The sequence below is a fragment of the Equus asinus genome, chromosome 5 (assembly GCF_041296235.1).
Source record: "Equus asinus isolate D_3611 breed Donkey chromosome 5, EquAss-T2T_v2, whole genome shotgun sequence".
NCBI lineage: Eukaryota > Metazoa > Chordata > Mammalia > Perissodactyla > Equidae > Equus > Equus asinus.
The window spans coordinates 87,528,156-87,597,300 of NC_091794.1; the positions used below are offsets into that span (position 1 = coordinate 87,528,156).

The window sequence follows — 69,145 nt, forward strand, 5'->3', positions numbered from 1 at the left end:
CTTTTCCTGTGAGGACAGGGTGTGAGGACACCGTGGGTGGAGGTGAATCTTCCACGAATGTGGGATGGGGCACGTTGTCTCTGGGTCCCTCTGAACCAGGTGAAACAGGCAAGAGGGCGCACAACACTCTTGGCCCATAGCACCGCGAGCTGGCTCTCTCTGTGCCTGGGGCAAAGCTGTGTTCTGGAAGGGAAACTGTGGTTCCCTCTGGCCACTGGGAAGACTTCAGGTGTTCAAGATCAACCTGAAATGAGGCCCTCTGGCCAGCAAGCACCCATTCTCCCACCCCAGTCATCTCTGCAGAGCCTTTGAGGAGAGTGCATCCGAGGCAGCCCGACTTCCCGGGGCCCCACTGTCGGGTGACACAAGCCCCAAGTCCCTACACATACTGCTTCTTGGAAGCAGAGCTGTCGGGGCGTCTGGGGGATTTCTGGCCACTCTGCGGGGATGGGTCCAGGAAGAGGGGGGGCCCGGAAGAAGCCAGCCCCTCCTCCGCAGTCAGGTTGGCCCAGATCTGTTCATCGGACGAGAGCCCATTGTAGGTGGGGCATGGGGGGGACGATGGCCCCTCGCCCATGGGGAGGTAGAAGAAGACCTGGTCTGCATAAGGCTCCGAGGAGGTGCCCTGGGCTGGGGGGGCGTCCTGGCCCTGCCCGGCCTTCATCCTCTGGCTGAGGGAGCGGCACAGCAGGTGTGCCAGCTCCAGCACGTTGAGCACCAGGGAGATGCATCCGACAACCAGCATGAAGATGATGAAGACAGTCTTCTCTGTGGGGCGCGAGACGAAGCAGTCTACGAGGTGGGGGCAGGGTGGGCGCTGACACACAAACACGGGCTCCATGGTCCAGCCATAGAGACGCCACTGGCCATACAGGAAGCCGGCTTCTAGCACACTCTTGCAGAGCACGCTGGCCACATATGTGCCCATCAGCGCGCCGCGGATCCTCAGGCGACCATCCTCCGCCACTGAGATCTTGGTCATCTGATGCTCGACAGCTGCCAGCGCCCGCTGCACACGCGGGTCCTTGGCTGACAGTGCCCGCAGCTCCCCCTCCTTCTGCCGCAGCCGCTCCTCGCGATGAGACAGGTAAATGACGTGGCCCAGGTAGACCAGGGTGGGCGTGCTGACGAAGAGGAACTGCAACACCCAGTAGCGGATGTGGGAGATGGGGAAGGCCTGGTCATAGCAGACATTGGTGCAGCCGGGCTGGGCCGTGTTACACTCGAAATCCGACTGCTCGTCGTCCCACACCAACTCGCCAGCCGTGCTCAGGACGAGGAAGCGGAAGATGAAAAGCACTGTCAGCCAGATCTTGCCCACCACAGTCGAGTGCTCCTGGACCTGGTGCAGCAGCTTCTCGAGGAAGCCCCAGTCGCCCATGGCTCCCGGGCCTCCGTCTGCAGGGAGAGAGAGGACACTGTCAACGTGGCATCCTTATCGGCTGTCCTAACAACAAGTGCAGAGAGGGTGGTCATGCCCATTTTACCTACAGAGAAACTGAGGCTCAAGGATGGGAAAGGACTGGCTTGCGGGCTCACACCCAGCAGAGTGGTCAGGGCTAAAAGCAGATCTTCGGATAATGGCTGCTAAGCTTTGGCAAGGTTACAGGTAGGGTCCCCGTCTAGTCACACATCTGTGTCCCTCTTGTTCCCAGTCAGAGTCTCAGGATGACCACAGCCCAAGGAGATCTGGATCAAGTTGAGGCTCCTGAGCCCATGGGAACAGAGGTTCCACAGTTGTGCCATGTCCCTCCTCCCTTTTGCCCACGATAGGCTGTCCCCAGACAGTGGGGGTGGTGGTGGGGTGGTGGTGGTGGTATCTTCAGCTTCTCAGGGGGCCCAAAGCCTCAGGTCCCTGCTCCCCTCCACATCATATCTCACCCAGCTGGCCTCACTCTAACCTCTGAGCTTTTGGGAGGGGTGGGTGGGAGGGTGTGAGGCGCCAAAGGCAGCAACCTGCACTAGCTTCACGTGTCAGCAATAGTGACCACCTGCAACTTAAGTACAGACACTTGACCCTGTCCCTTTTCACCATCCCTTCCGGCCAAAGCGGTTGCTGCCAAATTCTAGATTTTTAAAAGGACTAGTCACAGCAGGGTGAAGGCACAGGCCACTAAGTTCCCAGAACATCTGCCCGGGGGTCAGAGGAGGTAGGGGAAGGGGGAGGGGAGCAAAGCTGTTTAGAGCCAGGCTCTGGAACCAGACCTGGGTTCAAATCCTGACTCTCTCTCACTAACTGAGACCTGGGATAAGTGATGACCTCTTAGCACCCCAGTCTCCTCTCCTGTAAAATGGAAATAATAATATTCCTATCTCCTACGGTTATAAGGATACAACCAAAGAAGGTAGGAACCTCGCTTAGCACCAAGCCACTAGCAAACCTCAGCCCCTGGAGACTGGACCGTGTCCCCTCCCATCTTGTCGGCTGGCAGGTGGCGCCCCGTCCCACCAAGCCCAACTCACCGCCTGCCTGCCTGCCTGCCTGCCTGCCTGCCTGCCTGCCGGGCGGCCCAGGTGGCAGTGGGGACGCACGATGTCCGAGCGGCGCCGACTGAACGGCACCCCGCCGCCTTAAATAGCGCTAAGGGGCGGGGAGGTGGCAGGAAATGGATGGGAGGGCGGCGGGCGCTGGTCAGAGGGGGGCGGGGATGGGAGCTGAGGCTCCCCAGACCGCCTCTCAAGGAAGGGCCCGGGAGGTGGCCCTGGGAGCTGGGGGTACAGGGGACAGAGAAGCCCCCTGCCTTCCCCTCCTTCGCTCCCTGCCTGCTATTCCAGCCGGTAGACTCTCCCAACCTTAGTTTCTTCAGCTATGGAACAGCAGTTCTCCAAGGCCACGTTTTTTCAGGGCAGCTGGATTTGAAAGGATTACAGGAAGAACTTGCTGATCACGGCAACTGGGCTGAGGGGCTGTGAGGGATGGGCAGATGGGGATGAGGGTATGCGGGTCTCCAGAGAAAGGCCTTTCCTTGACCTGGGGGGGGTCTACTGCCCTTGGTGAGAAGAAAGAACCACGCTGTGCCCCACGCTGTGCCTGGACTTGGCAATCAAGGCTCATTAGGACATGGGGAATCACACAGAGAGAGAGGGGTTGTAATCCGCCCTCCCTAGAGTCTGGGGTGGAGGTGGGGGTCTCAACCCAGCTGGGATGCAGAAGTCTCAGACATCCGCACGCCTGGGTGGGCTACACAATCAGAGGTCACTCAGCAGCTCCCACCGACCACTTGAGACAGGCCATGGGGGACTCTCTCCACCTTTAGCTTGGATCTCATTCTCATGCTTCTAAATGGGGGGAGGGGGAGGAAGGCATCCAAAGGAATTAAGGGGGTGGGCAGAGCCCGCCGTTGTTCATTCAGGCATCACCCCTTCGATGAACATCAGTGAGAGTCACTGTGCGGCAGGCATTGTGTGTGGAGCTGGGGGCTGACCATAAACCAGCCACATGTGGTCTCTAGCCTCCAGCTCTCACTGGCTGGTGCAGGAGGCAGGAATCAAGCATTTTGGCCCTTGGGTAAGAGTAAAATTATAATGTGGAAAGTTCTCCTGAGAAGTACAGGTGACTCCCAGGAGACTGGATTAGGAGGGTTTCCTAGAGGACACTGCATTAGCCAGCCGGGCGGCAGCATGATATAGGCAGGAGGAATAGTGTGAGCAAAGGCCCCAGGACCTGGGCTGCGAGGCCTTGAGATCTTGGCCGCTGCCCCCAGGGTGCCGAGACTTCACTGCCTTGATGGGCGGGCACGGCAGAGCCCAGAAGTTGAGACTTTGCTGTTGACCCCTGTGTCCTTAGGCAAGTTGCTTAAACCCCTGTGCCTCAGTTTCTTCGTCTATAGAGTGAGATAGTAACAGTTCCTACTGTGTAGGGTTAATGGGAGATCCAGTCAAAGCACATAGCAGCATATTGGTACACAGGAAGTTTTTAAGTGAGTGGTGGCTAAGAACATTGAGACTTGGGCTGGCCTGGTGGTGTAGTGGTTAAGTTTGTGCGCTCTGCTTCGGCAGCCCAGGGTTCACAGGTTCTGATCCTGGGTGCAGACGTACGTACCAGTCATCAAGCCATGCTGTGGCAGTGTCCCACATACAAAATAGAGGAAGATGGGCACAGATGTTAGCTCATGGACAATCTTCCTCACCAAAAAAAAAAAAAAAAAAAAACCCCACAACAAAACAAAAAACAAAAACAAAAATAAAAACACTGAGACAAAACATTTATGACAAAAAGGGTCTGTGGGGGGTCTTGGTGGGAGCAGAAAGGGCTGAGGGGGAGGAAGCTCAGGGGCCTAGTGTGGGTGGAGGGATGGGGCAGTAAGGAAAGGGAGGGTAGCAGGTGGGGGCCAAGGCCTGGGGCTGGTGGCATAAGGTCCCTGTTTGTCCACAACAGGATTCAGTCCTTGGACTCCCAGTGCCCCCAGGCGGGGTCCCTGAGGGTCCTGCCTTCAGCCCTAGCGGGAGGACGTCTGGGGCAGTGAGTGTGGTAGGCTCGACTCAGACCTCAGAGCTTCAGGATCAGGCTGAGCCGGCTTCCCCTTCCAGGCCTGTCCCTCAAGGCCGGCTCAGCTTCCTGGATTTCTGAAGCTGACAACTGGGCCCCCTCAGTTCTGACCCTGAGGGCCTGAGATTGGAAGTCCCTAGGGACAGCTTCTCACCACACCCCCAGGCTCTCCCAAAGCCTTTCTGATCCCCTCTGCTGGGAAGAGGGGAGGAGCTGGTGCCGACGTCAAGGCTGCCGTCACCCTGCTCTCTTGCCTTCCTCAGGGCCTCCGGAGGCCAGCGTCTGAATGACCCGGCCCCTTCCCAGGAGAAGGAGAAGCCGGATCAGCCACATCCTGGCCATTCCACCTGGGACTCAGCCCCAGAGCCCCACACCTCCCTCCGTTCCCCTTGCCCTGACCCAGATTAGGCCACCCTCTCAGTGGCCTCCCAGCTGGTCTCCTGGCCTCCAGCCCCACCCCTCCAACCCAACCTCCACCCTTCCGCAGAAATAGGACCACAACACTACTCTGCCTAAACCCTTCCATGGCTCCCCATTGCCTCCTGGCCTCGGCCACTTTTCCAGCCTCATCCCTCTCCCCCTTCACTCCGTGATCCAGCCACACTTAATAACTGTGATTCCCTGTGCACTCGGCCTTTGTCATGCTGTCCCCTCGGCCTGGAGCACCCTCACCCTTCGAGGTGTTCAGGAGTTTACTCCATGTGGCCTTCTCCCGGAAGTTCCCTTGCTGCCTCCACTGGGTTAGGTGGGCCTTTGTGCTCTCAGCCCCTCAGGCTGCCCCTGGGCGTGTTGCTTTTCAGTTTTATTTTTAATTGTGGTGGGGAAAAACACATGACATAAAATTTACCATCTTAACCATTTTTAAGTGTAGCATTGAGTAGTGTTAAGTACATTCACATTGTTGTGCATCAGATCTCCAGAACTTTTTTATTTTGCAAAACTGACACTATAGCAATTAAGTAACTCCCATTTCCCCTCCCTGACCTCGGGTGCGTCATTTACTTGTCTTTTCCCCTCGCCCATTAGACTGTGATCCTCTCGAGGGCAGGCAGGTGGGTCTGGTTTCCATGTCCAGCGCCCAGCAGGGCACCAGGGCGGTGTATGAATTTACTATTTAGTGAGCACCCCCGGCACTGTGGGGCTGTCCTGGATGCTGGAGCTGAAGCAGGAACAACAGAAATCCCCGTCCTCGTGGATTTTACATTCCAGCTGGAGGGAGACAGATGGAACAAAAGATGGACCCTGTTGGGTGGTGATAAATGCTATGTGGGAAGTAGGAAGGGAGAACTGAGGGTGCAGGGGCTGGTAGTCTCAACTCTGACTAGAAGAGAAGAAGAGCATTTCTCACTAAGCAGTTGACATTTGCCACAAGTCCTGAAGGAAGGGAGGGAGCCTGGTGGCTCTCTGGGGGAAAGAGCATTCCAGACAGAGGGAGACAGTGCAAAGGCCCTGAGGGAGGAACTGTGCCTGCTGTTTCCTGCTTGGGGAATAGCAAGGAGGTCAGTGTGGCGGGAGTGAAGTGAGCAAGGAGAAGAGATGAATTCAGAGAGGGAAGGGAACAGATGGGGTAAGGGGTAGGGCTGGTCTTGTAGGCCCCTGAAGGCCTGTGTGAGATGCATTTGGAAGTTGTGGGCAGAGATGTGACATGGCCTGACTTAGGTTTTACAGGGTCACCCTGGCTCCTGTGTTGGGAATAGACTGTGGGGTGGGTGGCAGACCTACACGCCCCTCTGCCATGCAGGACTTGCTGCTCAGCTGTGCAGAGTCTGGTCAGCTTACAGCCTCCAGCGGTCAGGTCTGCTGCAGCCGTCCAGGTGGCCAAGCTCTGCTGGGGTGGCTCCAGGTGACGACTGAGCCAAGTGGTGGTCAAGGGCCTCGCCATTTCCACCCAATGGGACTCCTCTAATGGACAGTCTTTGTCTAAGGGACAGAGAGCTCACCGCAATGGTCTTGTCACTCAGCCCTCCTTCCTCTTCTTCCCATTCACCTGTTACTCCCCAGTGCACCCTGTGCGCTCTCAGCTCTTCCTCGGCGTCTGCTCCCCAGCGTGGGGGCAGCCAGCAGGGAGACAGACGCAGCAATCCAGGTGACAGGTGATGGGGGTGTATTAGTTAGCTCGGGCTGCTGTAACAGAATACTACAGATGGGCTGGCTCACACGGTAGACATTGATTTCTCACAGTTCTGGAGGCTGGAAGTCCAAGATCAGGGTGCCAGCCTGGTCAGGCTCTGAGTGGGGGCCCTCTTCCTGATTTACACAGGGCTGTTTTCTCATTGTGTCCTCACAAGGTGGGGAGAGAAAGATCTTCCCTCACGTTTTTTCTTATAAGGGCGCTAATCCCATGCATGAGGGCTCCACCCTCATGACCTAATCACCCCAAAAGGCCCCACCTCCTAATACCATCACATCAGGGGTTAGGATTTCCACATAGGAATCTGGGGGGACACAAACATTCAATCTATAAGAGGGGGCTTGGACCAGGGTGACGAGTACAAAATCTGCTGTTGACCTTGGGCTGCAGGGTGGCTGTTACATCACACAGGAGATGTGGACTTGAAGGCTGTGGATTTGACATCTAAATCTATCCTATGCATGATTGAAGGAAGCTTACAGTGAATCCTTGCACGATGGGGGAGGAGGCAGAGCCTGTGCTCTGAGAAGAGAGGGTTAAGGGACATGAGAGCCACCTTGTGGTGACAGTGATGCGCACTGGGGACTCTGGGTGGTGAACAGTGGCCTAACACATACAGGGTGAGAACGGTGAGCTGCACTGCTCAGAACAGCTCTGGGCCAAAGGTGGGACACAAAGGGCTGGAACATTCCCTCATTCATGGTCCTGACCCCCAGCCTGGAGAATTGGGGCCAGGATTAGACACCCAGTCCGTGCTGGGATAGCTGACGACATGCTCTGCTTGCCCTGACCTCTAAGCCACCCTGGACCAGGCAGCGGAACCACCCTGGAAGATGCAGGCACGCGTGGTAGCAAAGTAGATGGAGACCACCCCTCCCTGGGACCTTCACAACCATCTGGTCCAAGCTGGGCAGGGGTGCAATGTGCCTGGGCAGCAGGCAGGGGCTTTCCTAGGCGCGGCTGTGCCTGGATATTGTGGGACACATTAGCACTGTACCAATGTGTTACCCACAGCATCTCCTTTGATCTCTGTAACCATCCTGGGAGGAGGCACTGTCCTGAGTGTTGGGTGAATTTGTTCTCTTTGTCCCTCAGATTTCCTCTCCACAGTGCTCTGTGCCCTGGGAGGCTGCCCCCTACTGACTGCCTCAACAGGCTGCCTCGGCCTCTGGCTTCTGGTGGGGTTAGGTCACTGGGACCACTGGCAGGCAAGCAGGAGAGGGAGAGTGAAGTTGGGGTGTTCCTTTGGTCACTGTGGTCGGATGCATCCTTGCAGCTGCTGTGTGGCAACCCTGTCCACTGCTGCCCTGGTACCAGCCCCTGGGGACTGCAGCGCCCTTTGTGGGTGTCCTTAGTCATGCCCATATCTTTTCAAACAGTCCCTTGAGGAAACTCTTTAAAGTTACTCGGTTCGAGTGTGCCATCTGTTTCCTGCCAGGATCCTGGTTGATATAGTTCCCGTTGTACTGATGACAGGGCTGAGGTTCTGAAAGCTTGCCCACGGTGCAGTGTGGTGGAGCTGTCATGAAGTGGTTAAGCTGTGATTCAGACCTGGGGGGTGGTGTCAGCCCAGCCCTGGGCCCTTTAAACGTGGCTGGCTTATTCACCCTGCTAATGGCCGCAAGAGAAAGCAAAGGTGAGTTTGAGCAAAGTCACAACCTGTTCTGACTCCACAGTGACCCGACCTCTCCCTGCCTGCACTGGCTCTTGGCTCTCTGCCTCCTGCATTCTGGCTCCTGGCCTTAGCATGGACAGTCATTAAATGTTCCTCTGGGTCAGGAGAGCCTTGCACCTCCTTTTGTTTTTCATTCCAGTCTGGCTTGGATGTTTGTGTCCCCGAAATTTCAGGTCACCGCACGGTGCCAGGAGTGGGGCTGTGAGCCAGGGGTTGGTTAGTCTTCTAACCAACAGAAGTTAGTGATTCTGTCCCCCCAGGCTCTGAGCGCTTTGGGCTCAGCTCCTGCTCCCCTACGTGGTCCCAGCCTCCTGCCAGGGGCCTGGTGTGGAGAAGAGGCTCAGGGAAAGTGGAAGGAACTGAATAAGGCTCAGGCGAGGCTGGGACTGCGTGCCTTTACACGAGACGCTGGCCTGTGACGAGCACACGAGGAATGAGAGTATGAATAACGGGTTTTGTGTACACAGGGTGGGGACGCAGGTTGTAGATGACTAGGTTACAAAGGAGGAGGGAGTGTGGTTTGTCTACAATGTGAGGATAGTGTGTGTGCGCGCACAGGGCAGGGTCTCCCCGTAAACAGCTGGGAGTGCTGTTGTAGCGGGAACACAGCGCCCTCTTGTGACCTCATCTAGAATCACAACCTTATCTAGACTCCAGATCTAGAATCTCAACCTATCCGTAGGGTCCACCTCCTGCCTCCACTTCCAAGCCCGCCCCAGCTCCCACCTTGGTCAACCCCAGCCCCCACCTAATTCAGGTCCAGCCTAAGTCACAGCCCCCACCCTCGCTTCACCCTCAGCTATGGAGCTCTTTCACCTCCTGAGGGCTACCCTCCCTGCCCTCAGGGTCTTGCGGGTGGCAGTGTGGGAGGACAGAGGACGGTCAACCTGTGAAAACACAGTCCCCTTCCCTGGACCCCCGTCTCTCCATCCTTCGGCCAAGGGGACTGCTGGAACCGTCTCCCGCGGTCCTCCATCCTTCCCTTCTGAGCTGCTCTCACACACCCTATCAGCACATCCACCCCGAGTCCCTGGGAGCTGGCACCCCAGCACATTTGGGGGAAGAAGATGGAAGCAACGCTGCCTGAGGCTGGGGGAGTAGGTCTTGGGGGTGGGGGGGCCTTCCCCTGAGGGCAGTGGTGACCCACAAGATCCCCGGGTGTCCTGAGCAGGGGCTGGTGTCACCAGAGCCTCCTTCTCCTCTTCCCAAGCTCGCTCTCAGGCTCCAGACCTCCCTCCCACTGCTGGGAGAGTACTTCCTCCCCACCCGAGGACTCCTGAGTGAACGAAGATTTCCTTGGGTCTGGTGCCCCCAGCCCAGGGCAAGCATCTCTCTTTTTGTGGCCTCCAGGCTTCCACACCTGATGTTTTTTTTCTGCTAGGAAGCACTTCTCACCTCAGTTGAACATTATTTCCTAAGGGAAGCCTTGCCTGTTACCCCCTCCCGGGTTCGGGCGAAGCCCTGCTATGAGCCCCCTAAGGGTCCCCCTGCATGCGGAAGTTAATTTGTTTGTTTCAATGTCTGTCTCACCCGCTGGCTGGCGCTGGGCCTGTGGTGTGCCCTATACCCAGATAGACAGCACAGTGCCCAGCGCTCAAAAAATATCTGCCAAAATGAAACTGGATAGTTTAGTGAATTTAAAGTGGTGGCGCCCAGTACCTCTAGGACCCTCCACCAGCATGATACCGCCCCGCCTGTCTCCACTGGCAGCCCAGTCTTGCTCCCCAGCCCGTGGTCAGCTGGGGGTCAGGCTGGGTGCTGAAGCACACGGCTTGTCACTGCCAGGGTCCAGGCCCAGCTCCCCAGCCTCCACCAGCAGCTTGTGGTGGCAGTGGCAGGTGGAGGCCTGGCTGGTGGAGGACGCAGGGCTGTGGCCCCCTGGGGGCCTGTTCTTGCTCATGCCTCGCAGGATCCTGTGGAAGATGAGGTAGCAAATCTCGCAGATGGTGAGCACGATGCAGACGGCAGAGGCGCCCACCATGAAGTAGGTGAAGACCTTCTTCTCAGTGGGCCGGGCGATGTAGCAGTCCACAGTATTGGGGCAGGGGGCCACGTTGGTGCACTGCACCAGGCGTGGCATGCCGAAGCCGTACCAGAGAGTGTGCAGCAGGTAGAGGAAGAGGAATTCGATGATGAGCTTGAAGATCAGGCTGAACAGGTAGGTCCACCACAGGCCGCCGTGCTTCTTGCCTGCATTGTCGTACAGCTTGGCGCACTGGTCACCGTGTTTCAGGCGGTGCTTCCTCTCGCGCTCCTCGCGGTAGGCCACATGCAGGATGACCAGCAGTGAGGGACATGTGACGAAGATGAGCTGCAGGGCCCAGAGGCGGATGTTGGAGATGGGGAAGAAGTGGTCGTAGCAGACGTTGGTGCAGCCCGGCTGCTTGGTGTTGCAGTCAAAGTCCTTCTGCTCGTCCCCCCACACGCGCTCTGCGGCCACCACGTACACTAGCACACGGAAGACGAACACCACCGACAGCCAGATGCGCCCGAATGCTGTGGAGTACTTGTTCACACCACTCAGTAGGGCCTGAAATGTCTTCCAGTCCATGGTGCCTGGTGGGGGGGCCGGGCGCCGTGCCCACCTGACACAACAATAGGAAAAACCAGGTTATTGAATCGGTCACATTTACTGAGGATTTACTATGTACCAGGCATTGTTCTGAGTTCTTTATGTGGATGGATTTGTTTGATCATCACAACAGTTTTACCAGCTCAGAACTATTCTTCTTCCTAAGCTACCAATAGGAAACTGAAGCACAGAGAGGTTAAGTAACCTGCCCAAAGTCACAGAGCTAGTATGCTGGAGGGAAGGGACTGTGCATTTGCTGATAATAACAATGAGCGTTTATTGAGCATTTCCTATGAGCCAGGCACGGAGCTGAAGACTTTATGTGCAGGATCTCATTTAATCCTTATAACAGGCCCAGGAGGCAGACACTATTATGTTTCTCATTTACAGATGCAGAAACTGATAATCAAATGAGATAATGGTTGCCATGGAGTACACACTAAGTGCTCAATAAATGGCTGCCGCTCTCTGGGAAATTTAGAGGTCAAGGCACTCATTTAAAACTAGAGTTGCATTTGAGGCCAGGCTGTCAGGGCCAGGCCTGTGCTCTCTTCTACCTCCTCTCCTCTTCTCTGCTGGATGCCTGCCCCAGCAGGTTCTTGCGTTGATGCCTCGTTGATCCTGTGAGGTTGGGTCCATGAGCCCCATTCTATAGAGAGGAAAATGAGGCCAGGAGAGGAGAAATGACCTCCCCCAGGTCTCACGGCCAGCGGGTGGTGAAGCCGGGAGACCAATTCAGATTGGGGGTGTCTGGCAGGGTAATGGTCTGGCTCCTGGGGACACCAGATCCAGGGAAAATCTAGGGACAACTCCCCCCTCCCTGTGCCAGGGCCTGGGGGGAGCCCCAGCCACCCCAGCCATGCTGGGTGCCAGGGCTTTTTGGTGGGGAGACAGGCTTTGCTTAGGCTCTGGACTCCCGCATCTTCCTGCCCGTCTCGGAGTGACTCAGAGGGTGTGGACGGGTGGGTCTGCCTGAGTGTACCTAGTGCCGGCACACTGCCCTGGGTGTGGGAGCCTGCACCTCTCCACGTGCATGTGTGGGCCTGCGGGCACATGTGGGTGCTCCTGGAGCTGGGGTTGTGACTCGGAGCATGCAGGAGCCTGCGGGGCCACCCCCTGCACCACTGCTTCTCACCCCTCCACTGCCACCACCCTGGTCCAAGCCCCCGTCGCTGCTGCCTGTACTATTGCCACGGCCTCCTCAGTGGCCTTTCCCCGCCAGGTCCTGCACCTCGAGAGTCCATTACATCGGATCATGTCACTCCCTTGTTTAAAACTCTACTCACTTCTCATTACGCTTAGACTTAAACCAGATGAATGAAATTAAACCAGCTTAAACTAGATTCTTCCTTCTCACCCTCCTCTCTTACACTCTCACCCTACTGCTCTCTGCTCCAGCCACCCTGGGGGCCTCCGGTGCTTTCTAAGTATTCCTGTTGCCTGGAATGCTCTTCCTCCAGAACCTCCCATGTCTGGATCCTTCTCACCATTCAGGCTTCTGCTCAAATATCTCTCAGGTCTCCCCAGATAAACCGGAATCTGGGAGCCCCTGACCTCTCAGTCACTCTGCTCCTGTCCCCTTTATTTCCTTTATAGAATTTAATCACCATTTGAAATTAAAGTATCCGTTTATTTTTTTGTTCTTATTTATCGTCACTAGAATGTCAACTCTGTCGTGCTTACTGCTTTATAGTCGTGTCTAGTGCTTGGCACACAGGAGGTACTCAATAAATGTTGAACGAACAAATAAATGAATGCGGAATCCAAGAGGCAGCTTGGAGGGAGGGGCTCTGAGGTGCCCGCAGGAGACCCAGGGGGCCGTCTGGACCAGCCTGCTTGGGGGAAAGACTCCCCGGCTCTGGAGAGAGGGAGAAGGTTTTTCAGCATCTCAGCTCTCCTGACGCCTCTTCTCTAGGAATCTAGGACAGGCTGGGGTGACAGAGGAAGACCCCGTCCCTGGAGACCCTCCTCTTCTCCCAGACTCGGCTCCTGCTAAGACCTGGCCTTGGGGAGCCGTAGTGAATGTGCAGTGAGGGTGGAGTGGCATCTGGATTCACACCGCGGCTATGCACTTAGTAGCTGGGTGAATACCAAAAGTCCCCTCCTCTCCTTGACTTCTTTTCTTTATTTATAAAGGGAAATAATTCCTACTTTCTTGAGCTGTTGTAAGAATCTTAAGAGGCCATTCCCTCCCCAGCCGGCCACTCACCTGGTGAGGGTTCAAGAACACTGGAGGGGAGATTGGAGCCCTGCCCACTAGCCCCGAGGAGGAGGGGAGGGACCCTAAAGTGTGCTTCCACGTCCCACGGCAGCCCACCTGGGTGCAGCCCCTCTTGGGCCCCCGCCTTCCACCTTGCAGTCCTGTCGGCTCAGGCCTGTGTGACACACCCCTGGGACGCGACTCACCGGCAAAGAATTCCCTGCAAGACCAGCCCGGGACTGGTGGAGCCGGTTCTGGGTCCCCCTGGAGTCTCCCAGCACCAGCTCCCAGCCATCCGCTTTTTTTAGCCCCGGGACCACGCCGCGCCCAGCTTTCACCCCCACTTCCAAATGCACCTCCTGGCCCCGCAGGACAGAAGTCCTCTTCCTCCTTTCCGTGTCCCCCCGCCGCCACTTAGTTTCCCTGCATTCCAGGCAGCTCCGGAGCTTGCAGACGTGGGGAGGGGGGTAGGGGTCCGGGAAGCTTCCAGTAGTTGGAGCTCCCACCCTGCCCAGAATCGAGGGGCGAGAGGCAGTGGTGGGGTTGGTGGCGGAGGTCCCTCCACCCTCTCCCTTCCCCGCGCCACCCATCCTCAGCCTGGAGGGGCAGGCGGGATCAAGCACCGGCTCCGCCGCCGTGGGTCGCCCGGGAGCGCTCAGCGTCCGGGGAGCCCACCCCGCCCTCGCCCTTGTCCCTGCCCCTGTCCCCGTCCCCGCCCGGCGCTTACCTGCAGCGGCGCGGCCAGCGCGGGGCCGGGACCCCGCGTCCCCGAGGCCCGCGGCGGTGGCGAGTGAGGCGGGAGCGGAGCTCCGCGGTGGCGGCGAGGCGCGGGGCGGACGGCGCTCCCCGGGGGCGGTGCGGAGGAGGGTCGGGGGAGGAGCTCGAGACCCCGCCCGGCGGCCGAGGGTCGGCTTCTAGGCCCCACGCAGCCACGGGTTCCCGGGGCCGCTGGTGGAGGGGCTCGTCGCTCGTCTCAGCCTCCGAGTCTTCAGGTGTGAAATGAGGGCATCGGTGGCCATGGGCAGGGCTGTGGCAAAGTCTCCAATGAGATTAGGGGCGTGAAGGGCTCTAAACTGTTAAGTGCCGTCGCCGAGGGCCGGACTGCAATCATGAAACTGCCTACGCTCGTTACCACGGAGCCCGCGCCCGCGCCTTGCCCATCCGGTCCCCGCCTGCAGCCCGGCCTGGACCCCGCAGAGGGGCGCTCCGGGGGGTCTGCCCTTCCGCACGAAGGGCCGTCGATGGCGGTGCCATCGGCTCCGGCATGGGCTCGGGCACTGCATGCGTCCTCCAAGGAGGCGTGTGCCCTTTGGAGAATCTTGTGTCCACAGAGGGAAGGGGCACGTTGAAACTTGTCATTAGAAAGGAGATGGAGGGAATCCTTTGTCCGCGGGTCAGGGCAGGATGCGGGGAGGTGGTGGCCTCGTGTTACTACAAGGTGCAGATCCCGGGGGAGGGATTTGAGGGAGGGTGTTGCGAGGGTGGGGGAGGTGGGGGGGGGACCCCTAGAACCCCTGCGAGGGGAGGTGGGCCTGCGGCTGGGCCCGGTTCTGGGGACAAGGACGAGTGCGCCATGACTAGGAACCTCATGAGAGCCCCTGGTGCTCCAGCCTTGTCGGGAAACCCCAGGGTTTCCCATCTCCCTGGGAGTGCCAGGATCTTAGTCACCACAGGGCCTGAGCCCGGGCTGTCTGGACGGAGACGATGTGCTCACACAAGGGTGACTATACATTGCATTTTCCCAGGACTGTGCCAGTTTACCCCTGGGGCCCTGATATAATGAACAGCACCCCCTTTTACTCTCAAAAGTGGCCCCAAGCTTGGGAAGATCAAGTCACCCTGTCACCCTACCTGCTATTCGTGGTAGAGAGCTGACACTGCTTTGGGAGCTTGGGGACGTCTTTGTGCCAGAGACTGTTCCACGGGCTTTATTTCATCTCACAGCCCAGATGAGGAAGGTATGACCCTTCCTGCTTTTATGAATGAGGAAACTGAGGCACAGAGAGATTACGTGACTTGCCCAGGGTCACACAGATAATAAGTAGCAGGGCCAGCTCTGGAGGCCTCAGCCATGTTGACTTTCTGGATGGGGCAAAGCCAGAGGGCAGATGTTGTCTTATACTTGCTGGGTCATGGCCCTTGAAAATCGTTGCTGAGACTCAACAGCACTGGGGTTGTCCGGGTGCTTCTGTGCATGTGTTGACGTGTGAGTATGACAGTGTCTTGTGTATGGGGGGGGGTCCACGAGTCTGCCACCTGCTCCCTACCACCTGGCGCTCTGCTACATTTCAGAGCAACACCCGCTCCTTGCTTCCTCACCTCCTAGTCACTCTTCCACCCATTTGAACAATGTTTCTGTTCCTCCCATATCACTAAAGATGGCCCTGTCAAGGTCACTACCGGTCTTCCTGACGCTCAATCCAACAGTCGAGTCTCTGTCCCCATCCTCCTGCCCCTTCAGAAGCACCTGACACAGCTGACCACTCCGTCTTTCTCAAAACACTTTCTTCCTTTGGCTTCCTTGACACCGCACTCCTAGGTTCTTTGTATCTGGGACGCCGCACGTCATCATCTCTGGTGTGGGCGTGTCCCAGGGCTCAGCCTCTTCCCTCCTGGGTGAGGTCATCCTGTCCTGGGCCTTCCAAGACCATCTGTTCACGGATGTGTCCGCATATCTGGTGCCGATCCTGACTTCTTGCTGAACACCACCAGGTTTCAGTGACTTTCTGTTCCTTCCTGAGATCAACTGCTTCTTCGACTATGTAGATATTCTTCTTTCTGCGTGTACCCTATGGAGTGTGCTATGCACACGGTTCTGCGCTTTGCTCTTTTCATTTAACAAAACATAGGACATTTTCCTCTATCAGTAGATATAGAGCCATCTCATGTTTTTAAAGCCAGATGTATGTATTCCATTTTCCCCAAGTAGTAGATGTAGAGTTTGTTTTAAAAAACAACCCCAGCTGAATAGTATACATACTATAATATATTTAGTCAGTTCCATATTGATAAGAATTAAGGCTGTTTCCAATCTTGTATTTTTTTTCCCTATTAAAAGCATCATTGCAATGAATATCCTTGGACACGTTTTATGTTATGTCTATAGGATATATTCTTTTTTCTTTTTTTAAAGATTGGCTCTGAGGTAACATCTGTTGCCAATCTTCCTTTTTTTTCCTTCTTTTTCTTCTTCTCCTCAAAGTGCCCCAGTACATAGCAGTGTATTTTAGTTGTAAGTCCTTCTAGTTCTGTTATGTGGGACGCCACCTCAGCATGGCTAGACGAGTGGTGCTAGGTCTTTGCCCAGGATCCAAACCGGGGAACCTTGGGCTACCAAAGTGGAGTGCATGAACTTAACCACATGGCCATGGGGCCAGGCCCAGGATATAGTCTTAGAGGTGGAATTTTTGGGTTAAGATTGTATACTCATTTAAAATTTTGATAGATGTTCCCAAATTCCCTCCATAGATGTGTTAGTTTACACTACCATGAGACATGAGAATGCTTGTTTCCCCATATACTCACCAATATAGAGAGTTATCAAACTGTATGATCTTTGCCAGTGGTATCTCATTAAACTTTTATTTTGCATTTCTCTTATTATGAGTGAGATTGAGCATCTTTTCGTATATGTAAGGGCCACTTGTATTTCTTTTTCTGTGGACTGTCCTTTGTTTTTGCTCATTTTTCTATTGGATGGTTGCCTTTATTTATTTATTTATTTATTTATTTATTGAGTTATTGATAGGTTACAATCTTGTGAAATTTCAGTTGTACATTAATGTTTGTCAGTCATGTTGTAGGTGCACCACTTCACCCTTTGTGCCCACCCCCTACCCCACCTTTCCCCTGGTATCCACTAAACTGTTCTTAGTCCATAATTTTAAATTCCTCATATGAGTGGAGTCATACACAGATTATCTTTCTCTCGCTGGCTTATTTCACTTAACATAATTCCCTCAAGGTCCATCCATGTTATTGCAAATGGAATGATTTTGTTCTGTTTTGCAGCTGAGTAGTATTCCATTGTATATATGTACCACATCTTCTTTATCCATTCATCTGTTGATGGGCACTTAGGTTGCTTCCACGTCTTGGCTATTGTAAACAGTGCTGCAATAAACATTGGGGTGCATAGGACTTTTGGGATTGCTGACTTCAAGCTCTTTGGATAAATACCCAGTAGTGGGATGGCTGGATCGTATGGTAGTTCTATTTTTAATTTTTTGAGGAATCTCCATACTGTTTTCCATAGTGGCTGCACCAGTTTGCATTCCCACCAGCAGTGTATGAGGGTTCCTTTTTCTCCGCAACCTCTCCAACATTTGTTGCTATTAGTTTTAGATATTTTTGTCATTCTAACGGGTGTAAGGTGATATCTTAGTGTAGTTTTGATTTGCATTTCCCTGATGATCAGCGATGATGAGCTATTATTTATTTCTTAGGAGCTCTTTATGTATTAAAGAAATAAGCCCTCTATGATACAAATAGAAAAGATTCCCCCACACGCCAAATGACATTTGTATTTTGACTTTGTACATGGGTTTTTTGCCATGTAGAATTAAACATTTTTTAGGTAGTCAAGTGTATCAATCTTATCTTTTATGGTGTCTTGGTTTGGTCATAATTAGAAACGACTTCCCTATTTTGAGAATTGAAAAAAATTTGTCTCCCATGGTTTTTTCTAGCTAAAGTAGTGCCTTAATGATGTAAATCAGATCATGTCACTCCCTATTAAAACCCTGCGTGACTTGTCATTACCTTTATACCAACACCCACTTTCCTGACATTGGCCTACAAAGCCCCAAATGACCTAGTCCTGCCTTACCTCCTATCACATGTCCCCTTGATCACACTGTCCAGTCACACTGGCCTTCATTCTGCTCTACAAACAAGCCATGATCTGTCCAGCCTCCTGGCCTTTGTATTTGCTGTTCCCTCTGCATGGACTGCTCTTCACCTGGCAGGTCCCTCCTCCTTATTCAGGTCTCACCTTCTTACAGAGAAGCTCTCTGCTCACCCCATCTGAAGTTTCCTCACCCCCTTCCTCAGCGGTTACTCTTTGGAACATTCTCTGAAATTATCTCCAGGAGAGCAGAGAGCTCGCCAGTGGTGCTCCTGCTGTATCTCCAGGTCATGGAATGGAGCAGATGCCTGGTCACTATTTGTAAAGTAAATGTTGGGTGCCCCTAAGGTTGTGTGTGAGAACTGTCTGTTTGTATGTGAGGCTGGGTAGTGGTGTGTTGCGGGGGCAGTGCGGGGAGTGTGTGTGTGTGTGTGTGTGTTGTGAGTGTGTGTGATTGCAGAGGTGGCTGGGAGGGTTTTGTGAGGTTGTGTGCGTGTGTGGTTGTGTGTGAGGTGGTGGCGCGTGGTGGTGTCTGTGTGAGGTTCGATTAGTCTACTCTGATGACCAGACGATTTTCTTGCCTAGCTCCAATCATTCTGACCCCGACAGATACTGCCCCCTCACTCCTAATATCTGGCAGTGCCCCCAACCGCTGGCCTTTGCTTTTTCTGGAATGGGCTGGAAGAGTCTCCATTCCAGAAGGAGGCTCTGAGGACGTCAGGGCCCTGCTCTCCCAGCACAAAGTTCTGCTCCCCGAGCAGGGGAATGTGTGGGAGGCCATCTAGGCCATTCCCCTGCCTCAGGGCGAGGCTGTGTTGTCTCAGGGCTTGGCAGCTGCCCAGGCAACCCCCTCTCCCCTCAGGGCCTACACCTGGTCTGGCGGGGACGGACCCTAAGTCTGCCATGTATAGTGTTCCAGCCCAGGCCTTGGCCCAGTCTGCTCTGGCTCCCAGGCTGCCCCCTCTGTCTGAAACTCTGCTCAGGCCTCAGGCAGGGGCTTCCCGGAAAGGGGTGGGGCCTTCCCTATCCATCTGGGATTGTCCTCGTGTTTGTGCGTGTGGCAGGGCCCTGGGCCCTCTCCTGGGCCCGAAGGCCCTCTCGTCCCTTGAGCAGACAGGTGGGGCAGGCAGAACCGTGGGAAAGCCGGTCAGGGGGAAGGATGGGAGCTTTCCAGCCCTGCTCCAGCGTGTCTGCGGCTGTGGGTCGGGAGGGAGAGATGTCCCAGGACCCAGGCTAGAATGTTGCTTTCCTTCCAAGACGCCCACAATGACTTGGAACCTCTGCCCGCACAACTTCATCCTCAATGGAGGTAAAACACGACGAGTTGCTGTCAAGATTCAACCATCCACACGTGTACTGGACCCCACTTCTTCTCGCCCAGCCCAGGCCCTCACTCCGCCTCCTCTCTGTCTCCTCTGTCATCACTTTTTGCTCTTTACTGGATCTTGCCCATTACAGTAAACGTGCTGGTATTTCTCCATCTTAACAAACAAACTAACCTCCCTTGACTCCACTTCTTCCAGCATCTGCCTCATTTCTTTCCATGCCTTGATAGTAAAACTCCTCAAAAGAGCCACCTTGATTCATTCTCTCATTTTTTCTCTCTCTACCCTCTCTTGAATCACTGTACTCAGACTTGTGCTCCCCACACTGCACCCGACCACTCTTGCCCAGGTTCCCAGAGCTGACCTTCAACCCTCATCTTTCCCTGTACTCCCAGGACATTCGGCTGCCAGGGCGTCAGCCTCTCCTGATGTTTCTCCTTCCTTTCTGGCTTCTCTTTCTCAGTCTCCCTCGCTGGTTCCTCCAGATCTCCTGACTTCTAAATCCTGAGGTGCCCTGGGGCTCAGTCCTGGGCTCCTTCTCTTCTCTGTCCTCAGTCACTCTCTTGGTAACATCATCCAGTCTCAGGATTTAAAATATCAAAATTGGCTGACAGCTCCCAGATACTTCTCTCCAGCCCGGACTGTTCCCCTGAATCCAGACCCATAAATGCCGCTGCTTCTTGACCCCTCCCTGTGGATGTCTGGTAGCTGTCACAAACTGATCACATCCCAAATTACTTATTAATAAGTGATGCTAACTTAGGATTGCCAGATTTAGGAACAAAGCCAAACAAAAACAAAAACAAACCCCGCAAACCAGCTGCTCAGTTAAATTGGAATTTCAGATAGTGCATGGGACACACTTATACTAAAAAAAAGTTATTGGTCGTTTATGTGCAACTCAAATTTAACTGAGTGTCCTGTACTCTCTCTGGCAACCTACTCCTTATGTTCCTCTCCAGTCTTCTCTTCCCATTCTTCAAGTAAATGGCGGTTTTACTCATCTACTTGTTCAGGCCCCAAACCTTTAAAGTCATTTTTAATTCTCTTTCCTCATACCCCACATTTGATGTCAGTGAATCATTTTGGCGATACTTTGAAAATATTTTCGGAATCTAGCCACTGCTCGCAGACTCTGTTAATATTATCCTGTAACATTGAATCCATGGGTCATTTCTTTCCTGCATTTTGGCAGTAGCCTTATAACTGGGCTCCTCGCTTTATCCCTTGTCCCCAACCATCTGTTGCTAACACAGCCACCAAGAGGATCACGCTCCCTTTTGCTCAAAACGCTCCACTGGCTTCCTGCTCACTCAGAGTGACAGCCAAAGGCATCAGGATGGCCTGTAAGACCCTGTGTCAGCTGGTCCTCCTCTGGGTCATCTGAACGCGCTGGCCTCATTTTCCTGCCTTGGTGGCTTCCTTGCCATCCTGGGTGCACATGGGGTCTTCCTCAGCCTCAGCACCTGTGTACTTGCCCTTCTTTCTCTCTGGCACACTTTTGCCCCGGATCTCTGCCTGGCTTGCTCCCTCACTTTCCCCGGCCTCCCACCTACAGCTGCCATTCCCCTCCCAACACTCCCTACTCCACTTCTTGCTATATTTTTCTCCTTAGCACTGTAGTCGTGTGACATATTTTATGTTTTGCTTATTCTTCTTGTTAATTGTCTCCCCCATCACTAGACTCTGTGAGGACAGCCATTTTGGTCTGTTCTGTCCACTGCTTTATTCCCAGTGCCTAAAACAGTGCCCGGCACGTCATAGACAAAAGTACTTACCGAGTGAGCAAATGAAACGCATCGAGCGCAATAAGCTCCTGTCCCAGGCTGGCACACAGCAGCTGTTTAATCAGTTCCCTTCCGGCTTAGCATTCCCCACTCCTACCCTCCAGAAATCCCTCCCTGACCACCTGCCTTCCTCCAGGAAGCCTTTACTGACCGAACCTCATCTGTTTCCCCTCCTTCCTGCCACCAGGACCAAACCCATGGTCCTCAAGGGTCAGGCGGGCTGTCTGTCTAGCTGAGTCTGTTTGTCCTCATCTGGCCTCTGCTCTCCTTCTGGCTGGGAGGAGGCTTTTGGCTTGGGCTGTCCTTTGAGCTGCAAGGGTGTTGGCCTTCAAGGTGGCTGGGAAAGCCAGCCTGGGGTGAGGCACATGCAATATGTCTCATATCAGCTTGCCACCTGCAGTGTGGGAGCTTCTGGAGCCTTGAGCTCAGGTCGAGGAGGTGCTGGGCACTGGGCACATGGGAATAGAGCCTAGACTGGGATTGGGCTGCAAGGCTATGGTTCCTACACTCACTGTTCCTACAAATTGGGGACCTGAGTGAATGGTTTGCCACTAGCTGAGCTGGGAAACACAAGAGGAGGAGCAGGTTGGGAGAGGCAGAAGAAAATGATGGGGACAATGTGCCTGGAGTTTACTAAATGATATATGTGTTTGTAAATGAGATTCCAATGCAACCATTTTGACAAGGCCATTGGGACATTCTGACATGGCTTGTAAAACCTTTTCTTATTATGATGCAAGTGCACAACAGACAATTTCGTCCCATCCCACACTCCATCCCTGAGCCTCACCTAATGCCCAATACTGAGCCCGTCGCAGAGCCTCAGAGGTGGAGGGTGGCTCAGAACCAGGTGTTTCATGCAGATTATCCTCTGTGTCCAAATGCCCTGTTGGGGTGGTCTGAGTTCCCTGTGGGACACATGTGTGTCGGTGTCCAGAGGCAGCTGGCTGTATGGGACTGGGCCTCGGGAAAGAGGACAATGGGAACCCTTGTGCTTTGCTGGTATGAATGCAAAATGGTGCAGCCACTGTGGAAAACAGTTTGGTGATTCCTCCAAAAGTTAAGGTAGAATTATCATATGACCCAGCAAGTCCATGCCTAGGTATAGACTGGACAGATCTGAAAACGGAGACTCAGACCAATAGTTGTATGTGAATGTGCATAGAAGCGCTATTCACAAGAGCCGAGACAAAAGTTTGGAAACAACCCAAATGTCCATAAAAGGAAGAATGGATAAATAAAATGTAGTATATTCATACAATAGAATATTACTCAGCCATAAAAAGGAGTCAAGTTCTGATGAACGCTACAATATAGATGAATCTTGAAAACATTATGCTAAGTGAAATAAGCCAGACACAAAAGGACAAATATTGCATTATTCCACTTATATGAAATATCTAGAATAGGTAAATTCATAGAGACAGTAAGTAGAGGTTACCAGAGGTTGGATGGAGGGGCGAGTTGGGGTTATTTTTTAATGGGTACAGAGTTTTTGTTAGAGGTGATGAAAAAGTTCTGGAAATAGTGATGATGGTTGTGCAACCTTGTGAATGTAATTGACGCTACTGAACTGTACATTTTAAAATGGTTACATTGGTAATTTCATGTTATGTACATTTTATTACAATAAAAAAATTAAGAAAAAAGATAAAAGGGATGGAAATACGGATTTGGGAGTGAACAGTGTCCAGATAGTAACGAAGGCCATGGAAGAGGACAAACTCACCCAGGGAAGGTGTGGGGACCGAGGAGAGTGGACGGCCTGTGACAGAGCCCTGAGGACCTCCCCAGTGCACGAGGGGTGGCTGTAGGAGATCCGGGCGGGGTTGTTGGAGTGGCAGAAAAACTGGAAGGTTGATTTCAAGAAGCCCGGGTGCGTTAGTCAGCCCTCTTGATTGCAAGTGACAGAAATCCAGCTTGAGTTAGTTTGGGCACAAAGGGGAATTGACTGGTTTGTAGAAACATGGGAAGGGAGAGGGGACCTTAGGGCCCCAGAAGTACCTGGCTGGAGTCAGGTCTGGATGCATCTAGGACCTCCCTCCTGCTTGCCTCACCTCTGCTCCTCTCTGACCCTTTGCTTCCTTCTCTCCATGGACTGATGGGCTTTCGCACAAGGCTTTTACTCATGGTTAGCATGAGTGAGCCCAGCAGCTCATAAGGTGTCCGTGGCTCAGGCAAGAGGCTCAAGAAGGAAGGCCATCCACCCTGTTAAATGGCTCATGGCGCCAGACAAGGACTGGTTAGCATTCACCGGGCTTAGTGACAAAGGAATCGTAGGTGTGCTTGGCAAGGCCAGGTGTTTGAGTTGGGTAGTGGGGCAGCGACTGGATCACAGCTGGTGGAGGGAGTGGGAGGCTGGGAAGTCGAGACAGTGAGACCTCTGTTTCAGGAGGCACAGTTGTGAAAGCCAAGAGAGAGATAAGGAGGCAGCTGCAGGAGTCCTGGGTTCAAGGGAGGGTTTTGTTTTTGCTGTTTGGATGGGAGAGATGTGAGCAAGCTTAAATGCTGAGACAGCCAGGAGGGAGGTGCAGGGTGAAGAAGCAGGAGAGAGTAGGAGGTGGGGAGAGAGGGGATCCTGAGCACAGGTGGGAGAGGAGCGCATTCACAGAAGTGAGTCAGGAGTGCTCACCCCTTGCACTGTGTGGGGGAAGGAGGGAGGACTGGTGTGGATACGTTGGTCTGTAGGTCTGGAGGCAATCAATAGGAGAGCATTCTTCTCAGATAGCATCTCCTTTCTCTGAGAGGTAGGATGAAAACAAGGTGGAACTGGCTAGGAGGTTCGAGGAGAGGTTAAGAAGGCTTCCACCTTGAACAACAGCAGAGAGACCAAAGCAGGGAAGAATGAGGATTGTCAGGCTGGGCTGGAGAACATGAATTTGTGGTGGCCTCACTCTGTTTGGTTCTTTGATTTACTCTGGCAGAGCCTAGCCCTGGTGCAGAGACGGGAAAGCACAGTTGGAATGATCTGGGCCTGGAGTATTGCTAAGCAGGAGGGGCAGAGGGACAATGGGAATGTTAGTAGGACAGCAATACATTCAAGTCATTATCTCAATAGGTATTGATTACTGGGGCCGGCCCGGTGGCGCAGCAGTTAAGTTCGCATGTTCTGCTTTGGCGGCCAGGGGTTCGCCAGTTCCGATCCTGGGTGTGGACATAGCACTGCTTGGCAAGCCATGTTGTGGCAGGCGTCCCACATATAAAGTAGAGGAGGATGGGCATGGATGTTAGCTCAGGACCAGTCTTCCTCAGCAAAAAGGGGAGGATTGGCAGCAGTTAGCTCAGGGCTAATCTTCCTAAACAATATATATATATATATATATTGATTACCCTTTTACTCCATGTCAGGCACAGCATAGGTCCTGACATTGGCAAAGCAGACACTGTTCCTGCCCTCCAAGAGCTTGCAGTCTGGGAGGGAGGGCAGACATCAATTTAGAAGCCCTCATGTGAGATGAAGGTGGTGGAGAGATGCTGTGGATCCCAAGCCGAGGCTGGATACAGAAGGAAGCCAATGTAGGAGGGGCTGGCAGATGGGAGAAGGTCACAGGGTCAGGTCTGAAGGTGCTTTTGAGGTCACCTGTTGATCTGTTGAACCGACATGAGCAGAAGTTGAAGGAGGAGCTAAGTGAGAGGGCTGGGGGAAGCTGTGGGCAGAGCGGGAGGACCCGTACCTGTCTCGCCGTTTCCTCATTCCCTCCTGTTACAATGGCCAACTTGTCTTCTCCTGTTGAAGTCTGAGCCTCCCTCTGGGCTCTGCATCCCACTCTCTCTGGCTCTCTTGAGGGCCTTGACCTCCTTTCCCCTTTGCTGGATTCATCTCACCATTATTTAAATATTCTCAAGTCTCTCTCAATGAAAAAAGAAAAAATTTCTTGACCACCTCCCTTCTCTTGCAACTAACACCCTTTCATTTTCTATTCTTCTTGCAGCCACCATTTTCCAATCAGTTGTCCACATTTGCTATCTCCATTTGCTTGGCCCTCACTGTTCTCTCACTTCACCGGGAACTGGTTTCCATGTCCTCTTCTCTACAGATGATACTCCTGCCTTGGGTACCAATGACCATCTTTGTTAATCTAATGAACACTTTTCAATCCTTATCTGATTTGACCCACGGTAGTGTTTGGTCCTGATGATCACTTTCTCCTCTAGAAACTCTTCAAGGTTCTAGAAATTTCTAGGAGTTCTAAAAACTTCTCTAAAACACTTGTCTCTTGGTTTCTGTGACATCACCTTCCTCCTCTGTGACATCATATTCCCTTGGCTTCTATGATATAAATTTCCCCCATAGTCTCCTTCGCTGGCGTTCCCCCACTCTCTTTGGCCTTTAAGCCTCCATCCTAGGGCATCTTCTCCCCTCTTACCCCACAGTCTCTGTAAAGTATTAGCCTTAAGTTATCGCCTACCATAGAGAACCAAATATAAGATAACTCCAAATAAAAATTAACCCCCTCTTGGGGCTGGCCCTTTGGTGCAGCGGTTAAGTGTGCACGTTTTGTTTCGCGGCCTGGGGTTCGCAGGTTCGGATCCCAGGTGCAGACATGGCACCACTTGGCATGCCATGCTGTGGTAGGTGTCCCACATATAAAGTGGAGGAAGATGGGCATGGATGTTAGCTCAGGGCCAGCCTTCTCAGCAAAAAGAGGAGGATTGGCGGCAGTTAGCTCAGGGCTAATCTTCCTCAAAAAAAAAAAAAAATTAACGCCGTCTATTCCCAACAAGGAGACCCTCCAAAATGTTTGGGTCTAATTTGAATACATAAACTTTTAGTGTGATTGAAATAATTACTTTATTAACTTAGTTTGCTATACATTTTTAAAATCACATATTTTACAAAACAATGTAGTAAGATGTATTATTTTTTTCCTTCCCTCATATTTTATGAAGCAATTTAAACTTTTAACATTTTTCTTTAACACCTAGGTCAACATCATTAGAGTTTTGTTTATCATTAACCTTTTACAGAACACACAAACTTTATTTTTGCTCAAGTTATCTGCGACATAGTGCCTTTTGATTCTGTATGCTGTTGGAAACTTTATTCTTTGGCACAAAAGCCTGATTGCATAATATTTGGTTGCATAAATTAAAAAAAATCGTCTGGTAGGTGTGTATTTTTCATCTCCACAACAAAAACACTTCTTTTATTGTTCTTAAAGTGATTTATTTTTTAAAAAAACTGGCTTGCTTAAAAAGACAGTGCTTGCAATTGTAAGGTCATATCCTCAGGAACAGTGAGTGAATCTGTGTGAAATGTCTTTGCCTCGATTTTTTTCTGATTCTACCAAGTGGCGTCCATGAATATCCAAATCTTCAAATTGATTGAGGTTATTTCAGGCTAATGAGTTTCCCCCAAAGAGAATTTTGTTGTTCAAAACACAGTAATTGAGAGCACGCCCCATAATGCGGGCAACCTTGTAAGGACTTGAATGTGAGATAAATCCTTGCTACCTGAGGGGGAATTTTGGAGCAAAATCTTATCTTAAATTCAGGCGTTTTGCCGACAACTCCCAAATCCATATCTCCTGACCAGTCCTTTCCCCCACCCTTATATCCGCCAGCCTACTAGACCTTTCCATATGGGTGCCAATCACCCAGTCAGCTGACACATTTTATTGAGTACCTACTATGTATCAGGCACTGTTCTAGGTGCTGGTGGGTAAAGGGGTGAACCCAAAAGAGTCCCTGTTCTCGAGGAGCTCATCCTAGTGGGATGAGGCAGAGAATAAACATGTAAACAAGCAAGAAAGTTTCATATATTAGTAAATGCTATGAAGAAGATAGAATGGGGTCTGTGGTTCGAGTGACTGTGTGTGGTGTGTGTGATTCATCTGGGGAAGGCGGGACAGTAATGGCCTCCTGGAAGAGGGGATGTTTGAGTTGAGATATGAATGCCAAGGAGACAGTCAAGGAAAGCTCTGGGGGAAGAGCATTACCAGCAGAAGCCAGTGCAAAGCCCTGAGGTGGAAGAAGGCCACTGTGGGTGGGGCATGCAAGAAGGGAAGAGCCAGGGCCTAACCATGTAGGGTCTGCAGACCATGGCAGAGTTTGGTTTCTTTTCTTTTCTTTTGAGGAAGATTAGCCCTGAGCTAACATGTGCGGCCAACCCTCCTCTTTTTGCTGAGGAAGACTGGTCCTGAGCTAACATCCATGCCCATCTTCCTCTACTTTATATGTGGGACGCCTGCCACAGCATGGCTTGCCAAGCGGTGCCATGTCCACACCTGGGATCTGAACTGGCGAACCCCAGGGTTGCTGAAACAGAACGTGCGAACTTAACTGCTGTGTGGTTTATTTTCATTTTTAGGGCCGTGATGGGAAGCTAGTTGGAGGGTTTTAAGCAGAGGAGTGACCTAACTGATCTGATTTACGTGCTAGAAGGATCTCTCAGGCTGCCATGTGGAGGAGGAACAGCAGAGGCGATAGAGTGGAGGTAGGGAACCAGCTGCTGCAGGTATCCAGGTATCCAGGTCTCCAGGTATTCAGTGAGATGCCTTGGCTTGGGATGGAAGCACTTGGAGATGGTAGGAAGGTAATGGACTTGAACGTATTTTGGAATTATATCCAACTTGACTTGCTAATGGTGTGGATGTGATTATGAGGAAAGAGAGACCTAGGTTTTGGAATGGAGCAGCTGCATGGATGGGGATGGCATCTTCCATGGTGGGGAAGACTGGGAGAGAACATAAACCTGTTCTCTGTTAAGGCAATCAGGAGTTTTCTATTTGGTTGACAAATAGGAAGTTGGATACATGAGTCTAATACTCATGAGAGCGGTTAGGTCTGAACATATAAATGTGGGAGTCATCAGTTTAGAGATGGTTTTGTTGATGGTACTGAACCAGTCACTGAGGAGAAAATGCATACAAAGGAGAAAAGAGAGTAGAGAACTGGGCTGCAGGGCATCCTGCATTTAGAGATCAGCAAGAGGAAGAAGAGGCATCGATGGAGATCCAGAAAGACCCATCAGTGAGGTGGGAGGAAAGCCAGGAAGAGTGCTGCCTGGGAGCCAAGGGAGGACTGGGACCTGTTAAGGAGGGAGTTCTCAATGGCCAAATGTTGCTGAGGAAGTAAGAGGAGGAGGAAGACTTGACCACTGGATTTGGCAACTTGTTGGCCATTGGAGATCTTGACAAGAGCACTCCTGACCGGAATGGGTTAGAGAGAGACAGCAAGCATAGACAACTTTTAGAGGATTTTGTTGTTTGTAAACAGGGTAGTAGCAGGAGAAGGATGAGGTGTCAAGAGGAAATTAAAAAAAGAGAGAGAGGAAAACATGATAACATATTTATGGAAAGGGAATTGTGAGGTGATGACTGTGGACACCGTCCGGAGTAGGTCATAGGTCATAGGGTCCAGTGTCCCAGTGGAGGAGGGTGTACCAGGAGCGGGGACACTTCATCCACGTTACTGGGGAGAAGGCAGAGTGAACGACGCTCACACCATGACGTGGGCAGACGTGGTGGTGGGGAGATGAGCTGGCGCTTGCCCAAGGCTTCTATTTCCCAGTGGCGTATAATTCCTGGCTATCAGCTGAAATGGAGGGTTAGGCGGATGGGGGCTGGAGGTTTGGGGAAAGAGGAGAAAGTACATAATCCTCTTGGAGAATAGGGTTAAAGTTTTAGGAAAATGTAGAGTTTCTTAGAGGTCCTGAGTACCCACTTGAAGTTTTGATTGAAACCAGTCAGTCCACTTGTGTTGTTCTCCAGGTGCTCTGGAACAGGTGCCACAAGGAGAGTTAAGTTTAACTGGAGTTGGGGTCTTGCCAGGTGAGTAACCATAAAAACACGGAAAGGTAAGGAAGTGGAGGATATTTACGAATCAGTGACTACATGGTGGCCCACGGAGTTTAAGCTGGAAAGGAAGGAAGGGAGAATGGGAAGCTGGTAATGAATGGTGAAATAGTGGTGGGTCAATAGATGGGACAGAAGGGTGGCTAGAGTGGCAAGTAGAGTGAGTGAGCTAGCTAGATAGGAGATGCTGCAGCTCTTGGTACAGACAAGGTCTGGGGTGTGAGTGTGCATGTAGTTGGGTTTGATGGGTAGAGAAAAAGATAACTGGTGTTTCCAATTGTTAGGAGGTCAAGGAGGTGTTGGATGTGAAGTCACCAAGAATGATAAGTGTAGAAGTGGAGAGAAAGACAGCGAGCCAGGGGCTGAGATGGGCCACGAACCAGAGGGAATCACCAGGATATCTTACTGTATCTCAGACTCAGCATGTCAAAGTGATTGAGTCTCCCTCAAACCTGCTCCTCCACTGGGTAAATGGCACCACCACCCAGAGCCAGAAACCTGGGTGTCTCTCCACTGGTTCCCCACACCCAATCAAGTCACCAAAGCTTTCTGATCCTATCTCGTAAACATTTCTTCAATCCAGCTACTTCTTTCCATCCCCACTGCTCACACCCTACTTTGGGCCATTGTTGTTTGTCACTTGGACTATTGTGTCAGATTCCAGACAGGCAGCCCTGCCTTGGCCCCTCCGCATTGTAGCCAGAGACACTGCAAATTAGATCATGTCATTTCTGTGCTAAGTCTCTTCATTGTCCTTAGGATAAAGTCCAAAATCACGAACATGGCTTTACAAAGAAATCACTCCTGGATCCGGCCTCTGTCTATTGCAGCCTAACTCCTACCACGAGCCCCCTCGCCTGGCTCAAGCCCTCCTGGGTCACTTCCCGTCCTTGTCATCAGATTTACTCTCCTTTCTGGGCCTTTCATGTCCTGTCCCCTCTGCCTGGAATCCTATCCACCCTTTGCTTGGCAAAATCCTCCTCTTTCTTTAGGTGTCAGCTTAAGAAGTCTCAGGGGACCTTTTCCTGGATGCCTCGGTATTGGCTCCACTGTCCCCTCCCCTGGCACCCGTGCTTCCTCAGCATGCCGGGAGTTTAGCAGCTGTCCTCGTCAGAGAATGTAAGCTCCAGGAGCTCAGGGACTGTGCCCGATTCTTCCCAGGTGACTCCTCAGCACCTAGCATGGGGCTCGTCACATAGAAGTGAACAATATGTATTTGTCGACTTAAATCAAATGGAAGATTCTGGAGGTGGAGCAGTTCTGAGTGAAGACAAACTCCGGGGTGCGGTCCTGTGAGTGGGTAGCGAAGTGGAGTGGAGGAGGAGGTCACGGGGGATGAGGAGGGCATGGAATGAAGAGGACAGGGACACACAGGTGGTCCCCGTGGCCCTGAGTCATGAGAGAATACCAGAATACTCTGAGTCATGTGCTCCAGTCTTTAATGAATGAGGAGCAGTGGGTGGCAGGAATAGGGGCGGGCAGAGGGTGGAAGAGAAAGACGGCAGGGGCCTAAGCTAAGCGAAGAATTTTCAAGAAGGTGGAGGCAAAGAGATCTGAGAGTGGTGCTGAGGGCCATGGAGGGGGCTCGAGAGTGTGGGTGGGACTGAGAATAAGATAGTGCCACGACTCAAACATTTCCTAGAGGGTTATCCCAGCCTGATCCTGGGGCCTCAGGCTGGTTGGCTGCTGTTCCGTCTCCATCTAGCTCAGTGGCTCAGCACTTGAGACCTCTGGGAACAGCACCCATGAAGACAGCTGCCACGGGACTAGTCAGGTCCAGGATATCTCACCTCACGCTGGCCCAGCAGCATCCCCTGGAATGGGGAATCTGCAATCTCAGGGGGAGTTGACCATGGCTGCTCCCCGGCCCTGCACATGGAGCTACCTCAGATATGAGCAGTGCACGGCCATCCGGTTCCGAACTGGTGGAGAGTGCCCCCTGTTCTCTGGGACTGGGCGGTCACACCTCTGGTCTGGATTGGAGGAGGGGGCGCCCTCGTTTCCTGGGGTCAGGATCAGTAGATGGCGTTGGTGCCCTGCCCCTGTCCCCTTTACTGGGGGATGCCCATTTCCCAGCTGCTGTGAATACTGGCCACTCACGGCTTGTAGCTGCCCCCGGAGAAGGGACCTTGACTGAGTGGGAGGCACTACCCCTTCCTCCCAACCCTCCTGCCCTCTGGGTGTCCTGGGGCCAATGACTGACTGATATGAGAGTTCCAAAGCCAGGTGCCTTTTCCTCCAGTGGGAACAACTCTGTGGTGGGAATTATGGTCCAAAGGCCCCTCCCTCCACAGGGGTCAGGCCGAGGCTAAGTTGCTCTGAGCCCATACCCTGCTCAGCTCAGCCCCCAGCTCAACCCTGCCCCCCCATCCCACTGCCCTCGCTCTGCCTTCACATGCTCACGAATTCCTGCCACTGGCTCAGCTCAGGGACTCTGACCTAGGAGGAGGGGACCCTCTCATCTTGTCCCATAATCAGGGGTAGGCATGGAGGCTCTCCATGGACCACAGGGGAAACAGCCCCCCCAGGCTCAGCTCATCTGTGTGGCCTTGGAAATTCCCCTCCCCCCCTCCAGAGCAAAGTCTCCTCACCTGTAAATGAGACCTTTAGGCTGGATTTAGGTAAAACAACAACAAAACCTATAAACAAACAAGAAAGCACTACGCTGAACTCCCTGGGCGAGGTGTGGTGGGGGATTCAGACAAACAAGACACACCACCTCCACCAAACGGCTCACAGGCCATTTACTCATTTAACAAACGTTTATTGAAGGCCCTGGCACCTGGATGACTCAGCATCCTGCCCCGATGGACTCACAGACCGATGGGGAGAATCAGCCACCCAGATTCGGGGAGATGGCAGAGGCATGGGCTAGGCTGGCACAAGCAGAGGCAGTTAAGGCTGTCCTTGGGGTTCCAGGAAGGGTCCCAGAGGAGGGAGGAAGGGCATTCCAGGCAGAGGGAACAGCATCTTGTAGGCATGAGGCATGTCACAGCATGGTGTATCTGGTTGGGGAACCACGAGTCCTTTGGTATTGTCAGTGGGTGTAAGGAGGGAGGAAGTGGGGAGTGAGGTTGGGGAGGTCAGCAGGGGCCAGGCTGAGGGCGGTAGGGGTGATGGTGGCGGTGGAAGAATTCTTAAGGCACGAGGAATGACATGTTCCAGATTCATTTATAGGAAAACCACTCTGTCCCCGCCGTAGTGGAGGGCAGACAGGAGAGGCCCAGTGAGAGGCAGGTGGTAAGGCTGTGGGGTGGAGATGAGGGGCAGACTCAGGAGGCATTTAGGGTGGGAATTAGTGGGATTTGGTGCTGCACTGAGATGTGGGGTGAGGGGCTGGGAGATGGGGAGGGGATGAGGATGTCAGGCCAGCTCCCAGCTTGGACCGCTGACTGGATGGCAGTGCCATTCATGGGGGTGGGGGTGGTGATCTGCGAGGAGGGCAGGTTTGGGGGAAGATGACGAGGTCAGCTTGGGAGTTGCTGAGTGGAAGACACCTAGGGGCCTCCTGGAGGGTTGTCCATGGGCAGCTGGTGGGGGCTCTAGGGCTCAGAGGCAAGTCCAGGCTGGAGGTTGGTTTTGGGAGTTGCCGAGGTCTGAGTGGTAGGGGGAGGGGAGGATGAGGGAATGTGTAAAGAGAAGGGCAATTCCTCAGACTTGAGGATCTTTGAGTGACTCTTAGCTTGGACACTCTCAATGGGTCCCTCGCGCATGGGGATATGCCTCCTAGACACCCTGGCAGAACCCCCATCCTGGACCTGCTCTCAGCAAGCCTTCCCCTCCCACCCCCAGAGAGGACTCACCTCCCTGGGACCTGTGCTGGGCAGGGTGAGGGAATGGGGGAGGCAGGGGCCTCTTGAGCCACACACATTCATCTGAGGGACACTCACTGGGAAGTGACTTGCACAGGGCTCAGGGGCTCCTGGGGTCTCTCTTCTCTTGCTTTGACAGCTGGTTGCAGATCCAGAGACCTCTGGAGCAGCCTCGGGTCATTCCCCACCATGTCCCGGGGACACACTGTGTGTGTGTGTGTGTGTGTGTGTGTGTGTGTGTGTGTGTGTGTGTGTGATGGGTGAACCTGGATCTGACGTTCTGGAGCTCAGGTGCCCGCCAAGTGACCTTGGCCTCCTCACTGAGGTCCATCGTGAAGCCCCCTGCTTTCCACCCCACCCCTCCCCACCTGGTCTGCAAAGTTCTGGGAAAATCATATTTATTAAGGGTTTTGGCCTACTCTATTGCCACATATAAAATCCTCACTAGCCATCAACTTCCCTGTCCTGAGGCTCAGGACCTAGAGACGGAACAGTTCCCCTACTGGCCCCTGGGTGGACTTCCTGAGCCCCACAACTACCCTCCTCACCTGACCTGCCACAGAAAAGATGCCACTGCCCTGCCGTGGCCTTAGGGAGCAGGCGGGGGGTCGCATGGTCCCAGCTGCCCACTTCACAGGTTATGGATACACAGCTGCATCCACTGTGTCGGAGCCGGCCTTCATTAGGACAGAGGTCCCGTCTTGGTGGGGCTCTCCCTGGGAGAGGGCATATGGTGGGCATGTATCTGGTAGGTGACTGCGGCGCCGAGACTTCTGATGCCTGGGGCCGAGGGTCTCCAGGCACCTCTTGCCCACGAGGTAGGTGACCTCACTGAGGTTGAGCAGGATGCAGATCACAGCTGTGGCCACCATGAAGTAGGTGAAGACCTTCTTCTCTGTGGGTCGGGAGATGTAGCAGTCCACTGTGTGGGGGCAGGGCGACTCAGAGCAGGCCACCACGCGGGGCATGTCGTAATTCTGGTAGAGGCGGTGGAAGATGTAGAGGAAGCCAGAGTCCACGGCGGCCTTGAAGATGAGACTCAGTAAGTACGTCCACCAGAGCCCGCCACGCTTCTTGCTCGGGTTGTTGTACAGGGATGGGGCGTTGGGCCCGTGTTTCAGGCGGTGCTTCCGCTCGCGCTCCTCGCGGTAGGCCACGTGCATGACCACGAGCAGCGAGGGGCACGTGACCAGGATGAGCTGCAGGGCCCAGAGGCGCACGTGGGACACGGGGAAGAACTCATCGTAGCAGACGTTGGGGCAGCCTGGCTGCTTGGTGTTGCAGATGAAGTCCTTCTGTTCATCGTCCCATACCTCCTCAGCGGCCACCACGTACACCAGCACGCGGAAGATGAACACCACCGACAGCCAGATGCGGCCCAGCGCTGTGGAGTACTTGTTGACCCCGCTCAGGAGGCCCTGCAGGAATGCCCAGTTCATGCTGATCGTGTCCCTGGCTCCTCACGTGGCCGATCTACACCTGTGAGCACCCACTCAGGGCCTGGGGGCCACGGAGCCTGGGAGAACCTGGAAATGGGTGCCATTCATTAAAGGCATCATTGGCAAAGCCACTTCACAACCACTGAGTCATCATGTCCTCACTCGAAATGACTAGGTGGGCTAGAGACTGCCATTACCCCACTTCATAGGAGAGTAAGCTAAGCCCAGAGAGGTACGCACCCGAGGCCCCAAAGCTGCAAGTGGTAGCACTGGTCTTGAACTTTCACCTTCCAGTTCCAAAATCAGAATATTTTATTCTATAAAGTAATAGATAAATGTGAAGGATAATTGTCTTGCGTGCATGTGCCCACCAACCTCATTGACCCCAAGTTTCAACTTTGTGGGTCATACGAGTTTTAAAGAGATAGTAAGAAGGTGTGGATTGAATGACCCACTCTCCCATCAGCTGCCAGGGCTGGACCAGGGTGGGAGGGGCGGAATGTGTATCTTTATCCACCAACTTCTTCTAACTTTTACTGAGCGCCAACACGAGCCAGGCCCTGTGCTGGGTGCATTCACATCAGCCTCTTGGGCAGACCCCCGAACAATCTCCATCCTCATCCCTCCTCTCTGGCCCCAGGACTCCCCAGCCCTGACATTGCCTCCCAACTAAACATGCTCTTTGGAACTCTGGCAGGTTGGCATCATCCCACCATCCCCATGCTGGGCCCAAGGGCTGAGCGTCCTGACCACTGTGGGTTCCTCTGGAATTCCAACCATTCCAGCTATAGGGAGGGACCCGGGAAGGGACACAGGTAGGATTCTGGCAGGGTCCTCCCCCCAGCATTTATTTTCTTTCTTAAGGGCACCTCCCTTGTCTGTCATCTCAGAGGCTATTTGCTAGCCGCGACTCCCATTATTTCCATGCAGGCCCCTGTCCTGTGTGCTCCATCCTCCACACCACCTTATCTGGAGTGCCATCACATTCCATCTCCAACTCAGCCCCTCTCCTCTCACCTGGTGCCCTAGGGACATTTTCTGAGCAGCCTCCTCATCTTTGGTGGCAGGCTGGATCACCAGGACTGAAATGGTCTGTTTACTTGTCTGGAGAGCAGCCTCTACATCTCATGCGTCTGCTTCCCAAGACCCTGCTAAACTGAATTGGAAGCCCAGGTCTTCATCCTTCTTCCTGCCTCTTCTCTGGTCCTCCATCCTCCCTTGGGTCTGGCAGGACATTCCTTCCCCTCCTGGGGGCTTCCCTGGGGTTTCTCCAGGGATCCTCTGTCTCCTCTGTTCCTCCCTGAAGCCCCGCCCACAGCCTGAGGTCCCCTGGGGATCCTCAGCTCATCTGGTCCCTGCTTCCCAGCCCAGTCTCCTCCGACTTGGTCCTCACCTTTCTTGGGTCTAGTAGCCACTCTCCTGTCCCTGGGCTTGTTCGTCTGCCTGAGGACCTCCTGGAGGCAGCTTTTGTTTCTCACACCCCTGCTGGGTGGGGCTTTCTAAGCCAATAAGCCCAGGGAGAGTGAGCCGGTGGGCAGGCGGGCAGGCGGACTTCTCCGGGCACATATTCAGAGTAAACACCTGCGGCTCTCTCCTGGCCCACGCCTTCTCTCCAGCCTGGCGGGGCAAGGCTGGGTCTGGCTCCCTGGGCTGGCAGGTATGTGGGTGAGACTGCAGTGAAGGGGGGGTGGGTGCCTGGTATCCTCATGCCCGGGCCTAGGTCAGCACCAGCGGCATCACCCTACCTCCTTCTCGTTGCCTTATTCCTACCTTCTGCCAACCCCAGGCCTCTCTCCTGCCCTTTGCTCTGGAAGCCTGGTTCTGAGGTCCTCCGCAGCTGACATCTATGAAATGGGGCACCCTTGATTCAGCCCAGGATCGCATCCTACCCTGGTGGGGACATTTCTGGGGACCAGAACTTGGGTTGCTGGTGAGTTATGTAGTGGAAGGGAGGGGCTGGCTGTGGTTCTTCTGCATAAGGACACTCACTGCCCTGGTGGAGACAAGGAATGCAGATCGGCAACATGAATTTCCCCAGTTGGCATGGGGCCAGGAACAGCCTTACTGTCCGTGCTCTATGGGGACAGCCTCCGAGGAAGTTGGAGCGTGACGCAGTGGGGGCTGCAGAGGGGCCTTGCACCTGCATCCCGGAGGCTGGGACAGCGAACGTTGCTGTGCAGCCAGGGAGGGGCTCCTCTGCCTCATTTCCCACGAGCATTTATGGAGCACTTCCTAATGCCAGTGATTACCATTTATGTGGCCTTTTACAGCCGGCTAATCCCATCCACAGCTGTGAGCTCATCCAGGCCTCACAACAACCCCACAGGCAAGGGGTTATTAACCCATTTTGGAGAGGAGCCGGGGTCACTTTCCCAGAGTCCCGGCGGAACTGGGGTTCGAGGGCAAGTGTCCGACTCCAAAGTCCGTGAAGTTTCTGCTGCAACATGCAGCTCCCCACATACTGAGCTCCATTCTCCTCGCAGACAAAATTGCAACTCGGGGTAAAAGCTAGACTTGGGCGTGAGCAAGCTTGACCCCTGGGAGTGCTGGGGACCCTTTCCTGGGAGAGAGAATGGCCCCTCAGCTGCAGGGTTTTGCAGGGGCAGAGAAGTTGACTCAATGACCAGATAAGGGTCACACGGCCGAAGGACCAAAGGGCACCTTGAATCAGTGGATGAGTTGAATTTTATTAAGCCCTGACTGTGGGCCCCACACACTGAAGGCACATGCACATCCATCCTCTTATCAACCCTCCCCCGCGACAGCAACAGCCCTGTGAAAGAAACTGAGGTGGAGAGCAGAGGGGTCAGTTTCCCAAGGCCACACAGCTGGGACAGGTGGCAGGGGCTGTGGAAGAGGGACTGGATCCCGGGCCTCTGATGCTCCCTCTTGCCCGCCCCCACTTTTGGCTCTGCTCCCTTGCCCCAATGCTGCACCTATGGGAGATGCTGGGAACTTCCAACCCAGGCCTGAGCAGGCCGCCCCTCACAGGATGGTTTTCTTCACGTGGTCTCGAGGGCGGTTGGGTAAAAGAGGAGGGTGAGCCTCTGAGCCCAGAAAGATGAGGTCGTCTGAGAGGAGGTCGTCCTGTTTGCGGAAAGAGGTGGCACAGTCCTGGCGATGGCCCACGCCTGCGCCCTGGGTTTTCCTCGCTGCCAGGCACTCTCGGCACCTCTTGCTCACCAGGTAGGCCAGCTCCACGAGGTTGAGCAGGATGCAGATGGCGGCCGTGATGATCATGAACAGCGTGAAGATGTTCTTCTCCGAGGGCTTGGAGATGAAGCAGTCCACCGAATTTGGACACGGAGCGGCGTGGCACTTGACCACGGGAGGGAGGGTGTATTTGGGGTAGAACGAGTGGAACACGTAGAGGAAGGTGGCATCCACACTGGCCTTGAACACCAGGCTGCAGACGTATGTCCACCAGAGCCCACCCTGCTTCTTGCCAGGGTTCAGGTAGAGGCGCCCCCCATCCTGCCCTACTGCCTCTCGGTGCTTCTTCTCCCGAGCCTCACGGTAAGCCACGTGCATGACCACGAGCAGCGAGGGGCACGTGACCAGGATGAGCTGCAGGGCCCACAGGCGCACATGGGACACGGGGAAGAACTCATCGAAGCAGACGTTGGAGCAGCCCGGCTGGCGGGTGTTGCAGTCGAAATCCTTGTGGTCGTCACTCCACACACGCTCAGCCGTCACCAGGTACACCAGCACGCGGAAGATGAAGACCAGAGACAGCCAGATGCGCCCAAAGGCTGTGGAGTACTTGTTGACCCCACTGAGGAGCCCCTCGAAGATCCCCCAGTTCATAGTGGACCCAGGTGTCGGCTGCTACTGCAGGGAAATGATAATAATAATTTCCCACATTTATAGAATATGCAGTCTGAGCATTTTACAGAAATATGTCATTGTGTTTAATCCTTACAGCCACAGATGAGCTAGGTTCTGTTATTGTCCCCATCTTACAGATGAAGGCAACTGAGGTTTGGCGGGGTTATACAGGGTTACACACTGTTAGGTGCGGAGCTGGGATCTGAGCAGAGGTAATTAAGTCCAGACCCAACTCTCACCCATAAAAGTGGGTGAAGTGGGTCCGGGGAGCCACCCATGCCCCCGGGGCCTGTGGCTCTGGTCTTGCAGAGTGAAGGCTTAAGGAGGTGGGACTTACCGCTCTCTCCTCTGTTCCCACCCTGGTCCTCCTCCTCAGGGGACTGAGCCTTGGGGCGACTTCTTTCCTTTCTAAGCACTGCTCTCTCCCCTTACACAGCCCCCTCCCAAGGGGAACTCGTCCTTTGCTCTGTCCTTGGCTTGGGGGATGGAGCTCCAGAGGAGGCTGGAATCTTGTCCCCCAATTCCCACCTGGTCTAATATTCCACAAATACCCAGGCAGTGTCCCACTCAGGAAGGCCAATGGCAATCCCGCTGAAAGATAAGGTCCAGAGCAATGGTTCTCTTTCCGCAACAGGCTCCTAGAGCAGCCTGCTATTCCAGTGTTTCCCAAACTGGCCCTCCATGGAACCCTGTTTAATAGGCTGACGATGGAAACAGTGAGAGCAAAGGATTCTGGGTTCAGAAAGGTGGGTTGACATCGTGCTCAGCAGTGTTGAATAGGTCCCTTTACTTGACCATGCTGATAAATTCACATTATGAAACTCTAAAGGGGGACAGAATATGTAGCATTGCCCGAACTCCTTTGACCACAGAACCGTTTTTTATCATCTTGTGGAATGGTCCTGTCAAGACACCAAAATGGGAAATGCTGCTCTGGTCAAATTCTGCTGGCGAGTTTGGTGTGATGAAGACACAGGAATCAGATTTACCTCCGTTTAAGGAATGTGACTACTGTTCAGAGTGACGGATGCCCTCTTCCTCGCTTGGAATCCCTCTGCCTGTTTCCTGGGGGGTCCGCTGAGAGCCACACACCACGGTCTCACCCGGCGGGACCCCCCGGGATGCCAGGATGTCTATCTACACAGCCTTTTGCTAGAACGGGTTCCTGATGCCCTTCCAAGTGCAGTCCAGGTTCAGGTCACCACGCTGTCTCGACCCTCTGCGTGATCTGCGGCAGACGAGCAGGGTTTTGAGAAGAGCCAGCGTTTATCGCGTGTTTCTGCAGCACCCTGATCTGAGCACTTGGCAGGAAACAACACGGCCACTGTAGGGGTATGATATTTTTTATTCCCAATCTGCAGATGAGGAAAGTGGAGCACAGAGGTGTTAATTAATTTGCTCACAGTTACACAGCTAGTAAGTGGCAGAGCTGGGATTTGAACCCAGGCAGGCTGGTTCCAGAGCCCACACTCTGGGCCTGTGCCCCTTTCCTTAAGCTCCGGGAAGCTGCCTGCCTGTCTGCTCTGTGCCCACTTCCTCCTGTACCTGGCGGATCCCGGGGGAGGGAGGCTGGGGCTGTCTCTGCTCCTTACGTTGTCTGGTCACTGACCCGTCTACACCACCTACCACTTGGACCTGGGGCTCCTCCTCTGAATCATCAGCTTGTCTTTGCTCAGTCCTGCCGAAGGTGGGCGGAATCTTGGCAGCTTCTCAGGGAACACTGGGGAAGCTCCGACTCCTAGTCCCGAGGGGATCTTGGTCCGGCCCACTTGGGGTGGGGCAGGGCGGGGCTTTGCAGGCCCAGGCAGAGCTGCTCTGCCTGCTCAGTTCCTGGTCCCCCGTGAGCCCCTCTCCCACTCAGTCCCTGGCTCCCACCTCTGCTCGCTGCAGAGAGCAGGAAGAGCTCAGAGCAGAGGAGGAAGGAGCCCTTCACTCCTCCACATAGGGGCCCAGGGTGGCGGACGAAGCCGGGCCACCTCTCCTGACTCTCCACCACAGAAGGCTCCCTCCGCCAGGTATGCCGAGGGGCAGGGCACATCTGGACACAGATGACCTTACCTGAGTGGCTGCTTCTCAGGGCCCTCCGGGTACCAGCAGTTAGCCTCAGCAGGCAGCCAGAACTCATACCAGAACCAGGGAGCGTGTCTGGGGAAGCCTCTTCCTGGGACGGAGCCCGTGGAGTCGGCAGGCAGCCTGGGTGTGCCACCGGCCTAGGAGGAGGAGGAGCTGTGCCAGGCACTACCATTGGCTGGGCCCCAGCCTCCCCAGACTGCCTCTGATGAGGCCCGGGAAACTTAGGGGTCCACATCTCCGAGGATGCTGAGCCCAGAATCCTGGCATCCTCTCAGGGGAGAACAACAGGTCCACTCTGACCCCTGCTTGTCTCCCCATCCCTGGGCTGGGGTGGGAGGAGCTGCGGCCTGTCCTGCCTCCTCATCCTTCTCAGGAAATTCCCTACTGCTACTTTCTGGGCCTCTGCGAGCTGCTCTCAGACTCTCCTCTCTCGCAGGTTGCTCCTCAATGGCCTTCTGTTCTCACCGCTTTAGTCGCCTTTGGAAATGCCTTGACTAGCAAACTTGATCTCCAGCCCAAATGCTTTTGCCCCATCAATTGCCCCCACCTGGATGCCCTTCCCTCACCTTTTGCCTGCACTGATCCAGGTTGCTCAGGGCCCCCCTCTCTGGGCTTCCACGGCGCCAAGCTTCCACATCATCGTCAGACTGTATGGGGAAATTCGATCTTAACTGAGCTTGTTCCAAGTAGGACCCATTTGTTGAATGAACAAATCAGTCCACACCAACAGACATTTTTAGAGACTTGTTATGATATAAAGTGGACCAGCCCCCGACCCCAGGAACTCACCAACTTGGCCTTGATTACCAGCTGATAAGTCTAGTACCAGCTGCACAGGCTCTCATGACTGCAAAGAGGCCATGGACCAGGTTTCTGGGGCCAGCCTCCCCATTTCCCCACCATCCTATTGCTACCGGAATCTAGTTCAGTCTTTGCAGCCCAATACCGAATGCATGGGGGGTTGCACGGAGAGCCATCCTTTCTGCTGCATGCACAGCCCCCGACTCCCCAAACTCCCACATGAGCCCCTCCCCAACCACTGCGCCCCCTGCACGGATGACTGCCTCCCCCCAACCCCAACACCTCAAGACCTCATGCACGGGCCTTTCCACGACCCTTGTTTTAAATTCAAGAATCACGGCTGAGACACTGCTGCGTGCCAGGTGCTGTGTTTGTGCTGGGCTACACGGACAAAGAGAGGATCAGAGGAGCGGGGCAGGGTCTCCCCACCGGGACAAGCACGCAGATGGGGCCCAGAGTCACACTGACATAAGAATGACCTTGGGGTGAGCTCTAGCGGGAAGGGGCTGGGACCGGGCAAGCCCTGTCCAGAGCATGTGCCTCCCTGTTTGATGAGGGAGGCATTTCAGGTAAGTGCCCTAAGGTATGGAACCTTCCATCTGGGCCCCACACCCCTGCACCTGGACCCCACACCCCTGCACCTGAGCCCCACACCCTGCATCTGGAGCCCACACCTCTGAATCTGGGCCCACAGTCCTGCATCGGGGCCTCATGCCCCTGCATCTGGGCCCTACACCCCTGCCCTTGGACCCCATACCCCTGCATCTGAGCCTCACACCCCTGCATCTTGGCCTCCACATCTCTGCATCTGTAGCCCTCTGAATCTCACACCCCTGCATCTGGGCCTCATCTCCCGCATCTGGGCCCGATACCCTTGCATCTGGGCCTCCACATCTCTGCATCCGGAGCCTTCTGGGAATCTGGGTCCACACCCCTGAGTCTGGGCCCCAGATACATCTCTGTGTCTGGGCCCACACCCGTGCATCTGAAGCCCAAACACCCCTACATCTGGAGCCCATACACCTCAACCTGGAACCCACACATCCCTGCGTCTGGAGCCCACACCCCTGCATCTGGTCTCCACATCCCTGTGTCTGGGCCCACACCCTTGCGTCTGAAGCCCAAACATCCCTACATCTGGAGCCCACACACCCCTGCATCTGGAGTCCCTCACCCCTTGCATCTGGGCCCACACCCCTCGCCCACCTGGCATCTCATGCCCCTGGATTTGAGTCTCATCTTTGCCACTTTTAGGTCTGGGCAGTTTCCCTATTGCTCCCGCTTCAGTGCCACCCCTGGGGGCCGAGTGAAACAGCAAAATCACCTTGCAAACCCGCAAAAAATGCAAAAAAGTGGCAATAAATTGACCTCAAACAGGACATTTGTTCATTTGTTTGAAACAAATTTGTTTGAATTGTTTTTTCGGTGTTGGAGCTGAAAAAAGAAGGCGGAGTGTCCCCTTGTTTAACCTTAGCCAGGAACACGCACACCAGGCGGCTCAGAGATTTCTCTGCTCTGTGCACATCTACAAATGACTGTGAAATGATTTCGGGGTTCAACAAATAAATTTTGGCGAGTAGATGAACTCACAAATATGGAATCCGTGAATAACGAGGATCAGATGTATGTTTAGAAAGCTCCCTCCATTCTGTTCGAGAGGAGAGGCGTGCAAGACCAGTAAAAGAGTCATTGCAATGACTTAGGCAAGAGAGGAGCCAGATGGGATGGATCTGTGCACAGCTGGGAAGTACAAGCGGCAGCGTTTGGGGTCTGACTGGATGCGGCAGGGGAGGTAGGAGGATGGTTCCCAGGTTGCTAGTTTTGGTGATTTGGCAGGTGGTGGGTCTACTGGTAGAAGTAAGGATGCAGGAGGAAATGCAGGCTCTTTGGGAGAGAGGGGAAGGCAATGTATAGGTTCTTCCCGGATGTTTGGGAGTTAGTGGGTCCAGTGTTCCCTGTGCCGAATGGGATGGTGTGGAGGACAGCCAGCAGTTGGCAGCAATGGCCAGAGACAGACATACTTTGGGAGTCCTCAGCCCCGAGGGGGTGGGATCCACTGGACTGGATGGGGGCCCTGGGGAGAGCGCACTGAGTGAGAAGAGAGGAGGTTCCAGGCAGAGCCCCGACATTTTAGGAAGCAGGCAAGACAGAGCTGCCCGTGGAGGAGAAAGAACAGCGAGGGACAGAGAGACCGGGGCAGGCAGGCGAGGGGAGAATGTCGTGAAAGAGCATCCAGGAGAGTCCCCTGCGGAGAGGCCCAGTGGGTCCCTGGTGACTTTCGCCAGAGTAATTTCAGCAGCGCGGTGGGGCCAGAAGCTAGAGGGCAGAGGGCGGAGGAAGTATAGATCGCGCCTTTTCAGGAAGCCTGAAAGGGAGGGAGGAAGGGAGGGCAGAGGGCGGAAGGCAGAGGGATGAGGGCTGAAGAAGAGTTTGCTTCTTCCGGGAAGATGGGAACAGACACGCGGATGGCAGGGAGGAGCCACTGCAGAGCCGTTTCACTCTACACCCGGCATCCTTTCCCCTCCCTACTGCTTTCCCTGGTGCTCTGGCCTTGCTTGGCTCTCTGTGTCCCCCAACCCTCAGCCAGGCATTCCTGACTCTTCCCATCACGGTTGACGTGTTCTTCTGGCTCAGACTGACCCCTACTCAGCCTCAGCTTCCTAGATGGTCCTGGCCTCCCCGCCGGGCCAGCTCTGCTGGGTTCCCCGGTCCATGGGTGTGGAGTGGGTGGGAGGGGACTCTCTTCTGGAGAGCAGCCACCCCCCAGGCTCCCTTCTGAATGCAGCAGACAGAGGGCAGGACAGCGACGTGGCCTGATACCCCACCAGTTAACCATTACACTTACTGTTCTCAAAGGAGAGTGAGCTTTTGGTTATGGGGGAGCAAGATAGGTTGGCCTGTGGGGACAAGGTGGCGCCCAGCCACTTGACTCAGGAGAGGAGGAAAAGCTGGAAAAGGGGGTAATAATCACGTCAGCTTTATTATTGAGCGCCTCATCTGTGCCAGAAACTAGGCCAAATGCTCTACACGCATCATACATGTAACAAATCCCTGTTCACTTTGCCCCTCTCCAATTAGTGGTCCACACACAGCAGTCATCTTTGGAAAATGCAAATCATATTTTTAAAAAATCTGCTCAAGGCCTTTTAATGGCTCCCCATTATTTTGAAATAAAATCTCCCATTGCTAATATGGTCTATAAAGTCCTGCACGATCCCACTTCTGCCACCCTTCGTTCTCAGCCTCTTCCCTTTCATCTTTGTGCTCCAGCTGCAGTGACCTTCTTTCACTTTCTAAAACAGAGGAATCTCTTTCCTACCTCAGGCCCTTTGCACATGCCTTAATGTTCTTTCCTCATTTTTTCTGAGCTAGCATCAACTCAAGTTCCAGAACTCCATTTAAATGTAACTCTCAGAAAAGCCTTCCTTGACCGCTGAAATAGGTCAGCTTCTTAGCTTCTTTGTTATGTATTCTCTCGGCATGTGCTTCTCCGTTGTAACCCTATCATGACTGCATTCGTAGAGTTACGGGTGTGCTGGTGTGTTTAATGTCCTCTCCTCCTTTAGACTGGAGTCATCAAGGGGACCAGGCCCCTGGGAATCATGCTCACTGCTCCATCTCCACCATCTGGCACAGTGCCTGGCATACAGTAGGTGCCTAATGAGTGATTGATGCTGAATGAATGATTCTGTCTATCAAGAGTAAAGGAGCCAAAAGCCTTGCCAATCCTTGGGCACGAAGGTGTTGAAGCAATATTGTTTCAAGAGCACGGGCTCTGGAGCTGTGCTCACTGAATTCCAGTCCCAGCTCTCCTACTTACTGGTTGTGCAACCCTGAGCAAGTTTCTTAGCCTGTCTGTGCCTCGGTTTCTTCATCTGGAATGTGGAGACCACTATAGTACCTTCCTCATAGCATTATTGTGAAGGTTAGATGAATAAAAAGATATAAAACACGGAAGCCTGGCCCATACTAAACACCTAATGCATGCTAGCTGCTGTTATTCTCAGCCAGGACCAATTTCTGGCGGTGAGGCTGAGTTGATGCTGCTTTGTGGTTTCTTACCCTCGGTATTTGGTGACAGTCTTTGGGAGAGCCCGTCTTGGCTCTGCTAGGGGAAACAGGGGAGAGGTGAATGGCCTGTGGGCCTGAGCAGCCCAATCTTTCACCATCACAGGAAGGATCCACGGATGCTGCAGATCTGGTTCCTGCACTCCAGTCGCTTATGACCCAGAGGGGCGTGGGGGAGACCCGGTCCCGTAGGTCCTGGGGGGAGAGTGGGGCCCAGCCCCTGGGAGAGCTTCCTTGGCTGCTCATCTGTGTTTTAGTGAGGCCCTGGCCGCTTTAGCTGGGGAGCCTGCTCCTTCCGGGGAGAAGGAAGCTTTGCTCCTGGAAACGAAGAGTTTCGAGTTCCCATCCCCCGGTGAGACTTCACGGACTGTTCCTTTTGCAGAAGGAGGGGAGCCGTGGGATGGCAGGAGTCTAGGAAGGAGGTGGGGTCGGGAGGGTGGGAGGCAGGCCCGGCAGAGAAGAGGCAGCGCTGGGAAGGGCGGAGAGCCGTGAGGCAGACAGAACCCACACAGGTGGGGGTTCAAACCCCGCTCCTACTCCCTAGCCATGCGGCCTTGGTCGAAGCGCTTCTCCTTTCGGAGCCTTAGTTTCCTTTTTGTAGGACGGGGGTGACAGAGCTGTCGTGGGGGTGATGGGGAGGATCTGGGGAAAGCATGTGTGCCACAGTTGGGGTGCCCACTGCCCCTCATTTGCTTCCCCGCTCTGCAGGCTGCTGCTCTCTGATTGGCAGGGTGGACATTCCTGTTTTAGTTCCCTGGGGCCCCAGGTGGCTACTCATAGGCTCTTCCTCTATGACCTACTTCTTTTCTGGGTCCCCTAGTCCCACCCCACCAGTTCTGCCAGTTCTCTCTGTGCTCCCGAGCTCAGCCTGAGGGGCCGGAGCTGGCTTCACCCCTGGGTCTCTCTCCTCTCTTTCTGGGTGGCTCGGGTCGTGGCAGCAGTAAGACCTACCATCCTCGAGACGGGGGGCCTGACGCTTTCCTGCCTCCTCATCCCTCCAGCCAGGCCCACAGTCAGGCAGAATCGATGGTCCCAGTCACCTAGTGCCCTGCTGTCTGGGGGCAGCAGAGGTCCCCGTGGGGCCCCTTTTCACAGGATTGAGAGGCTGAAGTGCCGTTCTTGTAGCTTTGGCCACAGGCCACTGCATTCCCCCTGCTGGCATTCCAGGACCAGGGACCTCCCTTTGGGCCTTGCCCTGGATGCTCAGAACCTCTGCTAAGTCCTGGTCTAGGGTGGGGACCACATGGCTTAGTGAAAACAATCAGACAGATCTGGCTTTGAAACCTTGTTCCATCAGGTGGTCAGCACACGCAGTCGATGCTGTCAGCACTCAGCCCATGTGTCCTCGGCCTGCTCCATTCTGGTGACTGAGAGGACCTCGGTAAAGCATGGTGATGTACGGTAGGCAGGCCCAACGTCCAATGGCCGGCACCTGCCACTCTGCCTGGGCTCTCTGAGCTTCTGGGGCCTCTGCCTGCGCATGGGGTAGGTCGAAAGTACCAGTGAATTGATGCCTCACTGGGAGCAGGCCTCAACCAATGAGGGAAGGAGGTTAGGGGACAAACCCTCCAGCCTCCTCACCCTTCAGTAGAGATCATCGTCAAGCCCACATCCTTCTGTTTCCCAGACTCCCCAGCAGGATGAAGCTCAGCTGCCCACGGAGGTAACACGCTCAATTACACATGCTTCATCCGCTTCCTTCCCTTCTCTGCCTCACTTCCCATTCCCGTGCTGGGAGATTCCGGGGTCACCTCCCAAATAAACAACTTGCATGCAAATCCTGTCCCAGGCTAGGTGTTTGGGAGCAACCTAAGGCATCTCTCGTGTGAGCAGACAGCAAGCTCGTTTCCCGCAGAATTCTCGCCACCTTACTCTCACCAGCCGCGTCTCACAGAGCTGGCTCCCTTGTGGACTGTGCATTGGCCCCGGGGTGGGACTGGCCCCAAACTGAGCTAACCGGCCATTCTTACCTTGCTCAGTCGATTGGCCCAAGGTGACAGCGTCACCCGCACTGATCTACTAAGGGTCCTTCCTTGGGACTTGAACATGGGACAGGGAGTGTGTCCGTCCAAATGTAAACACGGCAGGACTCTGGACCTGCTGGTGGCCTGCTGTTGCGAAATGCTGTCCTGCTGGATAAGATGACAATTCTGGGACAGAAAGGGGAGCCTAAACAAGAGAGGACCAAGCGAGTGCTTGGAAGACATTTGTGTCCGTGGCTCCGTTTATCTTTGGGACCCAGTGACATTGTTTTCCTTCCTGCCTGCACGTAAGCCACTGCATCGTTCCTTTGCCTGAGCCTGTGGAATTTAGATTTCTGTCACTTGCACCCACGAATACCCTGTGTGACCTTGGGTTTGCCATTCAACAGAGCCTGGTGCAGAGTAGGTGTTTAATAAGTATCTGTTGACTGACTTATGCCCTCTGGACCCCACTTCCCTCATTGGTGGGTTGGGGTCATAGTAACTACCGTATAGGCTGTTGGAAAGATAAGTGAGAAAATGAAAGGGAGAGAGCCTTGCCAGCTGGGAAGTGTCAGATCCAAGCAAAGAGCTCCCTCTGCCCAGTCAGAGGGCAGGGCATCTTGGGTGAGGTCTGTGAATGGACAGCACCTGGCTGCTGCTGGCCACTGGGGGCTGCAGGAAGGTGACGATGATGGGGGTAGATTGAGAGGAATGGCTTGGAGAGACTTTTTTTTGAGAGAATCAATAAGAAGGGCAGAGAAGGGAATTAATGTTTATCGACTCTGTTAGGAGCGTGCACCGGACCCAACTCCTCGCATACATCAGAGAGCACAAACTGGCGACCTGGAGGCAAATGTTTTGTTTGGCCCTCATGGTGCTAAAGAAGCATTTCAATTAATTGCCAACATTTACAAATCTGGAGATTCCACATGAAAACATGCTAGAGGGCTGCTCTTGAAAAATTGGAAGTTCTGGCAACACGGGGCTCATAATCCCCCTGGCATCAACAGCTGGAGTGATGAACAACTGCCCCTTTTGATGGGGCAGCCCGGCTCCAGTTTGCCACAGGCGCCCCCAGGCCTCTTCACTCGTGCGTGGTCCTTGCCTGGCCCTGAAGTCATTTGAGGTTGTAATTCTGGACGTTCTCAACCGATCTTCCCAACAGCCCTGCAAGTGGGGACCCTTGGTCCCATTTTATAGATGGTAAAACTGAGGGTCAGAGGTGAAGTGATGTGCTCCAGGTCAGACAGTTAGGGAATGATGGAGCTGGGATGGTAGCTCGGTTCTTCCCAACCCGGAAGTCCATTCCCCTGCCTCAGACCAGGTTGGTTGGCTGTGTGTAGGGGGAGAAGGAGGAGGTATAGGATTCGCATCAGTGATTGGGAAGTGGGGTGCCACAGATAGAGGCAGGGAGATGGGTGGGAAGATGACATGGTCAGACCGGGGCGTTGCAAGTTTGAAGGGACCACAGACTGTCCCGGGGAAGGGGTCTGCTCCCAGGTAACTTAAGCTGGTCCTGGTGGTCCAAGGTAAACAGAGAAATAGATGGTTGTGGCAGATTAGCCGAGGGGAGTGGGGCGAGAATGATGTCAGGTGCCTTGCTGAGAGCCTGGGTGGCTGGTGCTTCAGGAGATCGGGACGGGTGGCGGGAGGAGGAGGAAGGTAGCGATGGGGGAAGCAGGCTTGGTAGGGGAGTTGGTGTGTCCAGGTTTGGAGGTGGTGGGTTCAAGGGCCCGTGGGACGTACACGGGCAGATGTCCCGGGAAGAGCTGGCTGAACGAGGCTGGAGCCCAGGAGAGCTCCTGGCTGGAGACGATGGTCCAGAGATTAAGCTGTGGCGTCCAGTACAGACACGGGGCCCAGGCCTCGGGTGTCCGGGCCCCAGTGTTCGGTGGAGGTTGGAGGAATGCCCCCCGCTCGCTTTCTCTGACCTTCTCCCAGGTAACCAGGACCCCCAGCCCTGCTCCCCCGGTGGGTCCCTCCATAATCGGCTTCCCTGGGGATGTTTGAGCGAAATGGATGAGAGCGAGGCGGTAAAGAACGAGGCAGGGAGAACTGGTTACTACTTCCCCTCGGCTCCAGGTGGATGATCACACAGCTCTCCGAGCCCCAGGACTGGGCCAGGCGGCAATCCCCACAGACAGCCTCTCAAAATTAATGGGACTCCAAGGAGTTTGGGGCAGGGGGAGGGCCGCGGCTGAGGCGAGGTGAACTAGAGACAGGAGAGCACTGTGCCTGACGGAAAGGGCCCGAGATGCAGTGTCTGAAACAGAGAGGGAAAGAGATGGAGGGAAAGAGCAAGGACACTGAAGCCCAGAGAGGTTAAGTCATCTGCTCAGAGGCACACAGCAGCGAAGCTGGGGTTTGGCTCATCTATCTGCCTCCAGAGTGCCGGGTCTTAATTCACCTTGTGGTTCGGCCTCTGTCTTCACTGAGAAGTCCCTGGGAAATGGGCCTGCGATAAAGCCTGGGCCGGTACCTGGGGAAGAGCATTGACTTCTGGAGGCGGTGAAGGAGGAAAAGTGAGCAGGCTCTGCTCATGCTCTGTGGCTCAGCTCAACCTGGGACCCTCCCTACCGGGACTAAGGGCTCCCTACTTCTTTCGTGTCTGCAGTGCCCTGCCCCAAATCTTCACGAGGTCAGTGTATAAGTGCTCTCTCGCCGTGTAACAAATTACCCCTAAATTTAGTAGCTTAAAATAGCAAATACTTATTATCTCAAAGTTCCTGTGGTTCAGGAATTCAAGAGCAGCTTCAGGACCACATTATGACTTTCATATGACCTAGACACCTTTACCCTCGGTGGCCCCTTCCTTCTTAAAGGAATATTAAAAGCTATATTTTACGATTGTGTTGGTATAAAGATGGATATATTAATATTATATATTAAAACATTTTCTTTGACCTAAAATTTCTTTTTAAAAAAATTTTGGTTTTTATAGCCATGTGTATAGTTAAATAAATTTCAGAAAAGATTTCCCTTTAATCTGATCACCGGAGCACACAAATTCCCTTTACTTTTTTTTGTTTAAATTAAAAAGCATTTTTATCCGTTTCTCTTCCCCCCCATCCCTTGCCTCTGGCAACCGCTAATCTGTTCTCTGCATCTATGAGCTTGCTTTTGCTTTTTTTAGTTTCCACATGTAAGAGAGATCATGTGGTATTTGTCTTTCTCTGTCTGACATTTCATTTAGCATAATGCCCTCATGGTCCATCCTTGTTGTTGCAAATGGCAAGATTTCATTCTTTTTCATGGCTGAATAATATTCCATTGTATGCATATGTATGTATCTATCACAACTTCTTTATCCATTCATCCATTCATAGACACTTAGGTTGTTTCCAGGCCTTGCTTATTGTAAATAAAGCTGCAGTGCACAGGGGGCTGCACATACCTTTTCAAGACGGTGTTTTCATTTTCTTGAGATAAAGCTTCAGGAGCGAAATTGCTGGGTCATGTGATAGTTCTATTTTTGATCTTTTGAGGGGCCTCCATAGTGTTTTCCACAGTGGCTGCACCAGTTTGCATCCCCACCAACAGTGCATGAGGGTTCCCTTTTCTCCACAGCCTCTCCAACATTCATCGCTTGTCTTTTTGATAATAAGCCATTCCATCCGGTGCACGGTGATGTCTCCTTGTGGTTTGGATTTGCGTTTCCCCGAGGATTAGTGATGTTGAACGTCTTTTCATGTACCCGTTACCCATCTTTATGGCTTCTTTGGAAAAATTATTCAGATCTTGTACCCATTTTTTAACCTGATTGTTTTCTTTGCTATTGAGTTGTATGAGTTCTTTACATGTTTTGGATATTCACCCCTTATCAGATATATAATTTGCAAATATTTTCTCTCATTCTGTAGGCTGCCTTTTCATTTTGTTGATGGTTTCCTTTGCTGGGCAGAAGCTGTTTAGTTTGATGTAGTCCCACTTGTTGATTTTTGCTTTTGTTGCCTTTGCTTTTGGAATCAGAGCCAAAAAATCATCGCTAAGATCCACGTCAAGGAGCTACCGCCCACGTTTTCTTCTAGGAGTTGTGTGGTTCAGGTCTTGTGTTCAAGTCTTTAATCCATTTTGAGTTAAGTTTTGGATATGGTGTAAGACAGTGGTCCAGTTTCACTCCTGGGCATGTGGCTGTCCAGTTTTCCCAACACCATTTATTGAAGAGACTGTTCTCTCCCCATTGAATATTCTTGGCTCCTTCTTGTAAATTAATTGACTGTCCATGTGTGGGTTTATTTCTGGGCTCTCAGTTCTGTTCCAGTGATCTATATGTCTGTTTCTATGGCACCCATACTGTTTTAATTACGATAGCTTTGTAATATAATTTAAAATCAGGGAGCATGATGCCTCCAGCTTTGTTCTTCCTTCTCACGATTGCTTTGGCTATTCAGAGTCTCTTGTGGTTCCATACAAGATTTAGGATTGTTTGTTCTAGTTCTGTGAAAAATGCCATTGGATTTTGATTGGGATTGCACTGAATCTGTAGGCTGTTTTGGGTCGTAGGGACATTTGAACAGTATTGATTCTTCTAATCCATGAGCACGGGATCTCTTTCCATTTATTTGTATCTTCTTCAATTTCTTTCACTAATGTCTTGTAGATTTCAACATACAGGCCTTTCACCTCCTTGGGTAAATTTATTCTGAAATATTTTATTCTTTTTGATGTCATTGTATACGGGATTATTTTCTTAATTTCTCTTTCTTGATAGTTCATTATTAGTGAACAGGAATGCAATAGATTTTTGTATGTTGATTTTGTATCCTGCAACTTTACTGAATTCATTTATTAGTTCTAACAGTTTTTTTGATGGTGTCCTTAGGGTTTTCTATGTAGAATACCATGCCATCTGCAAATAGTGAGAGTTTTACTTCTTCCTTTCCAATTTGGATGCATTTTATTTCTTTTTCTTGCCTGATTGCTCTGGCTAGGACATCCAATACTGTGTTGAATAAAAGTGGTGAGGGGGTCATCCTTGTCTTGTTTCTGATCTTAGAGGAAAACTTTTCCCCATTGAGTATACTGTTAGCTGTGGGCTTGTCATATATGACCTTTATTATGTTGAGGTACATTCCTTCTCTACCCACTTTGTTGAGAGTTTTTATCATAAATGGATGTGAATTTTCTCACAAGCTTCTTCTGCATCTACTGAGATAACCATATGATTCTTCTCCTTCATTTCGTTAATGTGGTGCATCACATTGATTGATTTGTGGATGTTGAACCATCCCTGCATCCCTGGAATAAATCCCACTTGATCATGCTGTATGATCCTTTTCATGTATTGTTGAATTTACTTTGCTAATATTGAGGATTTTTGCATCTATGTTAATCAGGGATATTGGCCTGTAATTTTCTTTTCTTGTTGTGACCTTGTCTGGTTTTGGTATCAGGGTAATGCTGGCTTCATAAAATGAGTTTAAAGGAGTTACCTCCTTTTCTGTTTTTTGGAAGAGTTTGAGAAGGATTGGTGCTAATTCTTTCAATGTTTGGTAGAATTCACCCAGGAAGCCATCTGGTCCTGGACTTTTGTTTGTTGGCAGATTTTTGATTACTGATTCAATTTCCTTACTAGTAACTGGCCTGTTCAGATTTTCTATTTCCTCATGATTGAGTCTTAGTAGGTTGTATATTTCTAGGAATTTATCCATTTCTTCTCATATGTCAGATTTGTTGGCGTGTAATTGTTCATAGTATTCTCTTATGATCCTTTGTATTTCTGTGATATCAGTTGTAACATTTCCTCTTTTATTTCTGATTATACTTCTTTGAGTCCTCTCCTTTTTTCTTGCTGAATCTATCTAAAGGCTTGTCAATTTTGTTTTTTCTTTTCAAAGAACCAGCTCTTAGTTTCATTGATCTTCTCTCTTGCCTTTTTAGTCTCTATTTCATTTATTTCTGCTTTAATCCTTGTTATTTCCTTCCTTCTATGAACTTTGGGCTTCATGTGTTCTTCTTCTAGTTGCTCGAGGTGTAAATTTAGGTTGTTTGAGACAGGCATTTATCACTATGAACTTCCCTCTTATAACTGCTTTTACTGCATCCCACAAACTTTGGTATATTTCCATTTCTGTTTGCCTCAAGGTATTTTTGGATTTCTCTTTTGCTTTCTTCTTTGACCTACTGGTTGTTCCGTAGCATATTGTTTAATCTCCACATATTTGTGATAAAATTTCCTTTTTTCTCCTAATTTTAACAGAAAGTAAAACATTTTCATGGGCCCTAAAAGTACTGTGGGCCCTGGGCAGTGTGCCTTCTGTGTCTAGTGGATGGATTGGCCCTGAGTGGCGTAGGCAGGTAGTTCTGGCTCAGGGGCTCTCAGGTGGTTGCACTCAGGATGTTGGCATGAGCTGCAGTCATCCGAAGGCTTGGCTGAGACTGGAGGAGCCACTCCCAAGATGGCACACTCACATGGATGTTGGCAGGAGGCCTCCGTTCTCAGCTATGTGGGCCTCTCCACAAGGCTGCTTGAGCATCTTCATGACATGGAAGCTGCCTTCCCCCTCAGTGAGTGATCCAAAAATGACACGGAGAGCCTGGAAGAATCCACAGTGCCTTTGATGCCCTATCTTGGAAGTCATATATGGTCAATACACCATTATTTCTACCACATTCTTTACGTTAGAAGTGAGTTGCCAAGTATAGCCTGCGCTTACGGGGCTTATGGGGAAGAAAGTTAGATTCCACTTTTTCAAGTCAGTGGACGTATTTTAAAGCCATTACTCCTGGCTTCAGAGACGCGTTTCCTGACCACCGATTTCTCTCCCCGCTGCCACCCTCCTAGCGCTCTCTAACACACGCTCAGTGTATCACTACCTCAAATTACCTTGGTCATTTATCTGATTGTCTGCCTGCCCCAACTAGAAGGTACCTGCCTGAGAGGGGGAACCCTGTCTGTCTGTTCACAGCTATAACCCCAGAGTCTAGCCTATAGCCAGGCACCTACCAGCTCTCAGTAAGTATTTGGTGAATGAATGAATGAATGAGCAAACAAACATGGTGGTGGGGGAGAAGCAAGAACTCCCTTGGCAGGTGGTGGAGGGTGTGTGTGGAGACGCTGAAGCTGCCCTGGAGTTGGTTGTCCTGGGATGGTTCCCCAGGACCCAGGGGTTTGGGAAGAGGAGGGGAGAGCCTTAAGGGGTTGAGAGGCTGGAGAGGCTGGCTGACCAGAGGGCATGAGATTACTCTGTGAGCCTATAGGGTCTAGCAAGGAGCCAGACGTAGGAACAGGTAAATTACAAAGTATTATGACAGATGCATAATAGAACTGTGTTTAGGACCCATTAGGTTGGATCCTGACGCCATCACTCCTTGCTTTTGGCGCCGCCCTTGAGGGAACCTCGCTCACCATGGCGAGTCCCCGGGGAGAGGAGCTCCGCCTCCGGGTTGCGGCAAGACTTGCTCGGCCGCCTGTGCTGCTCCGTTCAGCCTCTGGGTGGCAGCAGAGGCCCAGGCGCGTCTGGGCGCCCCAGCTCCGGCAGCCTCCGCCGTCACACAGAGGCCTGCTCTGCTGCCAGCTCCCGCTCCAGCCCCTCGCGGGGCGGAGGCTGCTGGGTGGGGTGCGGGGGCGCTCAGGCCAAAGGTTTGGGGTGTTCCGGCTTGTGCTCCTGCTTCTGAATGCCTCCTCCCACTCTTTCCCTAACCTTCTCTGCGAGCCTTCTTTCTGGAAGATGAGAGCGGGGGCGGGGGGGGGGGTACCCAGAACTTGTCCGACTTTTATGCAGGACCTTGATTACCCTAAGGGCCATGGGGAGTTCACTGAAATGCGTGAAGCAGGGAAGCAACACCATCAGATTTGTGTTTTTAGAAAGGTCACTCTCGATGCGGGAGCAAGGATGAGCAAAGCACAAAGTCCAGACAGGAAGCTGTGGCAATAATCTAGGTGGGAGAAAGCCAGGGTCTGCCAGGAACAATCTAGGCAGACGGTGAGAGGCATCCTGGGGAACAGGTGGGCTGAGCATAGTGGGGGAGGTGCGGACCCCAGAACCAGCATGCTACTGCCATGGTGGCAGAGGGTTCAGGACACATGCTGTCTCAGGCAGGAGGGAGGCAGCCCCCAATCCCACATGGACCGGCTTGCCGGAAGGATGTCAGGGCTGAGCATCAGGAACAGGGGCCACGGGCTCACAACTGGAGCGGAAGGTGAGGTGTTGACCTTGGCACCAGGTGGAATCTCTGACGAGACCCGGGCTCACAGGGCAGAGGGCCCTGTATACCTAAGGGCTGTTCCCCATGCCCATGTGTCCCCAAAATGCTGTGGCCAGACATCAGGGAAGATGTGGGGAAGCCCTAGAGGATTCGTTCGGGCTTGGCCTGGATCTAGAGTCGACCACAATCCTATGCTTTCCCACCCGGGGCTGAATCTATGCGTCCTGCCAGCCCTCACCCCACCTGGCTCCGGGGTCTCCTTCGGGGCCAGTGTTGAGCTAGAAGCTGGCTGCGTGGTGACAGGTGGCCTTGTGCCCAGAGACTGCAGTTGGGTGTGTCTGGCAGAGGGCCTGGCTGCCCCACAGGGCTGGGAAGTGGGCCTGCTCCTGCTTCGAGCCTGCAAGCTCTTGCTGCAGATGATGAAAGATTCATCTCTGAGCCTCTAGAAAGGCTGGGGTTTGTCTCCTTTCCCTCTTCACACGGGCTATTACCTATGTCTGGAACATTCTCCCACTGCTCTCTTTTACCTGGCCAACTCATATTCATCTTTTATGTCTCACTTTAAATGTCACTTTCTTGGAAACAAATTTAGTATCCCATTATTCTTGCTCAGTGCATCCTTTGCTTTTTCTACAGTGCATTTATTACAAGTTATTGTCCTTTTATTTGTGGGTGTGTGTGTACGCGCTAACATCTCGATCTTCTGAGTAGACTGGAAGCTCCCTGGAGGCAACCAGCATTTCCCTTTTATTCATCATTATATCCCCAGACTCTAGCCTTACGCCTGGGATACCATAAGCATTCCAAAAATATTTGTTGAATGAGTGAATGAAAGAAAGAGTGAATGCATTATGGACGTCCCTGAGGACACCCTCAGTGTGTTGGGAATTCATAAAGCTACAGAGTAAACGTGGCATCTGTCCAAATCATCATTTTTACTCCATGGTAAGGAATTAGCATTATATTTACCTATTAATTGAATATTTTACATCACAAAAGTAATACATGTTCCTTGTCAAAATTCAATCAATAGGCATTTTTTTTATTGAAACAAACTCTGACACATTGTGGAGTAGAATGCAAAATTCACCTGGCTTTTAAAGAGAAAATACAAGGCTTCAAAGATGGTTTGAGCTTAGAGGGGCCTGCAGCCCAGAGCCCTGCAGGGCTGGGGTCCCTCCTACGGTGGAGGCGCTTCTGTGGTTGGGTCTGAGAGACTGCTGTGGGGCAGTCATATGCTGTTGGTGTGGTGGCTGCGGAGCACGGGGCCCTGGCTCCGGCGGGGAGGCTGCGTCCGTCTGGACTCCGAGAGAAAGCAAACACCGGCCTTATGTAATGTGAAATTTGCTGGCCACATGCCACGGCGGGCGCCTGGAGAAGAGTGTTTACATGGAGTGGGGATGTGGGGAGGCATTCTGGGCGGTATCAGGAAGGAAACTTCCCTGGTGGGGAAATAACAAAAATCTTACAAGCTGTGCAAGGAAGAGAGTTCCCTTACTGGGAGGCATCCTGTGATAGGTCACCGGTTTCCGAGGTGCAGAGCTGGCGGCCCAGGGCCAGGGCCTTCCAAGCTGCAGAGAACTGGGGTGAAGTGGGAGGGGGTGCCATTGGGTTGGCTGGAGTGGGCAACGTACAGCCACTCTGGGAGACCAGAAGTGAGTGAGTGGTGGAGCATGACAGTGTTATGTGCAAAATGCACAGCACAGAGTGGAATAAAGAACGTGGACCAGAGCTCTGGTTCAAATCCTGGCTATGCCACTTTTAGTTATGTGACTTTGGTCAAGCTCTTTCCCTCGCTGAGCCTCAGTTTCTCCACCTGTAAAAGGGGGATCCCGATCTCCATCTTTAAGGGGGTTTTGAGGGTTACATTAGGACTTTGCTCTCTGTGCATTAGAATCACCCAGGTAGTGTTTAAAAAATACTGATGCCCAGGCTTCAGCCCAGATCAACTGGATCAGACTCTCCTGGACTAGGTCCCAGCAGGTGGGATGCTCAGCAGGTAGGACGCTTTGAAAGCACCCAGGCGATTCTGGGTACAGCCAGAGGGGAGAGCCCCTGTAACAGGTGACCAGACCACACCTTGTGATCGTCTCCAGCAGAGCCAGCAGTTGCTGTTTGCCAGTTAATCCACAGCAGCCTTCCTTCCCAGGCTTTGCAGTCAGTCAACAAGCTGCTCTGTGCTTCTGATTGAGCAGCTCCCCTTTTCTTAGCTGTCTGCTCTTCGTTTGTGTCCGAGCTGTTGGGGACAGGGGGCAGTGAGTGAAGCACACCCACGGGGATGCAGCTGCCTCCTGTCCAGTGGCCTCGGGTGTGAGAGACAGACCTGGACCTACAGGGAGAGTGACATAGTGACAGATGAGGCCGAGAGCCAGTGGCCCCCTTCCGGCACCCCCTCCCAGGAGAGCCAGAAAGAGAATGACTTGGTGCTTAAACTTGACCTGCATCAGAAGCCCCTGGACCCCTGGAGGGGCTCATAGAAAACAGACTGCGGGGCCCCACTCTCAGAGTTTTGGATTCAGTCTGTCTGGGGTGTTAAAGAAAAAAACATTCAATGATGCTTAAAGCACAGAAGGCAGACTTTATTCAGGGGCAAGTGGGACCTGACAGCCCAGGAGCAGGGTCGGGGGTCAGTGGATGGAGAATTACTAAGAGGAGGCGTCAGGGGTCAGGGGGGATTGTAGCTAAACTGACCCCACAGGATTCTTGCTGGGGCAGGCCAGGTGATCAGACATCACCTGGGGGCGGGGGGTGGAGGATGAGGAGCCCAATCAGATATCAAAGGTGCGGAGTTCTGGTTAAAGGGACTTAGCAGGATTCATGCCACAATTAGACAATGCAGAGATGAACACAAATTGAGCCCTGATGGAAAAAGAGCTCAGAGGAGCCTGAGCAGAGTTGGTCGGAGCGGGTCTTTGTTGAGGGTGGGGCCAAGTGTGCGCATTTCTCCCAAACTCCCAAGGAATGCCACTGGCCCTAGGATGACCACTTCAAGAATCACTGACTTAGAGAGAGGTCCGGAGAGAAGTGAGGCAGACAGGCAGACAGACAGAGAGACAAAACCTGAGATGCAGAGAACCAGATGCGCACCGCCCCCATTCACACACACTCAGAGCCAGAGAGAGAGACTCAGAGAGAGAACCAGGCCCAGGGAGGTGACAGACAGTCAAGCAGACCCACAGACGTGAGTGGAGACAGGTGTACTGAGGAGGCTGGGGGACCCAGACACACATAAGCAGAGCCGGGGAGAGACAGGGACCCCCAAATACAGAGCCGGGGAGGAGACCTCTCCCTGGCCCCTCAGTGCAGGTCAGAGAATGGCCAGATACCCCAAGAAAGAGAGAGACTGACCCAAAGAAGACAGGAAGACGACAAAAATGCAGAGAAAGGGAGACTGAGGGAGGACGAGGAGCAGGGGAATGTTCAGAGAGGGTGGGCGCCAGGGTCAGCTGACCTCGACCGTGGGGGCGTCCCTTCAGGACCTGCTGACGCCAGCTCGCACTGGATGTTACAGATTCAGGAAATTTACCTGGTATAAAATCCCTGGTGTTTGAAATTGGCCTTGGTGGGAGTGTCCACTGCATGTCATGACCCTTGGGGAGCCCGCTGTGGAGGGATTTATAAGCTGTGGCTCCTCTTCTCTGTTCTGGGTTTGCCTAGATGGGACCTTGCTCTTCCACTCAAAGGTCGGTGGTTCCTGTACCCTCCTACAGGAAGCCTTCCTGACTGCACCACCCATGGGGCTCTTGTCTCCTGGGAGTTCTGCAGCTCCAGCTTCTTGGGCCTTCTGTGGATCTCTCGGGCATTGGCTCCTTGTTTCTGGTGTGACACTGGGTTAAGTGCGACCTCCTTTCTGGCCCTCGGTTACTGTCCCCATGTGTGAAATGTGGTTGGGGGTTGGCCGAATGACCCCTAGGGCCTCTTCCATTCAAAATAACTTGTTTTACCTCCTTGCTCCTACCCTTTTTTGAATCATGTTCCCCTGTCCTTGAAACTTTCTTGAGGGAGGCCCCTCAACATATATTCATTTATTTATAAAATATACACATCATAAGACATACATAAAATATAAATTTAAAAGGATGAGATAAAAATACAAATAGAAGTTACAATATGTATGTATTTTTTCTCCCCGGGGACCTCTGCTCTAGTTTGCAAGCTCCCTGAAGCCATCTCTCTCTCCTGTAGCCCACACAGGACTTTCTTGGACCCGGGGAAGCTGTTCTGTGATTTTTCAATAAAAAGTAATAGAATATTTACTCAGCCCTCGCTATGAGCTTGGTACTATGCTAAGCGCTTTCCATGAATTAACTCTTTTAAGCCCCATCACAACCCTCTGAGGCGGGTCCCATCATTATCTCTGCTTCCCAGGAAGAGAGACTGAGGCACACAGATGGTGAATAACTTGCCATTATCATACAGCCAATAAATAGAGTCCTTGGGATTTAACCCCCCTGGGGCCGCCTGGTACCAAACTCTCCAGAGACTGCGGGCGTTTCTGCCTCTGAGGCTTGGCCCCTGAGCCTGCATGTTCCCAGAAGGCGGAGGTCGTGTCATCTGTTTTCATTAGAACCTTTACTACTGCTGCTAAATATTCTCGAAGAACTTCCCACGCCTGTGCCAGGAGCTGAACCCACGTCATCTCATTTGCTCCCTCCCAAACGCCCTGGAGGTCAGCATTACTGTTCTTAAAAAGCCTGAACCTGAGAGGCAGTCCCCTCCCCTGGGCCTGGCTGGGGGGGCTCTCTGGCCATCCTGGCTGAGCTGGAAGGCACGATTTATCCATAAACACATTAAGAGATGCACCAAGTTGCCCTAGAAACTAGACTCTAGTTAAGTGCCTGAAAAGTAATTATAAACTCCAGAGTATCTTTCAGCCGAGCAGGTGGCTGGAAAATTAGAAATCTAATTTTGAGACACCTTCTGCTTTCCAGAAAGGCTGAGGTTACGGTTCAGGCAGAGGCGAGCGCTCGTGGCCTCTGTGTAGTGTGTGCGCGCGTGTGCGCGCGCATGTGGATGGTGGGGGCGGGCGTGCGGGGCCCCAGCCAGGGGCGTCGGCAAGTCTGGGGGCGTAGCTGTCTCGCCAGCCCTTCCTTGGCGCTCCCTGCAGTGCGGAGGCGGCGAAGCGCCTCCTCTCCGGTGTCACCCCTGAGAGCTGGGTTGCTAGGACACCGGAGCCGAGAATATGCCAGCTGATTTGCCGAACAATTTTTCTTCCAATTAGGAATAATTAGACAAAGGGAGAAAGTGTGTACTTGGATGGTGGCAAACAGGCTTGGAGCTCGGGGACCCCGAGGAGCCCTTAGGGCTTCGTGGCTGAAGATGGCCAGAAGCCTTGGTCCCCGAGAAGGAGCCTCTCTCTGGATCCAGAGCAGTCAGCTGGGGGAGGGGGAAAGAGAACTCACATTTATTAAGTGTCTACCACATGTCAGGCGTCACGCCTACTGCCTTAGAAGCACGATCCTCTTTCATGCTCGTGACAAGCCGGGAAGAATGACGAGCATCTTATGCCATGATCCCTTCATTGCACGCAGCCGTGCTGGGCTCCTCGTTCCCAAACTTCCCGGGGTCCTTGTGCGTGCTCTGCCCTCTGCGTAGATGCTCTTGCTCCTCCTTTCTGCGTGGCCGGCTGCTTCTTAGCCTTCGGGTGACCACGCTTATCCAAAGTAGGTCCGCTCCCCTGCTTTTCCCAATCGGCCCCTTGTTAATTTCCTTCCTGGTGCTTGTTAGGCCTGGAAATTATTTTATTTGTGTATTCACTTGTTTTCTGGTCTATCATCCTAGCTAGAATGTCAGATTCATGAAGACGGGAGACAGCGTCTGGCTCAGGGCACAGTTCCTGGCACACGGAAGACTCCATACCTATTTGCTGAGTGAAAGAATGGATGAACAGGGATCTCTGTGGGGCTGAGTGAGTCTAGGTCCTTCCATAACATCTGCAGCTGGGAAGCGGTGGCGTCAGGCCTTGGCCCATATTGATCTCACTCCCATCCTGGTTGTCTCACTGCAGCATCCTCTCCCAGGCTCTCCAGAGAGGGCTGCAGCATCTCGTGCGCCTCCCCCCACCAAAGGGAAGGCTGCAGGCTCTCCTGCCACGCTTAGATTTGGGGATTCCAAACGACGGCTGCATGGCAGTGTAGTGTAGTGGTCTCTGGAATCAACCTGCCTAGGTTAGAATTCCAGATCTGCCAATGACTAGCTTTATGACTCTGGGCCTCAGTGTTCCCCTCTGTGATATGGGGGCAACGACAGAACCTATTTCCTGAGGCTATTGTGAGGATGTGAGATAATACACGTGAAAAGTTTCGAAGGGTGCCTGGCACACAGGAAGCACCTCCTACAATCTGAGTTCTAGAAGCAGCAGGAGTGACAAACTGCCGGCTGATGTGTCTGTGATGCATCGGGGTCACATCATGCAGCCCTTTGGGTGCCTGGTCTAAATCATTCAGCCTGGCATCCGATGCCCCATATTCTTAGCTCCATGGCTGGGAAGAAGAGGGAAGCTAGCGGATGTGGAAGAGCCTGGTACAGTGTCTGGTGTCTGGTAGGTTCAGTAAATGGCAATTGAGTCACTCCTGAGAGCCAGGCTGAATATCGAACTGACTGTCGAAACTTGCCACCTGGGGGCGCCATAGGCCCCTCAAATGCAACAATGAAAATAGCTGCTGAGCAGTATGATGTGTCAGGCACTGAATTATTTATATCTATATCATTTTGCATTTGATTATAAGCTCCATGGAGGTACAGTCGTTTGTAGTCCTTTTCAGGTACATAATTGGCATTCAATATACATTTGTTGAATGAATTAATGACTTCATTTAATCTTCCCAATAATTTTATAAGATAGATATTATCATCTTCATTTTATGGGAACTATGGTTAAGAAAAGATAGGTTACCTGCTCAAGATCACAAATTAGCAATGGCCACGGCCCATGCTTTTAATTGCCACTCTCTGTTGCTCCCCAAACGCTGCTAGTCTAAAACTGACCGATCATCTTCTCTTACCCCACATCTTCCATCGCTCTCAAAAGATGAAAATTCAAACAACAGAAACCGAGCCCTGTGCCGCCTCATCGTTTCCTGCCTTAGTGAATGTTCCCATTGCAATAATCTGCTTCCAACCTTGCCCCTACCTTGGAATAAAATCTAAACTCTAGCATGGCTGACAAGCCCTCTACAATCTGGTAGCCACCTTCCTTTCTGACCTCATCCACCATTCTCCTCTTTGCTAACTTGCTCATTCTTCTCCAGCCCCGCTTCTGTCCTCAAGCTTACTGAGGTCATTCTCACCTTGGGGCTTTTGCAACTATAGTATTTTTGGTATATGTGGTGGATTAGAGATGACCACAGATCATTTGTCTCTCCTCCTACCGAGAGGTGGAGTCTGTTTCTCTGCCCCCTTGACTCTGGGCTGGCTTATGATTGCTTTAACCAAGAAAATGGGGTAGAAATGATGCTGTGCCAATTCTGGACTGGCAGCTTCTGTTTCCTCCCTTTTGGAACTCAGCCGCCATACTGCGAGGAAGCCCAAGCAGCCATGTGGAGGTCCAAGTGGAGGCTAATTTTCACACTCAGATGACAGCCCCAGATGAGCTCCCAGCTGACAGACAGAATAACTCGCTAGACCAAGTGAGTGAACTCTATTGGAAATATACCTGCCAGCCCCAATTGGGCCATCCCAACTGATGCTACATGAAGCCGAGTTCTCAATGAGCTCTGCCAAAATTGCAATATAGGGAGCAAATAAATGGCTGTTGCTATGAGCCGTTACGTTTTAGGGTGTTTGTTAGGAGCAAAGGTTAAACCATACAGTCTTAGATGCTCTTCTCCCACGTCTTTACCTGGCTAGCTCTTTGTCATTCTAGCCACCTCCTCAGAGAGCTTTTCCCTGACCTCTCGATCTGGGGCAGCCCCTCTGCACAACTAGTAACTTTCTATCACGTCACCCTTTCTTATTTTCTTCACGGACCATTTGAAGTTATCCCACCTGTTGACTCATTTATTGTCTCTTTTCCCACTAGTATGAGAAGCTCCAGGACAGAGGACTTTATCTGCTTCCCTGTGTGCCTAGAGCAGGGCCTGGCACATAGTAGGCCTTCAATAAATCTTTGTTGAATTAATCACCCTCATATCTGTTATGGATTCTGTATTCGTTTCCTGTTGTGACAAGAAACTTTTTAAGCCAAACTGTGTGGCTTAAAACAACAACAGATATCTTATCTGACAGTTCTAGAGGTCAGAGGCACAAGATGGTGAGCAGGCAGTGTTCCTTCTAGAGGCTCTGGGCCAGCATCTGTTTCCTTGCCTTTTGTAGCTTCTCTAGGCTTCCCACGGTCCTTGGCTTGTGGCCTTGCATCACCCCAACCTCTGCTTCCATCATCTCATCTCCTTCTCTGACTCTGACCCTCCTGCCGCCCTCTTATAAGGATCCTTGTGATTATCTGGGATAATCAGGGTAATCTTCCCATCCCAAGACCCTTAATTTAATCACATCTGCAAAGTCTCTTCTGCCCTGAAAGATTTGCATGTGCAAATCCCAGGAATTAAACCATGGGTGTCTTTGAGGGCGTTGCGCTGCCTCCCACAGGCCTGATGCTCATCTGTCCTTTTCCATAATTTATTCTTTCATTCTTTCTCTCTGCTTCCTCTTCCTCCCTGCCCCCACTGCCCCACATCCCTGGTCCCAGGCTTCACTGAGGGCCTTGCCTCCGTGGACAGGCTATGGGTTCTCTTCCCAAAACAACTCTTGACCATGAAATTTGGGCATGATAAGGGGATTCGAAGACTTTACAAAATTTAATATTCTGGGGTTCTGGTACACGGCACTGTTGTTAAGCACTAAAATTCAGGCAATTTTGCTAGGGTACCAGTGTTATTTCAGTATTTAAAAAAATCGGAATCATGGATGTCTGGAGTCTACCCAGAGGGTTATATGCCGCATTAAGATTTCCAACTGAACAAAGGTGCACTCGTTCAGAAAGCGTTCTGAGCACCTCTCAGGCGTCTGTGAGACCCGTGCAAGATCTCTTGTTGCAGGTTTAATTGCTACACCCTGGATAATACAGTCACGTGTCACTTAATGGCAGGGATACATTCGTTAAGTGTGTCTTTAGGCGATTTTGTCGTTGTGCAAACATCATAGAGTATACTTACGCAAATCTAGATGGTGGATAGCTTACCACACACCTAGGCTGTATGGTACTAATCTTGTGGGACCACTGTCGTATTCACAGTCTGTTTTTGACTGAAATGTCATTATGTGGCACATGACTGTCATGAGGATGAGTGGCTGAGGGTCTTTCCCCATGTTTCTGACACTTGTATTTCCTTCAGAGCCACTTTGGGTCTCTGATGGAATCTGCCTAGAATCGGGGGAGAGAATGGTTGGGTGCAGAGGACTTTAGAGAAAATGGGAAGAAGGTTTGGTAAGGGGCCGGAGGGAGAAGAGAGGGCAAAGGCATGGGAGGGGCCCTAGACCCAACTTTTAGCTGTTCTCCACCCTCATCACCAATTCATTCAACAAACCCTCACATGGAACTTAACCCGTGCCAGGCTCCATTCTTAGCACTTTGTGAATATTAACTAATTTACTCTCTCAGAGAACCTACCGATGTAGGTATTATCATCATCTCTGCTTCACAGATAAGGGCGTAGAGAGGACAGGTAACTTGGTCAAGGCCACGCAGCCGTGGAGGAGCACACTGGGGCTGGACCGGGCGGTTTGGTGTCAGGTTCCCTGACTTGACGACCGCATGACACTGTATTTTGCCTGGTGGCGAGATTCCCTCTGGTCTCCCCTCCATTCTCCTCCTGAGCCAGCTGCTTCCTCATGGGGCACCCTCCTTCCTTTCTGATCATTTATTTCGGCCAGGACCTTCTTTCCCCATCAGCCTACCTGGGGAGATTCAAGCCAGAAGGACTGAGGCAGCTCAGTCACGGACCCCGCTCTGTCTCAGGTGGAAGGACGCCTGAGGACCAGTGCGGGGTTCAGTGGTAATGGAGCTTGCTTTTAACAAAATATTGGTATCAGTAGCAGTCTTTCAATAGCATGTAAACTAATCACTGAGACACAGCCAGGGGTTGTTTTGTTCCAGAATTGCAGCCACTGGGCCAGGATCAGAGCCTGGTTACTCATGGGGTCATCTGGGCAGTGACCTGGAACATGCATCTATAAAGAGTTTCAGACATTGCTGGCAAAAACAGAGGTTTCCACACAGCGCTCTGCATATAGCGGGCGGGATATAAATGAGTCCTACTTCCACTAAGGGGGGGCGCCACCCTCCAAGGGAACCCTGTGCAGCATCTTCGACATCCATTCTATCTTTCACTGCTAATAGCAGTTCTGTGAAGTATGTGTTACGATGTGCATATTCCAGATGAGGAAACTGAGACTCAGAGAGGTTCAACGAACTGCGAGTAAGCGGCCGAGCTGGGGTGTGAAACTGGGATTGCCCGTGTCCAGGGTTGTGCTTTAAATGTAATTACTCTCCTGCCTCCAAAGAGATAGACAGAGGACGCCTTGATGAGGACACGGCCCCGGACGCTTCCTCCTCTCCTCTCCTCTCAGCCGGGATGGGGTACAAGTGCCTGCGGTGAACTCAGGGCTGTGGTCAATAAGGACCCATTTGTCATAGACGTACAAGCTTTGAGCTGGGGTATGGGGAGGAGAAGGGAGACAAGAAGGCTTCAAGAAAGGGGTGGCTTTTGAATCGGGTCTCTGATAGATGGAAAGGCATAGTAACAGGAGAGTTCCTATTGTGTGCACGTGTGTGAGCTCATTCAGTAAATATTTCTTGAGCCCCTACCACGTGCCAGACACCATGCTGGGCACAGAGCACGTGTTGGTGAGTAGAGCAGCCGTAGCCCTGCTCTAAGCTGCAGACTAGAGAAACCCTATCAAGAGAACGTTCTGTGATGATGGAAATATTCATGCTGTGCGGTAGAGTAGCCACGAGCCACGTGTGGCTAATGACCACTCGAAATGTGACTAGGATGACTGAGGACTGAAGTTTTGGTTTTATTTAATTTTAGCTAATTTAAATTTAAATAGCCACCCGTGGCTACACTATTGGACAGTGCAGGCTTGGAGGGAAGGGCAGAGGATAAATATAAAGAAATTACTTACGGTGGTAAGTGCTCTGCAGGAAACAAGAGCCAGTGGATTGCGAATAAGGGCGAGTAGTCTGTGTGGACCAGATAATCAGGAAGACCTTTCTGAGAAGGTGACTTTTCAAGAGAGACCTAGACGGCGAGTGTGGGCCCTAGGAAGAGCCAGGGAGAAAGCATCCCACTTGGAGGGAGCAGTATGTGCAAAGGGCCTGGAGGAGGAAGGGGTTGGCATGCTTGAGACCGTGAAAGGAGGCTGCGGAGGTGAGGTTGGGAAGGGGTGTGTGAGATGAGGTCAGGGCGCGGGACACAGAGGTCTGATCCTGCAGACTTACAGGCTTGGGTAAGGAGCCTGCATTTTGTTTAAAGTGCCATGGACGCCGCTGAAAGGTCTTTCCCTTCAGACTGCCCCATGGAGGACGGATTGTAAGTGGCAACAGTGGGAATGAGGACATCGGGGAGAGGGTTCTAGCAGTGGTGCAGATGAGAGACGGTGTCCTGCAGTAGAATGATGGCTTCAGAGATGAGAGAAATGATTGGCTTTACAAACGGCCTCGAGCTGGAGGGGGAGGAAGATGGTGGAATCAAGGGCGACGCTCAGGTTTTTGGCTGAGACACTGGGCAAACAGTGGCCCCATTTCAGAGGAGGGAAGGTAGAGTCCATGCTGCCGGATGGCCACCCAGAAAGAACGCGGAATGTTTATTTGATTATGCTGCATCTCTGTGGGCTGCATGTGGATACACGCTCCCTGTGGTCGGGTGTGCATTCATGTTTGCGCACATCTTTGCTTTGGGTAAAGTAAATGCATGCATTCGGTGTGGGATGAATGTGTATGCATATGAATGGCTATATTTTGAATGAGTTTATGTGAATGTACATCCTCGTAGATATGGGTTGGGGCAGTGTGTGTGAATGTGTACATCTGTGCATGTCTGTGTGCAGGGTGACAATGTCTGTCTGATCCAGGGTGAGTCTGGACTTAGGTTTGTCTCTTTGAGGTGTGTATAAATGAGGAAGTGTGTGTGTGTGTGTGTATGTATCTGTTTGTGTGCAGGGTGAAGACATGAGCATGTTTGTTGAGTGACTGTGTGCAAATCTGTGTGCGTGTGTGGGTGCAGCAGGTGCATATATTTATGCATAAGTATGGGTCTGAATGTAGTTGCACGTCTCTTCCTATATGAGTGTGCATGTAGAGTCTGTGTATGCACATTTGTTGGGGGGACCATGTGCACAGAACTGCGTGTGTCCGTCTGTGGGGAGAGTGCGTGCACATAGGTGCACAGGTGTGAAGGAGTATGTTCCAGGGATGGGTGTGTATGGGTGTGTGTGCCATCAGTGTGCAATGAACGTGCTTGCCTGTGCCCTTTGAGGCTCCTGTGCCCGCAAGTGACAGAGGCAGCAGCTTGCAGAGCGTGCTATGACATGTTTATAGGTCTCTCAACCTTAATGCATTTTAAATTTCCAACCCAAGGCAATCCCGCTGGATTGCAGAGCCATTTGTTTCTTGCTCGGCTTTAAAAAGAATGTTTCCAGAGTAAGATCCCTTCTGCCTCCAACTTGGGGGCCCCATCAGATTCTTCAGGACTCCTGCGGGAAGAAAGGTCAGACCTGGCTTCCAAAACTGTGGGTGCAGGCACTGAAAGCGAGCTGGGGAGAGGGGCTCTTTGAGTGTGGAGGGGAAGGAGTGGGGAGGGCCTGGGGTGGTGATGGGGACCATGAGGCGGGAAGAACTCAAACCCAGGCTCCCCGTTAGCGCAGGCCCAGGACATCGAGGATCATACATCCAGTCTCCTTGCATACCCTTTTCCTCCCTGTTGAAGTCTAAAGTGTCAGCTGTGTCCTCTGGCTGAAGGGGCCGAGACCCCTGTGTCACTGTGCATGCTGAGGGTCCCCAGGGGATGTTGCTGACTCAACTGTTTGCAAGGACCGGTGGAAGTAGGAGAGAAACAGTTCTTCGAACTTCACCTTGTCTCAGGTCTTAGGCACGAGGCCACTGGGATTGTGCTGGGGCACCGGGTGACACCGCAGAGCTGTGCTCAGAATTGCTTCTACCCTCATCTTTGGACCAAGCTCTGGGCCTCCATTCTCCCTTCCCTTAGGATGCGTTTTCCCTAGAGATTCCTTTCACTCCTCAGGCCATAGCTCCTTGCGGGCTTGCCTCGTGCTCCTGCCAGCGCGCCTGAGTCCCAGGATACACAGAGATTGGACTCTGGCTGGGCCCCCTGCATCCTTTGACACCACCTATCTGGTGATGTCACTCTCCAGCCACTGAGGTCTCATTTGAAACAGATATTTATCATAATAAGTTTTTCTAGCCTCGAGTGGATCTCTTTCTTGACCTTTGGCTTGCCACAGCCTTGAAGGACCCCACACTCCTACCCAAGGGGATTAACCTCCCACTGGGTCTTCTTAACATCCCATTTGCACCGCAGGGCTTTCTAGGGCAGACCTTGTCATGTCCCTTGGACCTCTCCCAGTAGGAATTCTGTTTGTACATTCTGCTGGGTAAAAGGGCAGGAAAATCCTCCACAAAGGCTCATGGATTCTTCTTCTAAAGACTTAGAGCTTCTTAAGCCCAATTGGTGACTTGAAAAAGAAAGGCTTTATTGTTTTTTAAAGAGTTTATTTTTTCCTTTTTTCTCCCCAAAGCCCCCCAGTACATAGTTGTATATTCTTCGGTGTGGGTCCTTCTAGTTGTGGCACATGGGATGCTGCCTCAGCGTGGTTTGATGAGCAGTGCCATGTCCACGCCCAGGATTCGAACCAACGAAACACTGGGCCGCCTGCAGCGGAGCGCGCGAACTTAACCACTCAGCCACGGGGCCAGCCCCGGCCTTATTGTTTTGGTAAAAGTGCTATGTCAAGTCACTGTGGAGTGGCAGGATCGCTTAATGGCTCAGAGCATGGACTCCAGAGCCCACTACCTGAGTTTGGCTCTCGTCTTTGCCATTTACTGGTTGAGTGACTGGGCAAGCTGTTTGACCTCTATGTGCCTCAATATTCCTGTCCTTTGAAATGGAGATGTAACAGTTTCCTCTCCACAGGGTTGTTCTGAGGATAAGGTGGGTTAACATATGTAAGGAAA

General features: G+C 52.5%; 4 protein-coding genes and 1 long non-coding RNA gene across 9 annotated transcripts in view; 1 reads left to right on the top strand and 4 right to left on the bottom strand.

The window, feature by feature from the left end:
- Nucleotides 1-2,575, bottom strand: part of GJA4 (gap junction protein alpha 4) — a 2,725-nt gene extending 150 nt beyond the window's left edge. Inside the window, exons 1-2 of the mRNA XM_070510381.1 lie at nt 2,464-2,575; nt 1-1,398 (exon numbers count right to left, since the gene is read on the bottom strand). The exon at nt 1-1,398 is cut by the window's left edge and continues 150 nt beyond it. Coding sequence (XP_070366482.1) covers nt 380-1,381 — 1,002 coding nt within the window. The 5' untranslated portion in view covers nt 1,382-1,398; nt 2,464-2,575 and the 3' untranslated portion in view covers nt 1-379. The remainder of the gene's footprint in view (nt 1,399-2,463) is intronic.
- A 7,334-nt stretch (nt 2,576-9,909) lies between these two features.
- GJB3 (gap junction protein beta 3) lies at nt 9,910-14,364 on the bottom strand. Its single transcript, XM_014864015.3, has 2 exons — nt 13,795-14,364; nt 9,910-10,880 (listed from the first exon to the last, which is right to left on the bottom strand). The coding sequence occupies exon 2, from the start codon at nt 10,844-10,846 to the stop codon at nt 10,031-10,033; it is 816 nt and encodes a 271-aa protein (XP_014719501.1). The 5' UTR covers nt 10,847-10,880; nt 13,795-14,364; the 3' UTR covers nt 9,910-10,030.
- LOC123285800 (uncharacterized) lies at nt 13,974-34,052 on the top strand. Of its 2 annotated transcripts, none has more exons than XR_011503495.1 (3): nt 13,974-14,059; nt 28,738-28,797; nt 33,918-34,052. It is a non-coding gene; the product is annotated as an uncharacterized lncRNA (long non-coding RNA). The 2 variants fall into 2 exon arrangements; XR_011503494.1 differs by lacking the exon at nt 13,974-14,059 and adding an exon at nt 25,718-27,461.
- Nucleotides 33,016-35,593, bottom strand: GJB4 (gap junction protein beta 4). 2 transcript variants are annotated; one of them, XM_014864012.3, is made up of 2 exons: nt 35,466-35,593; nt 33,016-34,159 (listed from the first exon to the last, which is right to left on the bottom strand). In XM_014864012.3, the coding sequence occupies exon 2, from the start codon at nt 34,070-34,072 to the stop codon at nt 33,272-33,274; it is 801 nt and encodes a 266-aa protein (XP_014719498.3). In that variant the 5' UTR covers nt 34,073-34,159; nt 35,466-35,593; the 3' UTR covers nt 33,016-33,271. The 2 variants fall into 2 exon arrangements, with proteins under 2 accessions (XP_014719498.3, XP_014719499.3); XM_014864013.3 differs by lacking the exon at nt 35,466-35,593 and adding an exon at nt 35,090-35,443.
- A 1,145-nt stretch (nt 35,594-36,738) lies between these two features.
- GJB5 (gap junction protein beta 5) lies at nt 36,739-42,105 on the bottom strand. 3 transcript variants are annotated; one of them, XM_044770310.2, is made up of 2 exons: nt 39,959-42,105; nt 36,739-37,900 (listed from the first exon to the last, which is right to left on the bottom strand). In XM_044770310.2, exon 2 carries the CDS (start codon nt 37,877-37,879, stop codon nt 37,058-37,060), a length of 822 nt encoding a protein of 273 aa, XP_044626245.1. In that variant the 5' UTR covers nt 37,880-37,900; nt 39,959-42,105; the 3' UTR covers nt 36,739-37,057. The 3 variants fall into 3 exon arrangements, with proteins under 3 accessions (XP_044626245.1, XP_014719494.1, XP_070366483.1); XM_014864008.3 differs by having other exon boundaries at nt 36,739-37,903; XM_070510382.1 differs by lacking the exon at nt 39,959-42,105 and adding an exon at nt 39,527-39,933 and having other exon boundaries at nt 37,054-37,903.
- Between the last annotated feature and the right edge of the window lie 27,040 nt (nt 42,106-69,145).

Bases quoted from the DNA above. Each gene is read 5' to 3' on its own strand.
- GJB3 (XM_014864015.3), bottom strand. From the start codon at position 10,846: ATGGACTGGAAGACATTTCAGGCCCTACTGAGTGGTGTGAACAAGTAC.
- GJB4 (XM_014864012.3), bottom strand. From the start codon at position 34,072: ATGAACTGGGCATTCCTGCAGGGCCTCCTGAGCGGGGTCAACAAGTAC.
- GJB5 (XM_044770310.2), bottom strand. From the start codon at position 37,879: ATGAACTGGGGGATCTTCGAGGGGCTCCTCAGTGGGGTCAACAAGTAC.